At 36.3% G+C, this 72,089-nt stretch overlaps 3 protein-coding genes and 2 pseudogenes across 3 annotated transcripts; 4 read left to right on the top strand and 1 right to left on the bottom strand.

The window, feature by feature from the left end:
- Positions 1-22,243: 22,243 nt before the first annotated feature.
- Positions 22,244-30,046, bottom strand: LOC115232000 (probable methionine--tRNA ligase, cytoplasmic). The gene is given in 7 exon segments (XM_029801869.1): positions 22,244-22,731; positions 22,734-23,015; positions 23,018-23,324; positions 23,327-23,431; positions 25,624-25,770; positions 27,269-27,376; positions 29,900-30,046. Coding segments are annotated over 7 exon segments (1,584 nt in total).
- Positions 30,047-34,526: 4,480 nt separating this feature from the next.
- On the top strand, positions 34,527-37,424 carry LOC115231999 (annotated as a pseudogene).
- Positions 37,425-45,458: 8,034 nt separating this feature from the next.
- Positions 45,459-46,412, top strand: LOC115231998 (tigger transposable element-derived protein 4-like). The gene has a single exon (XM_029801868.1). It carries the CDS (start codon positions 45,459-45,461, stop codon positions 46,410-46,412), a length of 954 nt encoding a protein of 317 aa, XP_029657728.1.
- Positions 46,413-57,070: 10,658 nt separating this feature from the next.
- On the top strand, positions 57,071-57,601 carry LOC115231997. The gene has a single exon (XM_029801867.1). The coding sequence runs from the start codon at positions 57,071-57,073 to the stop codon at positions 57,599-57,601; it is 531 nt and encodes a 176-aa protein (XP_029657727.1).
- Positions 57,602-69,313: 11,712 nt separating this feature from the next.
- On the top strand, positions 69,314-70,181 carry LOC115231996 (annotated as a pseudogene).
- Positions 70,182-72,089: the final 1,908 nt, after the last annotated feature.

Raw genomic sequence — 72,089 nt, 5'->3', positions numbered from 1 at the left:
TGCATGTAACAATTGATACTAATAGAAGTGATACTGCTGTGACTGCTGCATGTATTACATTAACACCAATTAGAACAATGATAAATTGCTAGTGAGTAATCAACCACATTAATGTCAATACAGTAAAAGAATTCCTAAATGACTTAGATATAATTATCAGAACGCCCTCCATTATAAACAAAAGCTATGCAGGATTGACATTCGAGAGAGTTTTTTTACATAAATAAAAATCCGAGTATTTGAAAAATGCACTCCTCGACAAAAAATGATTCAAAATCAAGAAAATCATGTATTTGATTGTGTTAGAATTTTGAAATTTCTTCTTTAAAAGACAGAATCACCACTCTTTATCTCCTCTGTTTTTTTTTGGTAATTTTCTATTTCATGAATCACGAAAATAGGCACTAAATTAATTAATGAAAATTTATTTGAATATTAGAGGAAAAATTAAAAAAATGAACTATGCCGATTTTGTAAATATTATTATAATTTTTTTTAAATAAAATTTTGAATTTTCTAATCGGTTGTGTGGATGGACGGTCACGTTGTGATGAGAAAATACGCAAAATTGAAGGACTACGGACTCCCTCTCTCTGAGATGGAGTCCGTAGCCTTCCTTCAGGAGGTTGGAATCATTCCAACCGAAAAGAAATGCGCCAAAAGACATCTGATGACCGTAAAGCGAGATGGTACAACTTGGGTGTGCGATAAAAGCGAGTGTCGAATTTCAAGTTCTGTCCGAAACGGTGTAATAAGAGAGTACTTTATTTTTAGGTACGTGGCTCGAAGGCACGACAGTGTCCTTAGAATCTTGTATTCGTTTTATTTATATGTGGAGCTTCGACAGACACACCATTTTATGGTGTCGGCGTCAACTGGAATTGAGTGGCCAAACGATATGTAATTGGTCTCACTCGCTGCGGGAGGTATGTGCTGCATATTTAGCAAATCGTCCGAACACACTGATTGTTATTACATTATTAGATTGCATAGGTGGAATTGAAAATGTCGTAAAAGTTGACGAAAGTATGTTTTCGAAAAGAAAAAATAATGCGGGACGGATTCTCCCTCAACAATGGGTGTTTGGGGGAATCTGTCGTGGAACAAAAGACTGTTTCCTGGAGATGGTACCAGATCGCTCCAAAAGAACGTTAACCGCAGCGATACAGCGAAATATCGCACCGGGTTCAGTGATACACTCTGACAAATGGAAGGGTAATTGTAATTACTTTATTCTTGTTAATAGGTTATTCAACCCCAGATCTAAATGCTCTTGCTTATATGCACCTTACAGTTAATCACAAGTTTATTATAATTCATTTATAAATTTGCAGACGGAATTTTGTAGACCCGGAGACCGGTGCACATACCCAGACTGTTGAGAGGTTCGTGTAGCAAAAATTGTATACAAAAATATAGAATGTGGGGGAACGCAAAATGGCGCAATAAGAGACAAAGAGGAACCGCACGCCATTATATGGGTGAATACTTTGCAGGTATTAAATATTCTGATTTAATTTGTAGAATTTTTATGGAGAAGGCAAGTGAGCCATTTGGACAACGCATTCGACGAATTGTTAGACGCAATCGTGCAACTATTTTCGTGATTCATGAAATAGAAAAGTACCTTTTTTCATTTTTTCTCCTAATTTAGTAGTATTTTTGGTGCATCATGACATACTTATTTATTTAAAAATATTTTAAAAGTTATTTTAATAATAGAAAATGAATTTTAAAATTTTTAATATATATTTAATAATTTATTTAAAATTAACTTAATATAATAATAAATAAAATTAAATTCGAATTTGAATTTACTTTTCAGCAAATATCGTATACTAATGTCGAAAAACACAGCAATAAAAAAAATTTTTGCTTCTCAAGTCAAAGTTTTAAACGGAGAAACAAATCGCTCAGTCGAGCTCACAGATTACTTCAGGTACTCTTATAACTCCCAAACATAAAAATAGCTAAATTAGTATTTAAATATTTCCATTTTTGTATTTTTTATTACTCCTTAGAGATTATATCGCCAAATATATCTCTGCATACAAAAACTACAACGAGGTAAGCCAAAACCATCACGACTAGGAAATCTCCGAAATCACAAAGTCCTTTGCCCAAAAATTTTCCAATGACGAAAAAAGGTGCGAACCTCAAATTCTAATCAAAGATATTTGGAGACCAACTTAATGTGGACTTTGAGATCCTTCCGAAAGGAGATCGAAAACTCACAGAACTTGACAGAAATCATAATGATGCACCAAAGCCAACTCAAAAAAACATCAAAAGAAGTTGTGGAACGCAGAAAAAAAGTAATGGAGTGAAAACTAACATAGATCATGAGTACACTAAAAAAGCGTCAGGCGGACGTCGACCATTTCCTCGGCCGAGTCCTGAAAGAACACAAGGAAGTGGTGGAAGCACAAGCAAAAAATAAATCAATGCAACAAAAAATAAGCAGGTTAGTCAACAAATTGCGACCTCTGCAGAGACAGTGTGGCTGCTGCGTCTTTGGCGCATCAAAAAAGAGAAAAGGAGCTCAAAAAAGTGAGACTATTTGGAGTGATGGGTAGTTAGGGGTAAAATCAAAAGAGTCTGAAATCAAATTGAATGTACACAAATTAAAATACAATTCCGATCTTATTGCTGTAAATCGTCTAATCGAGCTACATGGATCAGAATTAGGAAATTTGATAAATGTATACTTCCAGGAAATAATGTGATAGGAATACATCACGGAGGACAAACCAGTCGTCGATCAAGTCCGATATTTAGTGGAGTCCATTAAAAAAGCTCACGATTCCAGCACTAAAGAATGTGCACGTCTGATTGGACAACTAAAAGAGGTTTCCCAATATTTTCCTCACTTTCATAGGAAAATAACTTTTCTAAAAAAATGTTCAACGCCTTTCCGGTGTGTTCCAGCACTCGGAGATTAAATCTCCACCCACTCTACTCAATTGAGGACATGGACGAGACAAGTGTCAACCGAGTTCTCAGTATCTGGAAGGAGACCATGGACAAAGCCCAACAACGACTCCGACACCTCCAAAAATGTAAGAATCTAACAGGAAACGACAAGGAAGCAATTATCAACACAAAAGTATGACTTTATTTTACATTTTAGCATCAAATCGACATGTGTGGTGTCGTCATTGATAAATTGTGTTCTTCTAATGAGCCGGATATCCTCCCCGACTTGGATGTCATTTCCGAGCCCAATGTGGAGGTCCCCGAGTTCATCCCGGACTACAACAGTGTGGTGTCCTCTGACGATGACTTTGACGAGGCCTACCATGCAATCCAAGCCGAATATGATGTATATTTATATTAACATTCCTAAGTTGCCTATTGAAGAAGTGACTGCAGATAGTTACCGTGTACTTCAGTCGTATAAGGTTGTCGTTTTGTGACATTTCCAGGCTGAGGACGAGAGCAAGATTTCGTTGGAGGAGGGAGACGTAGTTAAGTTGTGTGAGCCATTTGACGACACCAAGTGGTGCTTGGTCGTGAAGGATGGGCACAAGGGATACTTCCCTGGACCATACTTGCAACTTATCGAGGATTAATTAACTTATTAAGAATTATCTTAATGTTCTATTTTGGGATATTTTATGGTTGGAATTAGTTGGGTTTTCATAGTGCATTTGTCAATAGTAGATCTATTGACTAATTAGACAAATATCCTTTTGAACTAATTTTTGTTACAAGTATCAATGCTGAAGAATTTACAGCGTTGAAAAGTAAATACAATCGGTTTTCGACTTGAATCCGACCTCGGGCTGAAGCACTTTAAATGATTTCTGTCTAAAAATAAATGAATCATTTTGAATGAAAACCTCGATTGGAACTAAATTTATTTATTTTTTACAGTTTCCATATCCGAATGAAGACTTTTCCGTCGAAGGAACTAACTGGGATTGCAGTTATAGACCTACTGAGGCATCATTGAATGATGTGTTGTCTCGCCTGCCTTCTCGAGTGGTGGACGAGTCTGGGAAATGTCTGGCAATCTCCATGATGATGTGCATCACATTCAATGCGAAACTCACAACAAATCAACCACCTGATTGCAAGCAGGCATTTGTCTTTTGTGTCGATTTCTTTTCGATTGGGAACACTAAGTACTGAGGGATGCTACCTAATTTAGACATTGGCAAAACAATACTTAAGAATTCCTCTGTAGGCAGCATAAAAAATATTTTATGTTATCAGTGATAACAAATAATCAGGGGGATACAAGCGCTGCCAGCTGGACATATCAAGGGTCGATGCAGGCGAAGTTTCCGAAAGGGAGATCCTGGCAGCGATCTCCCGAAGTAAGAACACCGCGGCGGGGCTAGATCGGATCCCTATGTCCATCTTCAAAAAGGCCCCGCCGTTGTTGATCACGGCCTTACAGGTTTTGTTTAGCGGGAGCTTGCGACTTGGGATGATTCCTTCCAGGTGAAAGTGGCTGAGGTAATCCTCATTGGAAAACCTGGGAAGCCTCATGATGTCCCCGGGGGATATAGGCCCATTTCCTTGCTTCCCGCTATATCTAAAATCCTAGAAAGGATCATGCACCAAAGGCTCCTGGAGGAGCTGATGGTGGCTGACGCCCTCCCGGAGTTCCAATGGGGCTTCAGGGAGGGTCGTTCATGTGGAGACTGCTTGTGGAAGGTGTCTTCCGAAATGAAGAACGCCCTCCAGAAAAGTGAGTGTGGTATGTTAGTTAGTCTTGACATAGAAAAGGCCTTCGACTCGGTGTGGCACGACGGCCTGCGGAGTTCCCTCGCCACGTGTGGGGTTTCTCCGTGTCTAAGGCGCTGGCTGTCGGGGTTCCTCGAATCTCGCGGTCAGGTCGTGCGACACCAGGGGGTTCTTTCTAAAGTCGCAACAGTCCTTCGCGGGGTCCCTCAGGGTTCTGTGCTGAGTCCCACACTGTTTAATATCTTTATGGCCTCTGCGCCTATGCCAGTCAATGCTCGTACTGGAATGGTGATCTATGCAGACGACATTATCCTCTGGGATCAGTCGATGAAACCAGAGTGTGCGTGTCGTAGGCTACAGGTTGCTGTGGATGAACTTGTAAACTGGTGTGGGAGTAGGGGTCTAAAGATGTGTGCGGACAAGTGCAGTGTCCTTAAAGTCTGTAAAAGGACGAGGGGTTACACTAATTTTATCCCTAGGTTATCGCTGGACGGGTCAGCGATCGCTGTAGTTGATCGGACGACTTACTTGGGCGTGGTCTTCAAGCAGTCAGGTAAGTTCGATGATCACATTGCACGTACTAAAATGCGTGCAATGCAGCGATTAAGCGCGTTGCGTGCTTTCCACTTGAGGAGAGGTGCCTGGTTCTGTGTGTTCAACGCCATGGTGTTACCCGTGTTAACCTATGGCGTGCACGCTTGGCACTTCTGCGAGGACAGGGAGAAGTACGTTGACGCGCTTAAGAAAGTAAGAAGACGAGCCATCCGGCTAGCCTATGGCTTAGGATGGCGTGATGAGCTCTCCAACGCCCAGGAATAGGGGCGAAATACTAATCGAGCCATCTAGTAGCTGGTTCTCTCCGAAATTTCTCTCAGGATAGCTGGTGTTCGTAAAAAGTTTCATATGTTAAAGCGAATGATTAGAGATCTGTGCTCAGATTGGGTGCATACTATTCTCAAACTTTAAACACGTGAGATATGTGGCTCACTTGATTGGAGGCACATATAGAATTAGAGTACCAAGTGGGCCAATTATGGTAATCATGACTGGCGCTGTGGGATGAACCAAACGTCTAGTTAAGGTGCCGATCGACCCCAAACGGGCCTTACACTGCAAACTTTCCCATTAAGGAAGCACGGTATTACTGAATTAGTAGGAAGACGACTGAGGAAGTGGTCTTACATTGTCGCTGCGGAACAGCTCCCACCTAATAACTTATCACAAAGAATATTAATTAAAATTTAACGAAGTTGAAAAGCACAAAGAAATTTTGCATGATGTTATAAACAATAAAAATACGACGATCAAAAAAGTAATGAAAAAATTAATGAATTAGAAATTATTATTATTTAAGCCAAACAAAATCACCGTCTTAACCATTAACTAACACGTTCAGGTGATTCCGACACTTCTCAACAGTCGAGCCATCTTTTCACGATGTTCCGACCGTGACCCCACACACTTTCTGTATGTACGGTGAATGGTTTGTGGTCCATTTCCACGATCCCCCCCATTTGCCTCTACAAGAGACTCCAGTGTTCTATGGACAATTTCCCTATCGGTATGGTCCTTCAGTAGGTTGATAGATCTTTCTTGGATTTTTTCGATTTTTAGCAGGTTCGTTGCCGCCAGGTTACAGCCCCAAGCAGCACATGCATAGCCTATTGTTGGCTCGATATACTGCTTGTAAAGGGTCTCTACCCCTGGCGGATAAGTTCTCCCACAGTTCCAAAGGAAGGCTTTTACAAAATTGATCTTCTTTATACAGGTTGATACGATCGATTCTACGTGAGGTGAAAAACAGAGGAAAGTATCAAGCGTTACTCCCAATATCTTCTGTGTTTTCTTTTGTGGTATTGGAATTCCGTTCAACGTGACATCAATAGTTTTCGTCCCCATCTTCCTATTTTTCGTGAATAGAGTGACTGCTGACTTTTCGGAACATGCATGTACAGTCCGACCTCTAATTGGGGCGCACCTCCAGGGGTGGGGCACCTCTTTTTTGGGGAAAACTCTGTTTTGGGGCATTATAAATTTTTTTAACCAAATTATAAAAAATCAATTAATTTTAACATCTCTATTTGGGGCATTGATTTTTTATTAAATAAAATTAATTATACCAATTTAAAAAATAAATATTTTAAGACACATTTCATTTCAAATTTCTTGTGTAATGCCTTTGAATTATGAAACTAAGTTGAAGATTGCTGATCATCTTTTAAAGAAAGAACATTCTGAGAGGAGATTATCCATAATGTACAATACTAGCAAGGGAACTATTTTTCGTATAAAAAAGAATATTCTTCCATTTATCAAAAAAGGATTTCTTTCCTCATCATTAAGTGAAAATAAAAACGGATTTGATGAAAAAGTCCTTGATATTTTTCAGCGTCTAAGGGATCAGAATGTTCCAGTTTCTGGAACTCTTTTAAAAAAAATTTCCCTAACTGTTTCTTCGAGAATGGGCTTAAACAAGTTTAAAGCTTCAAATGGATGGTTAGAAAAATTCAAGCAGAGGCATGAGTTAAAATTCCGAACATTGTCAGGCGAATCCGCATCTGCTGATCATGCGATAATTTTGAATTTTTTATCAGAATTAAATATCAAAGTTGAACAATATGGAAAGGAGAACATTTTTAATTGTGACGAAACTTCTCTTTTTATCAAACTTACTCCACGTAAATCATTCGTAAAAACTGGTGATTCGGCACGGGGCTTCAAAAGGAGTAAAGATAAAGTTACTCTTCATCTATGCTGTAGTTACACTGGAGAAAAATTTGAACCATTAATAATCGGAAAATATAGAAATCCTAGATGTTTCAAAAAATTTTCTCCCGAAATTCTATACTCTACGAAATTCTATACTCTAATTTTATACTCTTCGTCCAAAAATGCGTGGATGACAAGAGACATTTTTATATCCTGGCTCAAAAAATTAATGAAAAAATGATTATTCAAAAAAGAAAAATCTTAATGTTATTAGATAACGCTGCTTGCCACAAAATATCGACATTTAGCAACGTTGATTTTTTATTTTTACCAAAAAATACGACACCAATACTTCAACCATTGGATGCTGGAATCATTAAAAATTTCAAGGATAATTACAGTGCTGGTAGAAAAAAACCGGTTTTGCAGTTACTAACTTTTTTTGGCGGATAGCTATTAATTTTCTAAATGAAATAAAGAGTTTGAAGTTGATTATATGTACAATCTTTTTTACTTTTAAAAAATTTCAATAATCGGCGGAAATTTTAAAAATTTAAATTTTTGCTTGTGAATAAAAAACCGGTTTTAACAAAAAGAGTTAACAAAATCAACAGTTAATATGTTGTGTGGTATCCTCGATTAATAAATAGCTCGTATGACCTGTTAGGCATACTATCAATTAACTTCTGAATACTTTCAGACGGCAATTCGTTCCAAATTTTTGTTAATTTGACTTCCAGATCCAGTTTATTTTTTGTAGGATCTAAAGAATACTTCTGCTTCATCATTCCCCAAACATGTTCCATTGGGTTCATGTCTGGAGATTGCGGAGCCCAATCAAAAATTGGAACTTTATTTTCTTCAAAAAACTTGGTTGTCAATGCAGATTGATGACAGGGAGCCAAATCTTGTTGGAAAATGAACTGATTTAGTCCCATTTTTCGCGCCGAAACGAACAAATTATTCGTTATTACATTTATATATTTAGCGGAATTGAGCGTTCCATTAACAAAAACTAAATTGCCCACTCCTTGATAGGAGATACAGCCCCAAACCATAACACTGCCTCCACCAAATTTTACTGTCGGCGTAATATGGCTCAATTCATAACGTGAACTTTTTTTTCGATAACTGTATTGCCTTTTTTAGTATGAAAAATCTCAAAAGATGCTTCATCAGAGAAAATAATAGTTTTCCATGCGTCATTGTTCATCCGAATAAAAATTTTTGACAATTCATATCTTTTTATTATGTTGTTCTTCGAAATCAACGGTTTACATTGACATACTCTTCCGAAGAGAAAATTGGAATTTAAATAAGTTCCAATTTTCTTTCTACAGACACTCTTACCGGTTAAATAATTTATTTCATTCCTCAACGTGTTAGAAGATTTTTTTGGATCGCACTCAACAAGATGCAATAAAATTTCAACGTCTGTTTTTTGAAGCTTTTTAGGACGTCCAGAACCAGGAATCCTATCAATAGTTCCATATTTTTTGAATTTTCGAAGAAAATCTCTGATTGTCGATTTTGGAGTATTTAGATGATCTGCGATATCTTTTATCGTCCAATTTGACTCATAAAGAGCAAAAATCTTCCCTTTAATTATTTTATTTAACATTTGCTTATAAAACTAAAAATTCAACTACTAAAATATCACTCAATAATGAAAACCGGTTTTTTATTCACACTCTAAAATTTAAATCTTCAGAATTTTAAACGATTAATGGAATTTTTTATAAATAAAAAAAATTATAAATCTAATCAACTACAAAGAGTTCAATTCAGTTAAAAAAAATAAATGCTATCGGCCAAAAAAAGTTAGTAACTGCAAAACCGGTTTTTTTCTACCAGCACTGTATTTGAATTGTCTAATTGATTTTTTATGTTTTCAAGACAAATTTTAAGTTTGATGGAAAACTTAGAGACAAACATCTTTGATTTGATTCCAGATTCTCTTCATGATTTTTATGAATTCAGAAAGAAAGTGTCGTTAGGAATTAAAAATAAATATAAATATGGAGAAAAATTAACTGATTATTTTAAAAAATAATGTTCTTTTTCTTTATTTATTGAGCTTTTTGAAAAACCTCTTTTTTGGGGAAACCTCTGATTTGAGACACTTAGTGTCCCATTTAGAGGTCGGACTGTAGTCTGTTTTCATATAGCCATCCATATAAGTCGTCCAGTATTCTTTGTAGTCTTTCCTTCGCGTATTCGACATTTACATCCCTAGTTTAATATTGGCCGGATTTTTGATAGTTTCCATAAGTTCGGTATAGAGTTCGTGATTAATGACGTGTTATAGATCGTGGTTAAAGCATTTATTGAAACAGGGCCCAAGTGTTTTAGTAGAATAAGTGGAATTCCATCCGGTCCACATGAGTTTGTTTTCTTCTGATTCGAGATTGTTTCAGACACCTCTTCAGGAAGAAAATAAGTCGTCGGGGGCCTTTTGGATGGCTTTGATTTTAATCTTGGCTGTGAGTCCATTTTTTTATAAGGAATAGTCTTCCGTAGTCTTCCGTAGGAGGTCATAAGTGAGATTCCAATTATTTCGGAGTTGGAGTCCTTCCTTAGGCTTGCATACGGTAAGGGATTCTCAAAATATTTTATTCCTCTTTTTATAAGGGTCAGTAGACCCCCGCCATGGTCAGACTTGCGGTCACATCGTAGTGCATCATATCCAGTAAAAAGAGGAGTAGGGATCCGTTCCAAAAGTTTCGTCTCTTGGAGAAGACAGACATCTATTCGGTTCTCCTCCAAAAAACTGTCAAGTTCCGCCGTCTTTCCTCGAATCCCGTCAATATTTAGGCATTGTATTGTTAGCTTTAAGCCGGGATTCTGTTCCACGTCACCTGAGGTCAACAGCAACAATCGATAGTAAGTGCCAACGTTGAGAAGATGCCATCCAGGGGGAAGTCTTCTGGTTGGCGGGGAGCAAATGGTTCTCTTTAGATATCGTTTAGGACTGTATCCGGCGCCACCAGAAAAGGTGAACCACATGACGCGCGCTAAATAATTGTATTCACCGTACATACAGAAAGTGTGTGGGGTCACGGTCTGAACATCGTGAAAAGATGGCTCGACTGTTGAGAAGTGTCGGAATCACCTGAACGTGTTAGTTAATGGTTAAGACGGTGATTTTGTTTGGCTTAAATAATAATAATTAGAAGATTTAGATAAAAAAATAAGACAACGAAAATCGTTAAGTCCCAGCGGCAAGGACGCAGTGTGCGTTGCCCCGAACAATGGCCAGGCCGATGCGCTGGCGGAACCAGAGGCCCTCTCTCGTGTCCTTGAGCCTCCTCCCGATGGACTGCCCGACCTCTTTGAGGAACGAGTCAGTCTCCTTCCCCGCAGCTCCAGCGGTTTAGATTTAGTTTTAGATATTCCTCAAAGTTCGTTAAAAACTTTTAGTGTCTCAGAAAAGTTTAAATTGTGGTTTACTTTGCAAACAAAGAACCTTTTCACATCTTCCAAAGTGTTTATGTGGCGATAATACAATAAGTTGTGCTTTTTGCTCTATAGTTTGATAGATTTCTATTCTGTTTTTTCACTTGATTTTGATTAATTAATAAATCATTATTTTGTAAAACATTTTTTTGAAATAATCAGTCAATTTCAAATTTTTCTTATTTCTTAAATCTTTTCCAAGTTGAAATCTAAGCTTATCTTGAATTTTTTTATTATGAAATGTTTAAATTAGGTCCAAAAAAATAGAGAAGTTAACTAAATTAGATGAGTCGCCGAGCGGATGGACAGGCAATTTCCACGTAATATCGCGAACGATATCCGCTGAAAAAGCCAGCTCGTTCTTGAATTTTTTTGCACCTTCTCTTTCAGAAGAAATTTGTAGACACTTTGCAATTTTAATTTTTGTTTCAATAGAAATCTTGGAATGCATTACAAAAAGATAAGTATCAAGTGTTCAAAAATAATATGTCTTAAAACAGGGGTGTCAAACTCATTTCGCTTTGAGGGCCGCATTTTGTAACAATTTCGCTTCGAGGGCCGCATTTATAATAATTTCTCATTAAGGGAATATTAGTTCTGATATTTATTATGATAAATAACCAAAATAAGAGAAACTAAATTATTCAATCATCGCCCCTTAATTTTGGTGAGAGCTGCTTCCATAGGATTGACATCTTTTTTTAGATACAATTTTTGATATGTCAGGCTGAGCTATTCGTGTAGTACCGACTTTTATTAAAGAGAATAAATGTTCATCAGTTAGTCCTGTTCTTTAAGCAGTTTTTGTGCTTTTCATAAATGAAAAAAGCTGTTCACACATATATGTCGAACCAAACATAGCAATGATTCTTGTTGCAAACTTTTTAAAGTTTTTAAACTTTCCAGGAAGATATAAAAAGAAAGCAGGTATTCCAACCTCCAAATATTTAGCTTAAAGTATAGAATCTGATTGGATTTCGAATAGTTACATTTGTAAACTTTTATCTGCATTGGAAACATTAAAAGAGAATGGTGATGCGAATAATAAAAATTGTTGTTCAAAAGACCAAAAATCATTAAATCTTTCTTGAAATTCCTTTAACAACGATTCTAGTTGTTTTTCATACTGAGAAAAATTCATTACATTATGTGCATCAACAGTACTCCTGATCCAAGATTGGCTTTTCATTTCGTCTGTGTTTTGCCCTTTCATCTCCATAAAATAAAATTTTTTTTTTTTAACTTAAGTAAAGTAAAAATGGAACTGTAAAACATTTTCAGGACTTCATTATCGAATTGAGGAGGTGGTTTGCTCCTCCCCACAACCCAACAATAAAGTTCTATTTCATGAATTGATTGCTCCGGCAGCCAGTATCGCGTGCGTGTTGCCACGAAGAACTGCAATTCCGATACGTTGGCGAAGCCAATACCCCTCGCGACTGTCCCTCCTTCGTTTAGCCAGCATCGCCCCAATTTCCTTGAGAAATTCCGCGGTTTTGGATCCCACTACACCAGACGTCTCTATCGAGATTGGGACAAAACGGAAAAGTTTTCCGATCTCCAAATACTTAGATATCTTCGCCTTTTCTGCTGCTTTCTGTATCTCCATAAATAAAATTATTTCCGATCTCAACAAATAAAATCTTTTAACAAATTTGTGAAGTAATAACCAGAGGACTGGAGTATAAAAAGGAATGTCGCTGAACTGATTATTAATATCTGTCAACAGTTTACTAAACTGCCGGTGGTTGAGGGGATGACCTCTGATATAGTTTACTGTTTTCGTGACCAAACTAATGGTATTTTCCATTATTAATATCTTTGAGCACAAATATTGCTGATGAATAATATAATGAAAATGAGCAAATGATGACCCGGGATTTACCTTTTCTATTTCAGCTCGCAATTTAGCGGCAACGGCAGCATGTCGTCAAACCATATTCGAAGCACCATCAGTGCATAAACATACAATCTTCTTCAAATCAAACCCATATTTAAAGAGAATTTGTAGTAGTTTTATAATTTCTATAAAAATATCTTTACTTGTAAGTATCGTGCATTGGTACCAGTTCGAGAAATTCTTTATAAATATTAAAATCTGAATCACAGGCTCTAAAAAAGATTGCTAATCGTGCAATTCCAACGACGTCGACTGTTTCATCGATTGCAATTGAAAAATATTCGAATTTTAACAAATCAGACTTTAATTAGTGTTTCAAATTCAATGCCATTTCATTAATGTGTTCGGCAACAGTATTTCTTGTTAATGAAATATCTTTGAACAAGTGGGCGTCGTCTGGACAAATAATATTCGCTGTTTTTACAAGGCATTGCTTAATGAAATCACCATCACAATATGATTTTCCATTTAGTGCAAGCATTCTGCTGATTTCATAGCTTGCAGTGACTAATGCAGTACTTCTATTATGATTTTTGTGAAATGATTTTTTAACGCAGATAAAATTTTTCGCAATTCATTTAGCTTTGAAACACGTATTGGACCTTCTTGGTTAATAAGCAACTTAATACCTTCGAAATAATTTTATGATAAATGATTAGATTGATAATGCCCCTTTAGGTTGTATTCTTTCGGTATAGCGATAAACTTGTTACATATCAAACAATATATTTTTCCATCAACCATTGTGCAAAAATAGAGAAGTTCCCATTTATCTTTTAACATTCTCCGTTCATCTTTCAAGCACCGTTTCTTTTTTATTCCAGAAGAAGCACGTGACATTAACAAACACGATTTAAAAATACAATTAAAAAATTTAATTAAATGTAAAAAAATAAAAAATAATTTTTTGCATTTTATATCCATTAAATCAGACCGCACGCACTTATGTTTGGCAAAGTACACTGAGGGCCGCATGTTTGACACCCCTGTCTTAAAAAAACCCCTAACTCTAATCCCAACGTATACCTGGCGTCTAGCCCAAAACTTAGTTTCCACCCTAAACTGACTTTTATCTCCAAACCTAATCTAAACCCTAATCCTAATCTAAACCCTAATCCTAATCTAAACCCTAATCCTAATCTAAACCCTAATCCTTAATACTTAAAAAGTTTTAATACTTAAAAAGTTAATGAAAATTTTAATTTTGAATAAATTTTTATAGAGTTAAATAAGTTATTTCTTAATTGTTTTAAATCTTGAGATGTGTACATTTGGTACAATCTCACCATTTTCTCCTTCTAAAAAATACTGATCGTTTTTCACACTGATGATCTTGTGTTTGCTGGAATCAATTCCGTCATATAACGGATATCTTGGCCGATTGGTGTCATTATCTGTACGTAGAAGTACAAGATCGCCTTCTGATGGCCTATCCTCATCGTTTTTCCATTTTCTTTTTTATTCATTTTTATACCGCAAGAGACAATGTTTTTGAAAGCTTCCTTTCTCTTTTTCTCAAGTTCGTCATCACTGTCATTTTCTAAATCCTCTTTTTCTGTATCATCACTGTTATGCCCCATAAGCTCTTTTCGATGTGTTTCACTAACTAAATTGCAATTCTTGATTCCCATAAACAGAAAGTAAGGTATCTGCCTTGTCATCGAGTGAATAGTGTAATTATAATCCTCGACAATATCTTTGATAATATTGACATAACGTCCAAAACAATTTTTTGATTCACTGGTGGAGGAAATCCAACCTTTTACACTCTTATTAAATCTAAAATTAATTAATGCAGAAAACACCTTTCTATTTGTCCCTGTACCCAAGGAGCCCGTGGTCTTCCAAATACGTGCGAAATATTATACTTCTCGCATAGTTCTTCCATCTTGGAATTCTTAAATTCATTTCCGTTATCAGTATGCAGGATGATGGTCCAACAAAATAAATAATCCGCTGTAAGCTAGAAGCAACCTCATTGGCAGATTTCGTTTTTATAACCTCAACCATGGCATATTTTAAAAAAGAATCTATCACATGTAATACCTATCGACTTATTAATATTATAAATACCCATGAATATGAGTCGTTCAACGATGAATAACGTCGTAAATCGACTAAGTCTGCAATATATCGGTCACGTGGTCTGCTCGCAATGATGGGTTTGATCTCTGGTTTGGTGCTCACTAATCGTTTTGACTAATTTTAAATAAAGAAACATACTTGACAAAGGGTACATCTACCGATAGTCTCTGTAATCTCTATCCTTCTCAAATTATAATACTTGCATCTTAGCTTGCTATACAGTCTGTCCCTCCCAAAGTGATTTTTATTGTGCTCGGCCTAATGAAATTTTTCAATAAACCTCAATGCATTTCATTTTTAGCTCATGGTCCTCCACACAAAAGAAACGCTTGAGAACATCATCAACGAGAATGTAAGTAATTTCATCCTTAAAGACAATTGATCTGGCTATTCTCTTAAGCCGCATTCGCTGGAACTTGCTCTTGTTATCGAAGACACTCAAATCCTCTTCATTGGACTTGAATTCTTTGATAATTTCCAATTCTTCCCTAGAAAGTGTCACCTGACGCATTAAATCACGCAGCTTTAAATTTAATTATTTTATCAGTATGTAAATAACAAAAAGATACAATAAAAACTAATCATGTCGAAATTAAATAAAAAAATGTCGGAATCTATCAGTATGTAATAATATTAAAATAAATTAGTAAAGTGCCCAGTGGGGTTTTGATAATTTCCAAATTTGGAAATTATTGATGAAAAATTTACTAAAAAATAAAATCGCCCCAAAAAGCGACGGTGCCCGAAGGCGGGCTTTTTGTTGGGACGGGGTTCGACTGTACTATGGATATGGAAATAAAATTGATTACTATTTTCAATAAATAATGATTTTATGACTTTTTTCATTAATGATGTTAATTTTTTGACAATACGATTTTATAATTTAAGATGTCACGTTATTTTATTCTTTTGTATTGTTTTTTCACATTAACACAATTAGGTAACAAAATAGCCTTATATTTACCAACTTGTAATTCTACTGATTGAATAAAAAAGAATTGGGTTACCATCGATAAGGAAGTGTCTGAGCCACAACGAACCCTTAGTATGACTCACAGAGTTAGAGCGTTAAAATGGCCTTAATATAAAACTTTCCATTTTTCGAATTACATAAGTGAGTTGTTATCGAATTAGTTGAGTAAGAATCACCTTTGTCTGTCATAACCGGACAGCAGTATGAGTGACTGAAATGCAATACGCCTCGTCGTTTCTTAGCAATATTATATCACTACAATGGGCCAGCAATTAGTTCCCCTCGAATTGATTTGAAAATATTAACAAAAATAAAAATCAATGTAAAATCTACAATAAGGTGACACTGGCAACATTGGACGTGCTTGAAGAGGAAAGAAATCCTCCGTCCAAAGGGTCATTGCAGTGCTCGATGAGTGCCTTTTCAAGGATGACCGAATCCTCCTTATAGCGCTGAGTCTCCTCAAAGGCGAATTCATATCTCCAACCAATCTTGGTCCCGCACCCGCGACAGAAGGCGTCCTGGACCAAGTGAGGGCCGGTCAGCATGACTTGGTGTTTAGTCTATATGACATTGAGGACATGGCTGTACATCACCAAATCGCAGGTTGACCACTTTTTTGAACAAGTAGGCCTGCCCGGAGCCTCCCGTGAACCTGCGGGACTGAATGTCCTCGCGATTCGCGAAGGGGACGTGGCATTTCTTGCACTGGTAGAAACTAGTGCCGTTTGGGTGAATGAAATATTTTATTCCCATATTAATAATGACGCACGAATAACTACAAAATCTGTTCGACAAAATCACAATAATCAGTAGGAATAAACTATTTATGATATAAGTAAAACATATTTATTACATTTATTTGTATTCTGGCTCCACGGTAAGACCAACCGTTGTAGGAGAAACAGATCTTTTCAGCTATGACAAAAAAAACGCAAAAAATAAAGGACACGTTCGGCTTCTCAGTTTTGTATGCCAACTTTGAGTTGTGTGTGCTTTCACTGAGACCTTCTGATTCAATATTTACGTCATTGAGGTTAAAGCGGCGTTTGATGTTTTCACAGCGTATTTCAGCTCCAACGTGGAAAACAAGCATAGACAAGAATACTAATAACTCTGACTGGCATTCACGATGTGTGACAAGTCAAAAGTTTTCCCACTCGGCCTTTGAGGGTAGACGGCGGTGATAGACTAAACCAGATGTAACAACTGTCAAGGGAAGGTTCCTGAATGAATGTGACTTGCGCTGATGCTTTTTGATGTCTTTCAAGAGTTCCCTGATTAAAGTCAATTATTTAATAAATACGACAATGATTTCTTTGAAGCTTTAATTGGTGAATTTAAAGCGTACAAAGATTGTTTTTAGAGATTTAAGTCAAAACATAATTTGAAATACACAACTTTATGTGGTGAAAGATACCCACAAACACTTAAATGTTACCGTCTTTGAAATTTTTACTGAAAAAATTGTAAAATTTGAAAAAAACGTATTTAGCTACTCCGAAGCTGTTTTAGATACGAATACCACACCTAAATTAGGCCCAATAAATAAACTAATCATCCCTGACAGACTCCAGAGAGGACTGAATGGCCCAAATATTAAGTCCCCGCATGTACCCCAAAGACCGGAAATACCCCTTCTTTACAAGAGCCTCAGGAGTTTGGAACATGAGTCCGATCTCCTGATATATTTTGTCGTACATCCCCCTCACTATCGAGAATCCCAATTCAGTCTTATTCTACCAATCAGACTATCCATCCACCTCCAATATAAAAAGAGCAGAAAGACTGGACGTGACTCCAGTCAATTTCGTCACTCTGAAACGAGTCCCTGTCCACTCCCCCGTCGGGGAATATCCCATTCACTGCCCCCCACTCACACCCCCCGAATTGTCGGACATTCATTTCATAAACTTTGTCCATTGCTTTGTGGATTTGAACATGTTAAGAAAATTAATTAAAAAAAAATTTCTGATTTGTTTGAATATAAATAATTTTATGTATTCAGTCATTTGTATATAAAAAGAAATACTTAATCTATATTGTAAGTTCATGTTTCAACTATAAAATATTATTCTTACCAGACCAAATGACTCGGCTAAGGAAGAAACGGGAAGTTCTGGATAACTAAATCACAACTTACTTGACTGATTTCGAATACAAACATCCGTAAAATCTCCGCAACCCAGAAAAGAGCTTTCACACTTACCGAAAGATGGTATACAGGTGAAGCTATCAAACCACCAATCTCTTTCGAAACTCTCATTGAGAAGAATACAAAAAGGCATCAATGTTATAAAGAAACGATCCGCCCTCAACGATCTTGTGTGGGCTCAAGAGAGCAGCACAGAGCGAAGCTGAGAGCAATGATCAAATTCGTCGGGATCACCTAGTTAGTTTTTTTCTTTGGTTAACGGTGGTCTTTGGAATAAATTTTGATTTGGATTTTTGATTTGATTAGTCAACCTTCCAAAGCAATTCTTTTTCTCACTTTTGGCCAGAATACTCAGACATGCCGATCGCCAGTTTTTTCTGATGATAGACAAATTTGGGATTTAGATTAATTAACTGTGTGGGCATCTTTTCTCTGCTGGCTGGACTGTTGTCATATTTGACTGGGCTTATTCCGGACTGTCCTCTCATGACGAAAATAATTTCAAAACCATATTCCACTATTTTGGGAACTTTCTTTCAATCTTCTTTAAAAATATAGTTGTAGATAATTTTGTCGAGTAGCTCTTATTTAGTTCCACGGTTTATAATTTTCAAATTTAAAGTCGATAATGATTCTAGTCATTTCGCTGATTGTCTTTTCACTGCCGGCCTTTTCCATCATAGAAAGATAAAAACAACATAATTAAAAACTAGAATCAGAATTTTACTCAATAGTATGAGCGACCAGAAAATTCTCTTATTTAATGAATCTACCATTTTTGAATTAAATTCTCACCCTTTTACTCCTCTTCCTAACGATGATGTCTCCCAATTTCTTTACGATCTATCAAGGTTCCCTCAAAACTCTTAATAAAACGATAGAGATTATGAGTCAGGTTTAATATCACGCCCATTACACTCCTTATGTGAATTCATATCCAGTTTATTACGTTTATACTCCAATAATCTTTCTAAATCACGCAGTGTCCCACTATTCGACCGTCGATCGAAGACACATGGAAAATTTACTTTTTATTCTTAAATTTCGTTCAAAAGAAATGACAAAAGACCCGCAAAATCAAATCAAGAAGATCATTTTTAGCCAACTTGTGAACTACGAGGATGAAAATTCTTGTTCTATTTGTCTTATAGATTATAAATCCACTTCAAATGTATGCCTATTTAAATGTGGACACGTGTTTCATTATTCTTGCATGAAAAAATGGTTGTCTGCATGTCCGACTGCTCAATCATCCTGTCCATATTGTAGGGCAACAATTTGACGTTGTTTGTTTTATTTATTCATCTTTTAGTCACTTTTTAATCAAATATGTTTTGGATTGAGTTATTGGTTCAATTAGGCCTTTTTTAAAAGTTAAAAGTAACTTTGAAATAGAAGAGGATTTTATTATTTAGTTACTAATTATAGGTCAGAAGGAGGATTGGAAAAAAGATAAGTTTTTAGTGTCAATTAGAAAATTGGTTTTGTTCTACTTTTGTCAATTTGGGGTTTATATAAAGTAGGTATAACAATAAAATAGAATTTGTGCTGTAGACTGTTATCGATGATCGATGAGGATGAGTAATAATTTAAAAATGATACATGCTGTGAATAAATTAATGTTTAAAAGATCTACTTTACATTACAGTAAAAGAAATTTTTTATTAGCTTAATGCTAGTTCATAAACAATTTTATTTTAAATTTTCAATCCGCTGGAGTAGGGTCCGAGTAGAAGGCCCCTGTATTCCTGACGTCTCAACAGCCAGGGGTACAAGCATCCAAAAGTCCATTCATGTTTGGAATCTGTATGTGGTGAGATGTCATGACGGCGTCACTTGTCATAAAATTCACTCAGACCCAATCGGACGCATCTCATGCATCACAAAATAAGGCTCTAAATAAAAAAATATAATTACTTTATTTAAAACCGTAGATTCACAAGTACCAAAATTTTCTTTAAATAATTATTTTTGTAACTGAGACATTTCTCTGTATTTTTTACAGATAATTTAATAGAATTGGCATATAAAAAATAAAATTGTAATTGACATTTCAAAATATCTTATTACATGATGCTTTTCAATTTTAATTTTTAGATTCGCTCATTTACAACTATCTGTCAAATAACTAAAAAATTCCTTATTAAACTGGGGTACCTGGGAAGCAGAAGGAGAAATGATCATCGGGAACGGACATGGCTTTTCCAACGCATATCAATATTCATCTTGCGTGGGAATTGCCATTCCATCTTATCCTCTGCTGCTAATTAAATACTGTGAAAATAATTGTTTCTGTAGTTTCAAGACTGTCGTATTATGTCACAGGCTCCAAGTGTATTTTGGAAATATTAAAATTATTACGCCAAAATTCTGATTCCAACAAGGAATTTGAGGCAGTTAGAATTCTGAAACATCAATTAAATAGGTTTTTGAATATATGACAAATTAGCTTACTGAATCAGACCTTCTGGTTCTTTTATCCTTATATCACATTCTAGAAACAACTTCCTCTTAATGAAGATACGGTTTATTGCCGACTTGCATCAGCCCCGTAAGTTAACTTTGATTATCTTAAGGAGATTGTAAATTAGAGGACATTGTAGCTCTCAGTAACAGTTATTATGGCTATGATATTTTAAAAGACCGAAATATTCGATAAACTTCAGAAAGTCCAGATTTGTTAAAAATTAATTTCGAATCGGAAAAGGAAACTAATTATTTTTCTGCAGTAAATAGTTCCACAGATTGTATTAAGTCAAATCGACTTTTATGGTCTATAAAAGAAGAAGCGACATTGTTGGATGCTGTCAAGATTTATGGAAAGGATTTTGATCACATTTCTACAATTTTACATGAGAATCAACGTTCAGCTTCGGCAATAAAGAGAAAATGGGAAAAGATGTCATGTGATAAAAAGTTGTTCGAAAAAGTTTCTAAATATTGGAGAATTCATTTTAAAAAATAATTCTTCATTTATTTTATTAATATTTTTTTTTCAACGGTTGTTCTAATTTACCGTGCTATCACATTGAGGAAACTGTGGCTGGATATGCTCGAACTTAAAGCAGTGGGTAGGTCAGTCTAGCTATAGTAGAAAGTGAGGACATTGCCTTGAAGAACAGGAAGAGGGTAGGCAAAATGAGAAGAGAGTTGACATTCATTTCATAAACTTTGTCCATTGCTTTGTGGATTTGAACGAATACCACACCTTCCAAATTATTTGTAAAAAATGCTCAAATTTGTTTTAGTTTTAATAAGTCTGAGAAACAAATTACCTTTAATTTATGCTGTAGTTATCTTGAAAGAAAATTACAATCATTAATATTCGACAAATTTCAAAATCCCCATCGTCTATAAAAATTCGAAAGTTCTAAATTTTGTTTTTACAAATTCTAATAAATATTGGTCTGCTGACGGTTATTTTGGAAGCATCAGACTTTTCTTTTAGATTCTATTTAAAAGGCTTTAACATTTATTACAGCTCCATTGATAATGAATATTGTGGAATAAGCCAACGCAATGTTACTCTTGTCGGTTATGGAGTATAAAGGAATGAATGCCTCATTAAGAACAAGTGACAGATTTTAACAAACAAAAATAAGAATTAAAAAGAAAACATCAACTACCATGAAGATCTTTAAGCCTACTGATCTCATCCGCCGTGATCAGCCTGAATAAGGGAACAGCCTCGCCAAGTTGATGTCCTTTTCTCAATAGAGGACGGAAATGAGTGGGGGCACACAAAGTGGAAATATCATCGGGGAGGTTGAGTTGACGAGCCAAACTGGCTGCTGACTGGGGAATGAAGGGAAAGATGAGATAAGCCAACAAACAGGCCAAATTGCACATGAGTGATGTACAGTTATATGCCTCACTCCTACTCAATTATTGGCAATCAGTCGACTTGGTTGAACTGGTCTTTACTTTAACCCACGGCTGTTGTGACTGGATAAAAGCATTGCCGAGACGGGAAATGGACAGGACATCGTAAATGGAAGCCACAAACCTGATAATAGAGACACACATACTTGCAATTGTTCATATTAGTGTGATAACTCTCCACCAAAGGACCAATCTGAGCTAAAAGTTCAGCCATCTCCTCTGCGATCACCACACTGCCCACAACCGAGTCAAAGAACTTGTTGCAAAACACAATAGCCCTACACATGTTCAAAACTAGGGACCGGTTGATAAAATTGCCAAGATTGTTGACCAAATGACTGTTAATACACGTCAACATATCATCCCAGTGGAATGTGGAGTCCTAATGTTACAAAAGTGGTAAAACATGTCCTTCGGGGCGATTGATGAGGAGGTAGAATCTCCAATAATCGGAAGGAATCCCCGAATTTTTCATATCCAAGCCAAAAACTCCGATTCCCCGTGACTTGGAAAACTTGGTGGTCTCGTAGTTTAAATATTCAGTGGCACTAATGCGAGACACGAGTGTGTAGTCCTCTCCTGTGCCCAGAAGGGAGGAAGGGAAGACCACCGAGTGGAAAGGCACGTTATCTTTGGCCATGAAATTGGTCAGTTGGACATGTGCTGGATTCTTCCACCACAATTGCCAATCAGGACAGTAATTGGCTGTGATCGAAATGTAGCCGATTGGGGCGTCAAACCAAACGTAAAAAACTTTGTCTGTGAAGCCTTCTAAGGGGATGGGAGTCCCCCATGTGAGGTCTCGGCTTATACAACGACTTTTGAGTCCTTCCTTTATCCAGGCGGCCGAGATGGCGACTGCGTTGGCACTCCACAGCCTTTGGAGGTGGCCATCCACTCTTCTAGTTGTGGTTGTAACTAAAAATTAGAAAAATGACAAACTGAGGACAAATCTAGAAATAAGTGATTAGAACTGCGGATTATTGGACTGGCACTACAATTCTTGCATTTGGGGGATATCAGTTCAGTGGCCTTGATTAGTCGGCCACAGAAATCACATTGGTCCCCTCGAGCGTCATTATATTGACAGTTCGGACACTGTCCCTCGACATATCGATCAGCAAGGAACATGTTGCATGTTGTGCAGTACAGTTGATCGACCCACTGGGAGGAATATAGCCATTCTGATTGAGTTGTGAGAATATTTGTTGAGTAATTCTAAAATGGATAAAAGCACTGTACTCTGTTTGCAAGGGAGTGGTTGTCCTTCCGAAAATGTCAAAACTAATGTCAATCCAGTCGTACACTTCTGAGTGGAGTTTGTGGTATTTTTCACATATTTGGGAGGGGGAGAGTCCTTCCTGACGAGCCTTGGTCTCGGTGGCTGTTCCGTACTCGTCTGTGCCACAAATAAAGAGAGTGGGGTAGTCACTCATGCGGCAATATCTGGGATGTGGATTTTGGTCTACCTTGCGTATATGTCAGCACTGAGGACACACCCCACGATGTTGCCGAGGTGGGGAATGTTGTTGACGTAGGGAAGGGCACTGCATATTAATTTGTTGGGTGTGTCTGGCTGGGGAAGGCTGCAGTGCTTATACACGTCTATACATTGGCTTTTCTCTAATAGTTCTCTTTTTGTAAAATATTTGCTCCAACATCGCCCACACGTGCAGTAATTATAACAATTTTTTATTATATATTAAAACATCTACTTTCTACAATTGGCGGCCATGTACATGCATGGAATCTTATTAGGCCATTATTAAACATTTAGTCGTACGTAATCTCGTCCCTCTGCCGATCCTTTGCTTAGCTGAATCAGTTTGGTCGAACAATTTGGGCGACAGGAGTGGTTGGGATACCAAGCCAGTCCTCCACAAAACGAGGTATCAATCACTTGTTAGTCACTCCACCGAAACATGTATATTCCAGGATTCTACAGTTGACGAATCATTCGCCTTGTAGGCCTTCTCTTTTAGTGGGCCACCTCATTCCGAATGATCTGCCGATATAGTCCACAATCACTGTCCTCTTCTACATGTAATGTCCTGCAAACAACCCCAGTCTCTCAATTTTCGACCCTTGCAACAACACGTGTCCCCTCTAAAACAGGAGTTGTCGTTATTGGACCAAGGTTTTTATACGGAATTGCTAAAGAAATTGACACAGAAATCAATTTTGCGATAGCAACAGAGATCATTATCAATTGAATCCGAAACTTGTTAACTTGCTCAAATTGAAAGGTACTTTGGAAAACCGGGTTGATTAACAAATCACCTGGTTTTGATTACATTCCTCAGATATTGTTAAAGAAGGCGTCTGATGCAAGCACTGACTATGATGTTTAAAGGAAGCTGAACATCGACATGTACGATCGTTCGAATGATACCGAAACTTGTTAAATCGAAACTGCTACAATGAACTATCGGCCGATTAGTCTGATTTGTGCTTTCTCCAAAACTATGGAAAAGATTGTCTTTAACAAACTTTCTTGTTATGTAGAATCACAAAATCTGCTTTCGTCCGTACAATGGAGATTCCGTGAAGGAGTAGAAAAGAGTTTTGTAACTCGAAGTTTCATTTTTATTACGTGATTGGGGGATAAAGACGATTCATGAAAGACCAAGACACCCTCAATCACGAGAGCAGGTAGAACGATATAATCAAACGCTAAATCGTTGGTTAGCAAAAACCATATTTCAGTCCGAATACAATAATTGGATTGATATTTTGAAAAATGCTGTCTATAAATACAACACGACTATTTGCTACCAGAAGGTCATCTTTTATAAATAGCTCAAACTCTATTCAGTTTTTAGTTCCAAAATCATCTATAGATCTTTTATAAAAAACTCAAACTCTATCCAGTTTTTATTTTAAAATCATTATAGATCTCAAGTTTAAAATGTTAAATAAATTTTTAAATTAATTATTTCAAAATTAAAATCAAAGTCTTATTGTTTTTCATCACATTTTTCATCTTCATCGAGATTCTCTGCATCCATGGCATCCGGAATTGCAGTATTAGACCCTTAATTCATCTGTATTTCATAAAAAGAGACTTCCTTGAGAATAAAAAATAAAATAGATACCAGTTGATGAATGTACAGTAAGATTATAAAAATAGACAGCTTCACTTATGTGATTTGTCCTATTTTTATCCCCTTCATCATTTTCGATAAGGAGCTTGTTAAGGTTTGATTAAACCTTTCCAAAATTCCTTGGCTTCTGGGTTTATATGATCTGCTGTGGAGTTGTTTAATCTTGAATCTTTTGCATGAATATGTGAACTTTTAAATTCAGTCCCATTGTCAGACTGCAAAATATGACAATTACCAAATTGTAAAAAAATTTGAAGAAAATTATTGGACACTTCATGTCCACTTTTATTAACAAGATTTCGTGTAAACACAAATTTCAAAAAAACGTCGATGACAACCAATATCCAGAAAAATGAATCATTTAAGTGTTTAAAGTTTAAACCTACAATAAACAAATGAATTATATTTTTAAGTCAATTAAATCCACCTGAAATCTTTCATTAGGAATACATGCAGTTATATGATTTTCCTCATCATATACCTTCAGAGGAGTTGAAAACAAACAAATTTGACATTCCGAAACGACTTTTCTAACAACATTTCTTTTAATTGTAAAGAAATTGTCATGGCAGTGCTATTCTAAATCATTCTGCCCGCAGTGAGTGATATTGTGAATATTCTTGCAATGGAAAGCCATTTCCTCTTCATTATCCAAAGTAATTACAAGCTTCGGACTTTTATCTTTGCTTGAAAGATACAACTTTCCAGAAATCATACAAAAATTTCCAGCTTTTTTGCTGAGTCGATGTCTTTGTTGTTTTGATTTAACAGCAATAGGTACAACATTCAAAATGTATTCATCATCAATAATCTTAACAAACAAACGAGATATTAAACAGCATGCTTAATTTATTGTTTTTTAATGATAATAGTTAACCATTAAAAAATTTTTATTAATTAAGTAAATAAATATTTCAATCATCTAAATATTTGTAATTAAAATATTAAAAATTTAATGCTATGGAATCGCGTCAGGCATGGCAACGCATGGGGCATGTGATATAATATTTGCTTTTGTGTATAAATATAACAATTAATATATATATTATTTAATGATTTTCAACAAAAGAAGTTATAGTTTGACAGATCATCGTAATATTGAGGAAAGAGGCGTTCTTCATAACTCGACTGCGGAAAGTTGTTTTGATTTTCCGATTGTGAAGCCTCATATTCTCAAAAATAAGATTGTATGAGGTCGTCATAATTTAAAGGGGGCTCATATGCATTCTAGCAGCAGTAAGTAGGTGTATATTCCTCATAAGATTTCCAAAGGACATCTTTTGTCCAAATTTGTTCATAAAAAGCGCAAGTATTTTTCTGCCCTTTTTCTCTTTTTAAGATCCTCGGTTTGTCTTTTAACTCCCATACATTCTTGCAAGTTCAGTTGGATTTGTAATGATAAACGAATTCGACATCCCAATCCACGAAAGATAAGGGCACTTCTTGTTTAAATTTTCAATGAGAAATTGATACAAACAAGTCTTCATTTCAAAGTAGTATTTATCATCCGCGGAACGCAAAACATGTATTTATATTGTTAGTGGAAACGTAAATTACAACAATTTTTGCAAATTTACGTCTTTTATTAAACGACGTCCTTTCCGGTTTGTTTAGAGTGTTAAATCGTAATTATTAAATATTAATGAATTTAAACCTGATTCTTATCTACCTAAACTTAATCAACTCTTTTTGGACACCTTAACTCAATGTTTTGAGATTCAAACTTGTTTGCCACTTCGATTTGGGTAAATGTGAAGATAGGGTGCCTGCATTTGTGTAGCCAATCATGTAAATATTCAGCAATTTTAAGGCCGCTCTACTGGTCTGCACATTCTTATTCCTTTTCACGAGTTTTTTGACATTTTTGATACATTTTTATGCTCAATGATGGCCCATCTGATTAAATAGCGTAAATCAAGGACACCGATCGTAAACAAATTTTGGCAAATAAATTTGATTTGCTGGGTTTTGAGTGTTCGGCAGTTCACGAATAGAGCAGTACTCCCTGTCTCGCTGAGTATCCTCCTCAGTCTGGCAACATCGGAAGGCCAGAAGAGCGATTTAGTCTGAAATGACTGCCTCGTCGATTATATAATCCTTCTGTTATGAACAATATTTTGGTCGCTTTTGAATTGTTTCGTTCAAATCTGACCTGAAAGCCTATGCTTGTTCCATGTTGGTTGAATGTCTCAAAAGCCACTCGCTTGCTTAGAGAAACACAGGCAATTCTCCGGGGTTGTGTGCACGCAATTTTGTTGTATCCACTCTCCATCAAATACTGCGGGACCTGCGTGGTGAGTTTTGGTTACCTTTGGAGGCTTCTGTTCGATGTGAGCGAAATCTGCAGCATTTTTCCAGAAATTTCCAGAATTCGGTGTACTCTTTTGAGTCTCTGAGATATTAGAGTGGTGGATTGTCTGGAGAAGACTCGACAATTGTAAAAAATATGGAATTGAGTATAATTTTGTATTGACACCAGTCGAACGCCCAGTCTTGAATTTCAGCATCGTCCATTGGTCTAAATTTATCACAAGAAGGCACCAACAAGTTGGGTATAAATAATTTATTTAATATATGTTATGGAAATATTAATTTATTAACAAACTTTATGTAAAATATATTATTAAATTAATTTAAAAAAAACCTAAATTTGAAAAATAATAAAAATATCGAATGAGTGTTCTTACGAATGCAAGTACTGATTTGTATTACCAAATTGCCCAAAACAATGACATTCCCAGTTTTGGGTGGAGAATTCCTCGGAGTCAGACCTTTAATTCCCCCTTCAAACCATCACAACCCCCCACCTGGGCACAAGTAATCAAGTTTTTTTGGATTGGAATAAGGCAAGTGTTATAAATATACTCCAGGACATTATTCCAGACTATTTCCGAAACCTTTCACGGAAGGAGGCCAATAATGAACATTTTCAAGCCCGTCCCTCTGAAACCAATTTACGGTAAGACAGCACTCTCAGCGCAGGCTGCCCTCTGGGGGGACTCGGGAGTGGCTCGATAGGGCGGGGATATCGAGGACAGTTCACTCTCTTCTCCTTAGTCCCCGGAATGTACGAACGGAATACAGTCAAGGCAGATCAGGCAGAGTCTAGAGTCTTATGGACAGCGAATTTCTGCCCATAGTGCTTCGATATCCTGGGAAGTAGGATTAGATGGTAGTTTCCATGTAATTCATCAGCTCATTCCAAGACCTTTGACTCTTGATTACATCCGATTGATACATTGTATCTCTCAAAATCTTGGCACAATTGTTTTTATTTATGTGTATTGGAGATTCCCCTGACATTAAAGTGACGATAGATAATCGCAAGAGTGAATTTAAGCGTTTTCCAGACATTGTGCACTAGACATCAGCCGACTCGCAAATATATCTATTTCGTTCCTCTCTGGGTAGTGTCGACAACTAAGGAATGGGGGTGATGGTTCTTCATTTGCCGAGTTGTGACAGACTGGGAAGACGGGTGATTCTCAGTCGTGTCAGCTATGCCCAAGAAACCATTCTTGCAATGCCACCAACCACAATACTCGAATATGTGGAGGATATGCTTTATCCAACAATATCTTCTTGCTGCTCCTCCTGCCCTACAATGATGACATTCACTAACCCTCTATTCGTGTGCAAACTACATAGCCACCCACGGCCTGAATGTCCTCCTTGTGATCACATTTTGCTTTTCAAGTCGAATAATTATTGCAGAAATAGTCATGTCCCTTCTCCGTTAGACATATTTCATATTTCAGTTCATCAGTCGGCATCTCTCGACAAGTGGGACAGGTGTAGCCCAGACTAATCATCACTTCTGCCTCCACTTGATTCTCTATATTATCGCTCTAGTCATCACTCGCCCATCACCCGACCAAGCACAGTCCCAACACTTCAAAAACAATTCCCCTTCTTTTGCAGGCACATTGCAGCAAGTATATGGGTTTTGACTGTAATAAATACTATATCTCCTATGATTGATTCATATTTTGACACATGCATTCCCATCTTCCTGTTTATTCTCATAATACGGAGAATTTATTTTAGTTGAATTCGAATTTATCTTTAGTTGAACTAAAAACATTTATTGTTAGTTTCGGGAGTGTATTGAAGTTCAGAATTCTGTTCCGTTGTCTGATAGAAGAAACTTGCTGGAACCAAAATCCATAAGAATATCATTTAGATTAGTCGCCACCTTTACTACACTTTTATTTTTAAGATTCCTTGTAAACGCATATTTCGAATATACGTCTATTACAGACATTAACTAAGAAAAATCGTTGTTTTCATTTTTAAATTTACAAATAAGCTAATTTTATATCGTTTAAGATCAATTAAATCTACTTGAAACCTTTTATTATATTAGGCGAATCAGCAACAATATGAGTTGAATCATCATTAGGGCAATTTTTTTCAGGCACTTAAAATTTATTTTTAGGACCTTAAAAATAGGCATTTTAGGACTTTATTTTTAATTTTTAGGACTTTATTCTACATTTTTAGGCACATTTTAATAAGGTATTAAATCAAAAAGTCGTAAAAAATTATTTGTTATAGTAAGGTATTAAATAATTTTTGACATTTTCCGCATTGAAACCTCTATCTTTAGTAATTAATTTTTTAAGCATAGAAAATGCTCTTTCAACGGTTGATGATGTACACTGACATTTTCTTATTAGTCCATATTCTTCAGGGGAGATATTACTTTTCTCCATTTCTATAATTGATTCTATGTCATTTTTGTGTAATCTTTTTTGTATGTATTCATTTATTTCTGCATTATCAGACGGAAATTTTAACAAACAAAGATCTGAATGTGCATCATTTATTGTATAACTTGTGGATTCCATTTTTTTCAATATTTGATTAAGTATCTGATAATTTTCATTTATTTCCATTAGACTTTTTCTTAAGGTTGGCGATTCAATTGCTTGTTTTACTTTTTTAACTAATATTCCGTCGTCTTTGAAATTCTCCACAATTTCAGCAATTGATACAAAATTATTTGCATAATAGTATGCTGCTTGCAGCCAACTACCCCATCTAGTTATGATGACGTCGGGCGGATAACCAATTGTAGAAAACATTTTTTTCTAGTTTTGTTTTTCACTATTGATGTCTTTATAGTCGCAATAAGATTATCAACGTCCGAATAATACGCCTTTACTCTGAGACAGCAATTATGTAACAAATGTGCAACACATGTTACATGGAACATCCTAGGATAAAGCATTTTCAATGTTTTTCCGGCTAAAAATAATTCAACAAACTACCCAAAATCATATACGGGGCTGCATCAGAAAGAAAAAGAAGAAAATTATTGCGTATAATCTCGAATTTTTTAATCTCTTCATCGATAATCTGAAGAATTGTGTTAGCAGTTACAGATTCATATAAAGGTTCACACGAAATTAAATAGGTCTTCTCTGGATAAGCGATATTCCCAATGAGAACAACTACAAACTTCTGTCCATTTACGTCACCCTCGTCAACAACCATAAAAATCTTTTGAGATCTAAAAATTAATCATTTGTTAACCTTAGATCACTTTTATACTTGGATAATTTTTGTTCACTGATTGCAGGAATACAATTGCGACAGGCTGACTGGGAAGGAAGCGAAATATTCAATTTTTCAAACAATCCCTTTAAGCTTGGATTATTGAGCTTATGAAGAGGAATGTTTGCTTCAGAAAAGGCTTTGGCAACTTCCATCGGCATACTCTGAAAGTCTTCCGTTTCGGTTTGACCGTTGAATAGGGAATCTAAGGATTGTTGGAATCCTTCATTGTTATCTAAAAAAAATAATTTTAAATTACTCAAAAGCTTTAGATGTTTTGTAGATTGTCTATGCTGATCAATATAATATTTTTTTGATGCATTGACGTAGATCATACATATTTTACAATATAGACTGCCTTTAATCACTGTGAATTCTTTTACGTAAGTTTCATAGGCTTTTAGAGCTTTAGACTTTATTGTAGAACGTACACGTGGCATTTGAACACAAAAAGTAATTTATAGCGTGCCTAATTTGTTATTTTTAAAATATTTTTTTGTAACATTTAAAAATAATTTATTTTAAAAATTTTTAAGACCTTAAAAAAATTTTTAGGACCTTAAAAAATTTTTTAGGACCTTAACAATTTTTTAAGCATTTAAGGCATTTATAACTCGTTGTAGATAAATCTATTTTAATTAAATTATAGCTTAAATTAATTATTTAAATAAATAGACCTTTTGGTGCAAAAAGGCATTTTAGGCAAAAAATTGCCCTAATCATCATATTGTTTTACTGAAATTGAAAATTTGCAGATATTGCATTTTTAACAACTTAGCAAATGATCTGTCGCCTCAATATGAAAATCTTTGCCTACATAAGGCTTCCAAAGCATTATGTATACAATGATTGGCTTCATAAATCTCACGTGCAATTATTTTCATCTCTTCTAAGGTGTTTACATTTTCTAGGACGTTTACATTTCTAAGATATTGTAGTTGAATTCAAATTTAGTTGAATTCGAATTGTTTCCCTTTTTAATTAGGAATTTTCTGTTTTCTTTTTGAGTCGATACTTTTTATGTTTTTTGAAAATCAACTTCCTCATTATTGAGTACAGGTCTCAGGAAATTATATGGATGACAGGTGTCGACTTGCTTGGCTTGCTCGCGCGCTCGGCTCGCGACATAATAAGCTTCCATTGAGTTACAGTACACAGAACGACCTCAAAAACGAAATTTCTACACTCCAGAAGGGACAGAGTGGAGTGGAGGGAGAAGAAAACAATTGTGGTGTCTTAATGAAGTCATCACACATCAGAAAGCCCGATTTATTCTCAGCAGTATTACACATCAAGCATACAGTGCAGTCTAGACAACTCCATTCGACGACATTCCCTCTGTCCACGCAGTAAAAGTGGAATGTCTGCCCCCACTGATAACACACCACCATCGACCCCTCAACCCCCTTCCAATCGAACCACACATTCTCCTTATTACGTAATCAGTATATGATATATTCGTATCTCTTGTTTATTACAATTACTTTGGTCTGGTTTGGTTGAGACTGCAGTTCTGGTTTTTTATTCAGTGGAGTGGAAGACCTGTCTGGGAGATCTGTAATGTTTGTCTGAACTGGAAAGTAGCAAATCTGGACAATATTCTAGAACAGTACAAAACGGAAAATAACACAATTCCTCCTTTAATGCCCCCTCGGTAGAATTTTAGTGAAAGTAACGACTATACAACTATACCCACCAGACTGGTCAGGAACTCGCATTCTGAGAATATAAGACAAGATTAACTCACAGACTCCACATGCACGTTATCTCGCTCACATTTAAGTGGAAAATATACCCCATGTTCGTCTCCACTGTTGTGAAACATGGATAGTGGAAAAAGCGATGACAACCAACCTGACTACACAGAACAGATTCCCGATGCCCAGAGTGTCCTCAACACCACTCACTGACCAGTCAGTTCTATAAAAAAACAATCAACAATACTTGTGACATATAACTCCTGTGGCCCACAAAAGGCAGTTAGAATGACATGCAAAGACTTCCCTATTTACTCGTGACCACAGCCCACCCCTTCAATGTCTCTGCAAGTTCTTTCACTGTACGATGGCGCCCTTCCCGGTAGCTAATTGCATTCATAAATAGAGATTTAAAAGTTACGACTGGCGTGGTTGAGTGATAATTATTGTCGAATTGTGCGTGTTGTGTCGTCGGGGCTGGTCGTGATTATTTCCCGATACAGAATCCCTTCTTAGTTGACAAATTAAAAAATGCAGTTTAACGACATGTTGAAAATTACTCATAATACCACAAAATAATAAATATATTCACCGATTACCTTCAAATTAAAAATTTGTTTCTAAGCTACAATGAAAAACGACTTGGAAAAGCTTGGCATTTTTAAGGAAAGTGGTTACACTACAATAGGGGACCCTTACGTCCCCAAAAAATGTATTTGAGAGTCAATAGCCGTAGTGGAGTTCAACAACTCTGCCTACAAAGGGAGACAATTCACTGTACCGTTCGCAAAGAGTCGGTGTGGACAACTCGACGGATATTTCTCCAATAAATTTGACCGCGTGTTTGAGGGCGAGTCTTACTCAGACGGAATCAAAAGACGGAGGATACTCCGAAATGAGGGACTCAAACTACAAGTCGGCAAACCCTTTCTGGACTCTGGGACAGGAAAAAAGCTGTAGAAACGACTGATTCTAATAGAAAGAGCAAGCACGGGGAGCTATTTGGGCTCATTTGGAGGAAGAGTGCAATACTTCAGTCCTCAGTACAATGAAAGAAAAAGCACAAAACCAAAGAAAAGAATTTTTTGACTAATAATATAAAGAAGGGGACCGGCTATGGGTCATGGTCACCGTCATGTCTTAGATATGCCAATGTGTGTTTCAATCCCTACCCAAAGTCTTCCCCCGAACCCTATGAGAACTACAAACAACAGAAATTGGTCATTCCCCGTTCTTGATAAATAGAAAGATTCTCAGGAGCATAAAAAACTAGTCAAAGGGAATGTCTTCAAAGTTGAGGCTCGTTCACACCCCTACTTCGACCCCAACCCCTTCGCCTCCACCATACAGGGTCCCCTCTATAGGAAGAAAAGTCCCCCAAAATTGACCAGGTCTTCAAATACTCTTCACCAGCCAAAAAAGTAATATGTGCGTTTAAAGGAAGGACGGGGAATGAAGGCAGGCACGTTCTCTGTCTTTCCTCCTCACATGCCTGATCCTGTCAAGACCGGAAACAAGCCCGTACGGAATAGTAATGTATTCTTCCCTAACGCGGGGTCAAAATCTGTCAGAATGCCGTCTGTTTTAAATCAGAACATAAACAAGTCAGCGTGGTGTTAACTGGATAGGTCAATCATCCCCACCAACTACTCTAAACCTACCAATGTGTTTGTTATGTGATCTCACTCTCTGAACTAACACTCCTATTAACATATCTGGTTAGTTTTCAATTTGTCTTGTCGTTCTAACCGGCGATTCCCTGGATTCTGTATCGAGACATTAACTGAGAAAAGAAGCTGATTGAAAATGAATAAATTCAATTTACTGACTTATTTGATGTAGGTCATTTCAACCTCTTTTATTAACCCAAAATCCTATTTTGTCGACAAGTCACGACTTACACGTGAATATAGTCTTGTGCTTTGTTGCTTATGAAATCGTTTTCTAAATGCCAATCAATAATCAATTGCAAGCTACTTTTTTATCAAAATAAACGATGGTTTGAGAATTTAACGTTTATGACAGTTCCTTTGTTAAAGGATAATTATTCCCTATTAAATGAATATAATTGTGTCTTTAAAACAGAGTATTCGCAGTTGTCATTCAAATTAAAAATAACGTTAATGTTAAACTCGATTTATTAACCAAAGAAAAAAATCCCCATATTAAAATATGTTAGTTTAGCCTTTATTAAATTTGGCGTTTTATCCATTGGATCAATGGATTCGGTCTGTCCTTAAAAAGTGTTTTTCTATATCTTTTGTGTTTTCCGTTTTTGAATAAAAATATTGCTGGGGATATGGTTCCCTAAATGCATGATAGTCAAAACAAGTCAACTTTAAATTGTTTGAAATACGTGGTGTTCTGGGAAACATCGACTGTTCCGATTTTGGGTTTAACATCTTCGGCCACAGTTTCCAATGTGTCTTTAATGTAAGTGCAATTTTGTCCCGAATTCCTGTCCCAGAAATAGATAACCCAAATCATTTCGCCTTTTTGAACATAGTTCATAAAATCATCAAAAGACAATTCCAATACTTTTTCCAACTTTTAAAATAAAATAAGACTGACTTACTATAGCTTTTTGAATTAATAAATTATTCATTTCTTCAAAAAGGGCATCTGAATTTTTGTGACCTAATAAATACGTAAAGTCAAGCAGTGTAATTTTATTTTAACATTTATATACCAGTCTCCGGGAGATAGAATTCAATATTATTTGAGTGTTTTTCATCTAGATCACTGTGTAAATCAGCACAGGTAGAAAACACGAACAAATATAACGCGAATAACATAACTGATGAATAATTTACATAAATTTATATCTTTCAATATTATAGGCCAGCCAGACTAAAATTATTATTTTGTCTGAATTAATATATTATATAAATCATATTTGATTTATAAAAAATCTAGGAGCATGTAAAGTCCCAGAAGAGAGGCTTGCTTTCATCAAAATGTACATGCTCATTCCAACCAGGCGTTTTCGGTCGCACCTGTTGACCCTAATGGGTTGCAGTATCGACGAGAAATCAACAAAGCAGAGAGCCTATTGGACAACTTGATTTAGGGACAAAGAATTTTGCCGGCACTTATACACGACCGTTGGAACCGTGCATAAAAAATACCTCCCACAACGGCAACGATAAATGCAAAAAATCTTAATTCCCAGCCTTAATCAAACACCAAGCCGAACTGACTCCTTGGGTTGTGGAAGAAAACCATGACTCTAGCATATCATGACGTTGCTTGCTGCTAGAAATAGAACTAAATGAAAAAAGCTGTTCAGGAATCTGACTTATTGTGCTGAAGTTTTCTGACTTTGGACCAAGAGCACCCGACGTCTCCACCGCTATCGGAATCACGAAAAACTAATCCGAAAAGGCGGAATATTTTGTCAGCTTTAAATAATCAGCCTTCTTAGCAGCAGATTTAGCCTTCAAAGCACACAAAGTTAAGTGTGAAGCAGAAAATATCCCATACGAGACGTTTTCCGCCCTCAAAAGAGAAAAGGGTCATCCCGTCAGGACGTTTCCCGTCATCACGGTCAAGATCCGATGGTTCGGGGACCAAAGGCAATCCCGCCGAGTCGAGGGCCCTCCGTATGATGTCATCCAAGTACCTCGGAAAAAGTCCGGCACTCCTGCACGATAAAAGATGCAGACCGAAATGGTCAACAATTTTTTCAGATAATAGAGACCTATTTAAAAAAAATTTGATTTTTTAGATAATAGAGAAGTCAGTATCCAGCACAAGTAGAATGACCACGTTTTTTATCCATCTAGTTACCAAAATAAACATCAATTTTTGTGGAAAATAGTAAATGTTTCCTAATCAAAAATCACTCTATTTGGTCTTATTTTAACACACAGGTGATATCCCTTTATTAATTAAATAAAACAGTGAGTAGTTGAGATTACCCATTCTACAGAGAGTCTTTTTTATAGCAGCTATTTTTTTAAATCAAGTTCTAAATCTATACTAAAGTTGGATTAATCCGATTTTTACAATGAGTGATGTTTGGAGAAAAATGTTCTAAGTTCCGGAATTTAATGAATCAAAACGTCTCAAAATATATTCAATCACATTAAGAAGTGTGTATTCACTACTCTTTTAATAGACTATGTTAGAAAATCAAAACTAATTTGTGTATAAATATTATTCAAATTCCTTCCATGGGGGTCTCAATGTATCTCGAAGAGCAAAATAGGCAAAATAGACAAAATTTAAGCCTATGAACTATTCTTTGATGCATAAATGAAACAAAAAATCAAATGATAGTGCATTCAACGTTATTAACTAACGTTAAAAATATGTAAATAAAAGATTCGATTTTTATCATATATATTTTAACATAAAGTTTATTATCAAAAAACAAAATGATTAATTTAATAAATATATTCAAATAATTGAACAGATACCTTCAGCACGTGTTCAGTGTTCTTGTGATGCCTGTTGGTATTAAATTAAATTATCCACATAATAATTACAAATCTAACCAGCTTATTCCAGAAAACTACAAAAAAGATTACAACACCAAAAATTTTGAAGGAGGCGAAGACGAAGCCCAAACGTCACCCATTAATCCGGGAGCGTAAGAAGAATTTCGGAATAGGTACATTTCACTTCCAATTGCCAGGTCAGGATATCCAGCCCAAACGAGACCTCTCCCATTTCGTCCGATGGCCCAAATACATTACTCACCAGAGACGCCTATCAATTCTCAAAAAACGTTTAAAAATCCCCCCTGCCATCCACCAGTTCTCCGACACTCTAAACTCCGAACAAAGTACTCTTTTCTGATCAGTCCAGCCCGAGATTTGGTGGGTCTTCTAAAGAAGTACAGACCACCCTCCAGCAAGACACCCGCAGAGTCAAAAATCCGTCAGGGAGTTCGGTGTGTGACTGCCCTGGTGGAGAAGAAACGTGCCAAGTTGGTTGTGATAGCCCACGACGTTGACCCAGTGGAGGTTGTGTGTGTTGATGAGAGTAGTTGGTCATCCATTTGCCTGAGTTGTGCAGGAGGATGGGTGTGCCTTACTGTATTGTCAAGGGAAAGTCTGTCCTGGGGGCTTTGGTCTTTAGAAAGACTTGTTCTGTGGTGGCAGTGGATTCGATATTGCCTGAGACTGCCCAGACGGTGGCCAAGCTGTGTGAGGTTTACATGGACAAGTACAACCGACGGGGAGAGGAGGTTCATTGGGAGTGATATGTTGCAGATTAAGAGTAAATGGGGAGGTGGTTTGTTGAGTGAGAAGGTCGAGAGGAAGGTCTACAAACAGAAGATGAGGGCACAGGCTTAGTCACCTAGTTCTATTAGTTTTTGTTCTTTATTGCTTTCTTTGATAAGGCTGTGGTTATGCAGTTTATTGAGGCAACTCAGGTCATCCATTGTCTCATAGGAATATGTAGCTCAAACAGTCATGGTACGTTTTAAGCCACGTCAGAGTCAAACAGTCATTCATAGAGGAATAAACGTGATTAAAATTATAGTTACAAATATTTGTTGTGACTATACGTACGCTTGTATATGGAACAAACTATTAACTGCCTTGTTCTTTTTTTAACTTTTGTCTATCTAGATGACCCTGCATGCCATTCCCGCAAGTTGTTTGGCGGGAAAGGCGTACTTTTCGTAGTCTATCTTCATTCCATGTCTGTTTTCAATAAGCATACTCTTTATCATCCTCTTTAACATAACCTAGTTATTTCTTCAATGGATAACTTATCTGTGATTTTTAAAGAACTTTGAGACAACTTTATCACATGTCAGGACTACGAGAATATTCTGTACTTTTGTTTTATTAAAAACAGAACGTTCGTTTGCAGGCAGGTCGTATTTGTAAAATTTCTCAAGCGGTTTTGTGAGATAATGCCTACTTCGATTAGTTATTTCTTTTTTGTTTTTTATAAGTTTGTGTTTTCCTTGTTTAGATGTAGTTGTTACTGATTGTTGGAAAAGTACATTTTCGAAATTGTGATTTACACTATTCTTATCAAGAAACCTAAGGATTGAGGCTATAATAACATATTTTGGGGGAAACCTCCAAAACTGAAAGTTAACCCTAGTTGCCTGCGTGGATCGCTTCATATTTTGAATCATAAGAGATATGTATTTCTGTAAACTGCGTTAAATGTCGACTCATTCACAAAACTATCCAGTTTATGATATTTGTAATAATTAGGGCAACCACAAATATGACCTTAAAATGATTCAAATGTGACCGTAAAAATATGACTTTGTTGACCTTATAATTAGAAAATATGACTTTATGGCCAGATAAATTCAGCAATCTTTTGGCCCTTTTTGGCTGGCGGAAACCAAAAATCGGGACTAAAATTTTAAAATAACCAGATTTTTAGTAAAAACCTTATTTTTAAATTTTTTGGACTTGTAGTAAATTAAAATAATCAAAAATTCAAAATTTCAAATAAAATTTTCCAAGAGGCTGGATTTTACCAACAACCACGTACTTCCCAGAAAAACATGGTTAATAAATCATTCACCTTACGTCAGTTCTAGTGGAACTTTTATATTATTAAGAATTAAAATAACACATTAAATAAGGTTTAATATTTTCATCCTTGAAGTTTCTGCCTTTTGTTAAAAGTTTATTTAGCATCGAGTAACTTCTTTTGACAGATAATGTGGTTCCCGGACATTTCCATAAATACACGAATAATTCAGGAGGGAAATATCCCAAATTAGCTTGTTGAAAGCTATTCCATGGTATTGAATTTGTTCTTTTTTTAAATATTGTGCAATCTCACATGGATCTTCCCCAAAGTCGATACAATTAATACGTTGAATAGCATTTTTAACAGTATAAAAAGTATTTTCACATTTCTTTATTCCTTTGCTTAGACAGTTGTAAAATGCTATGTTTGCTAGGTTCCGCTCCAGTGAATCAGAATTTATCGCCTTCTTTGCATTCAAAACAATTTTTCCATAATTCGATAACGATGAAACTATCTTTCGGATTTCGTTTTAATGTTTTGAATAATATGTTGCAGCATTAAGCCAGCTGCACCATCTTGTGACAACAACATCTGGAGGTAGACCAAATTCTGAAAAAAGCTTTTGACGACTTTTATTTTTAAGCGTCACAATCTTCATCGATGATATTAAGAAATCGATCTCTTGATAGTGAGAACGCACTTTTAGTGCACAATTATGAAGTAAATGGGCGAAACAACTAAGGTGAATCATATTCGGATAAAATATACGTATGCTAATTGTGACTGACATCATATACGGTTCAACATCAGTTAACAACAAAACAAAGTTTTTTCTCTCAACTTGGTAATTTCGTAACATCAATGTAACTTTTCGTCTTTTAGTAACATCAATTGTTTGACAAATTGAACTTGCATCACACGTCTCAACACAAATACTGTCAATTAAATAAATATTGGTTGGGTTGTCAATTTTCCCAGCAATAATGTAAACATATTTTTTTAAAGAATGTTGGGTTTTTTCTATGTTTGTTTTGGTCATCATTTCGACCAAACTAATTGCAAAAGACTCTTCGGAAACCACATCTTTAGAAATCAACTTCATTTGTACATTAAATTTTCCTGATTCTAATCTCTCTTTGTGTTTCAACGTTTGGCGATATTATTCAACGTTGAAACTTTTTCCATATTTAACATGAACACAAAATTTTAAACAATAAAGTCTCCCGTGATCATCCTCTTCGAATTTGTTGGGTAATTTGTTAATTATATTATATATTTTCTTTTTTATTTAATTTTTTAGGTTTATATATTTAAGCGTGCTTAATTATTAATTTATAAATTTAATTATATGACTAAATGAAAAAAATATAACTTTATGGAAAAAATATAACCTTATGAAAAAAATATGACATTAATGACCTATAAAACTACATCGAAAGTAAATAAAAATATAATAATAATTTAAAATGATGGAAATAATAAATTAACAATTTTTTTTTTTTTTTTTTTTTTTATATGACTTTAATGACTTTTGGTTGCCCTAGTAATAATCATATTTGGATATTGATTTGTTGGAATTCTACAATCATGTTTTATTTATTGATGATTTAAAGCTAAAGAAAAGGATAAATGAATGATTGTGAATGTACGAACACGTTTTCAGTTGATTAGAGGCGGTTATTCAATACTCTTTAATTTTTTTTCCCAACTATAAATTTATTATAATCTAATCACAGAAATAGAAGAAAAGCGTTATGTGCCAGCGGCAAGGACGCAGTGTGCGTTGCCGCGAACAATGGCCAGACCGATGCGCTGGCAAAACCAGAGGTCCTCTCTCGGGTCCTTAAGCCTCCTCCCGATGGACTGCCCGACCTCATTGAGGAACGAGTCGGTCTCCTTTCCCGCGGCTCCAGCGGTCTCCAGGGCGATTGGCGTAACGCGGTAGCGGTCCGCGAGGGAAGAATATTTTTGTAGTTTCATCTTTTTGTCGTGGTTTGCAGCCGAACAAGGATTCGCAGCGGAAAAATGGATCCTCAACTTTGAAAAGGTATCCACAACGGTGACATCCCATACGAGGGTAAATACTATACTCTTTAATTGCTTAACGAAGAGTAACGTAACATGCATGGAGTAGTTGAGTTCGTTGTCAGCAATATAGAATTACAAATCAAAGAGACTCAGTCACGGGAAACTCAAGTCGCGATTGTTGTCCTTTACTTACAATGGGCAAAATATAACACTTTTTCAAAACCAAACAGATTTCTGATTCTACTGCGACCTTGAACGAGTTGCAACGTCGTAGACAACCAACGAGTGACATTTCGTTTGGTGTTTCATTCCAGGGTAGATTCTCTAAAATTGACTGAGGTTGAGTGATCGGGATATATGTTACGGGAAAAGTCATTAATCCGGGCACAATCAATATTTTAATTTCTGAAATTTGTAATGCGTCATAACGAAGTGGCCATTGATATTGTCTCGGAGTTTTTTTAGTTAGTTTTGTTTTTATTTTCTCCATTTTCTGTAAAAAAATTTCAATATTCAGTGATATAAAAATTTGATTTTTTCGATTAATTTTCAAAATTTTTGGTAAAAAAGAGATTCTTGAATTTCAAATCCAGACATCTAAATCTAACTAATACACTTATAACAAGAGAATAAGATTAAATAACGAGTTTTCTAGATTAAATTAACATTAATTCCCGGGAATTAACATAATTCTCCGGATTAATGACTTTGCCCGTAACATATACATTGTTTGGAAGATTACTGAGAATTGGTGACGATACCAATGGGCTTTAACCCAGTCGATTGTCGGTAAGAATCGGGTCAGGGTTGATTTTTCCAATTTTTACAAATAAATATAAAAAGTTTTAATTACGACCAAATTTTGTTTTAATGACATCGTTATGTTTGAAAATCATTTATGATCAAATTTAAGTAAATCACTCAATATGTAAATAATTTTGATTCTCCTACTTAAGGGGTGTCAAACATTCGGCCCTTTGCATGTATAGGTGCGACCTGCGGGCCTTTAATATGTAAGATATTTTTAATTATTTTTTAAATAATTAGTTTATTGTAAATCTTTTTGACAATGTCACGTATTTTTTCTGGAACTAAAAACGGTTTTTGAAAGATGAAAAGAGTGTTTCAACAAAATGGGAACTTCTCTATTTTTGTATAAAAATTGATGTAAAAATACTTGGATATGTAACCAGTTAATCCCTATACCAAAGAATAAAACTTAAGTAAGCATTAAAATTCCAATCATACATTATACAATTATTTCGAAGGTACCAAATTGTTTATTAACCAAAAGGCCCAACGCATGTTTTAAAACTTAATGAATTACGAAATAATCTGATTTCGTCATAGGCTGATTTCACAAAAAATCACAATCGATGCATCAGTTACTGCAAAGTTATGAAATCAACAGAATGCTTGCAATGAATGGGAAATCATATTGTGATGGTGATTTCATCAAACAATGTCTTGTGAAAACAGCTTGATAATTCGCATTTGTTTAAAGAGATTTCTTTGACCAGAAATGCAGTTACCGAACATATCAATGAAATGTTTTCGCATTTGAAAGAGCGATTAAAATTTGAATTTTTGAATGAACCCACGTATCAAAAAATTGAATTGGAAAAAGACATCAATCACCCGTAAGTAAATCTAAGCACGAGTAAAATATGGTGATTAAATATTTAGATTTCTTTTTTTTGGTTTTTGACTAAAATAAATAATCTTTCCTTAATGAAAAATTATTATAAACTTGAAGCGAGATGAGTTTGACACCCCTGATCTAACCCAACCCTGGGCTACCCCTAATTAATCTTTAAATTTAATCAGTATCTAAAAACATCTTTCAACTTAGTTACGTGATTATTGACAACAGTGGACATTAGTTGTCTTGTAAAATAACTAGTTGAAATACACACAGCTCCTAACATAAAATTGTTAATTATTTGAATAACAACTACAAGAACAGCCCAAATTATTAGGAAACAAGGAAAAATCAGAGAGCTTTGAGTGCCTCCTTGTTAATGAGATGAACAACTTTGGACACATTCATCATAAGACGTTCAGTTGTGGATGACAATCTGTCCAACGTCTCCTCATACTTCTCCACTTTTCTAAAATTGACGACTCTCTTAATCCGGTCAATCCTCGCCCATGTTCTCCCATCGACCACAAACTTGGACAAATGCTTCTCAGTCTCGTCCTCCGACAACTGCAACAACTGGGCAGCCCGAGACATGGTAATACAGCCATACGACTTGGCTATCACCCACATGTTCTCTAATACTCAAACCAACACCAACATGCTCGATTATCCGAATCCTCAACTGCTCTAACTCCACGTCCCCACACCCAAACGTACCCGAAGACAGAGGATCCTCCCAGAACAGGTCTGAAAACCTGGCAAAAAACTGTTCTGAGCCGACAATCTCAGCCTCAATAAAAACTTGAAGAATATTCCTCACAAACTGACAATCCAAACAAACTTATGCTCAACAAGCAAGTCAAGTCTTCTGATTGAGCTGATTTGATGGAGAACCTCGACTTGTTGAGGACAATGTGGGGCCAATATTGCGTAATTCACTGCATTGGCCAGAGTCTGCTCTATTAAACCACAGCGGAGACCTTTCTCCATTCCAACTGAGGGATCGCTTCCAGAATAGCCAAATAATATTTGGCCACCTCAAGGTAGTTACAGACGTGCTTTTCAATCGAAATCATATATGTATAAAACAACGACCGCCAATCCTGGTCAGTCAAAAAACCAACAATAAACTGGTTCGAGATTGGAGGGGACTATTTTCCTCCCGATGATGGCCGCCCTGTCATATTTGGAAAGACTAAGACAGAGCTGCATCTGTTCGAGGATGAAGAGATTCATTTCATGCTTATCGAGAGAAGTGAAGGTCTCCACTTGGACAGGAATCATAAGGTCATAGGCTCCCTCTGCGTCCCCCTTCTGCTGCTTTATTTTACACAGCATCATTGTCAGTCTTGCTCTCTCCACTTCTGCAAAGATCTGCCAAAGTTGGGATTATTCAACCTTTCCTTCACTCACTTGCAGCAGAGTCTCGATTAGTCTGACTTTTGTTTCAGTATTGGGGGTTTTGTCCACATATTCAAAGACTTCTTTTATTAGGGCGTGTTGTGCTTGTTTGAATTGGGCTCTCTTTCGACACAAAACGGGGATTATGTCACACAGTCCGTTCCATTCCCCTCTTTTTTGGTGGATTGACGCTATTTCTACTAATATACGGGCTGTCGATTCTGAGTCGTTTGCCATTCTTGACTTCTTTTCAAGTTCCAGAAGGTTGGACACGGAAAGATAAGGGCACTTTTTGTTTAAATTTTCAATGAGAAATTGATACAAACAAGTCTTCATTTCAAAGTAGTATTTATCATCCGCGGAACGCAAAACATGTATTTATATTGTTAGTGGAAACGTAAATTACAACAATTTTTGCAAATTTACGTCTTTTTTATTAAAACGACGTCATTTCCGGTTTGTTTAGAGTGTTAAATCGTAATTATTAAATATTAATGAATTTACACCTGATTCTTATCTACCTAAACTTAATCAACTCTTTTTGGACACCTTAACTCAATGTTTTGAGATTCAAACTTGTTTGCCACTTCGATTTGGGTAAATGTGAAGATAGGGTGCCTGCATTTGTGTAGCCAATCATGTAAATATTCAGCAATCTGGAGGCCGCTCTACTGGTCTGCACATTCTTATTCCTTTTCACGAGTTTTTTGACATTTTTGATACATTTTTATGCTCAATGATGGCCCATCTGATTAAATAGCGTAAATCAAGGACACCGATCGTAAACAAATTTTGGCAAATAAATTTGATTTGCTGGGTTTTGAGTGTTCGGCAGTTCACGAATAGAGCAGTACTCCCTGTCTCGCTGAGTATCCTCCTCAGTCTGGCAACATCGGAAGGCCAGAAGAGCGATTTAGTCTGAAATGACTGCCTCGTCAATTATATAATCCTTCTGTTATGAACAATATTTTGGTCGCTTTTGACTTGTTTCGTTCAAATCTGACCTGAAAGCCTATGCTTGTTCCATGTTGGTTGAATGTCACAAAAGCCACTCGCTTGCTTAGAGAAACACAGGCAATTCTCCGGGGTTGTGTGCACGCAATTTTGTTGTATCCACTCTCCATCAAATACTGCGGGACCTGCGTGGATTTCCCACAACCCGTGTCCCCGGCCACCAGGATGACTTGATTTGAGTTTTGGTTACCTTTGGAGGCTTCTGTTCGATGTGAGCGAAATCTGCAGCATTTTTCCAGAAATTTCCAGAATTCGGTGTACTCTTTTGAGTCTCTGAGATATTAGAGTGGTGGATTGCCTGGAGAAGACTCAACAATTGTCAAAAAATATGGAATTGAGTATAATTTTGTATCGACACCAGTCGAATGCCCAGTCTTGAATTTCAGCATCGTCCATTGGTCTAAATTTATCACAAGAAGGCACCAACAAGTTGGGTATAAATAATTTATTTAATACAGTAGACTATCCATTTAACGAAAAAAAATTTAACGAAAATATTCATTTTACGAAAGTCAAATATTTTTTTACGTTTTTCCTTAGATAAATTCAAAAATAAAATTTTTTTTCTTTGTATTAGTGAATATTTAAATATATTTAACGAATATTTAAATAACGAAAATTAAAATTTTTGATAAAATTTTAAAATAATTTTTCCTCGCTATTTCTTTGTAGTAAACCATGTGTGCAAGGGTGAACAATATGAAGAAAAAAAGAAAAACTTATCAAATTCAACAAAAACTGGAAGTTATTGATTTCAAGAATAATAATCCTGCTGTTACTCAAGAAAATTTGGCTCAGCGGTTTAATATGCCTATTGGAGTGATCAATTCAACGTTGAAGAAAATGCAATTGTATGGATCAAGGCGTCACAAACAAAAAAAGAATATTACATTTAAAAGTTGTACTGATAAGATATATGAACCATTATATGCATGGATTCAGAACAAACGTTTCTGTAATCACACCATAACTAATGTAATGGTACGCGAAATGGCACTCAAAATTGCTCAACGATTTTATATTGAAAATTTCAAAGCATCTCACCCATGGATTTCACGCTTTAAGAAAGAGTATAAAATAAAAACACTCACGATTTCTGGAGAACAATTAGTGGATCCCGTTTTGCTTATAGATTCATATGAACGCTTTGCAGCCATGTTAAAAAAATATGGATCGAAAAATTTTTACAACTGCGATGAAACTGCCCTTTTTTTCAAATGTACTCCAAAAAAAACATTAGTTCTTGACTCCGAATCAAGGGCTTCAGGAAAATTTTCTAAAGAACGAATAACACTGTTATTATGCACAAATATGGAAGGAGATAAAGAGCATCCGTTGGTAATCGGAAAATTCAAAAATCCTCATGGTTTTAAAAATATTAATATGAATAATCTTGGGATTCAATATGCAAATAGCAATAAATCTTGGATGACCAGTTTAATTTTTAAAAACTGGGTTGAACGGTTAAATTCCAAAATGAGTGTGGAAAATAGAAAGATTTTGCTTCTTTTAGATAATGCGCCAGTTCACTATTTTGATGGCGAATTCAGTAATATCGAATTGTATTTTCTTCCTCCAAAGAAACATCTAAGATTCAACCAATTGATCAAGGGATTGTGCATTCATTTAAATCGTTGTATAAAAAAGGAATGACTAGAAATTTGAGTATGGGAACAAATATAGGAACATTGTCATATACAGATGAACTTACCAAATTCAAATTAGTGTATGCTCTACCTTTAATTATTGAGGCTTGGAACGAAGTCACAGTGGACACTATCAAAAATTGCTTTAACAAGGCATTAAATAATTGGGCGAAGATAGATGAAAAAATACTTGAAGAATCCACTGACGAAAAGGTATTAAATTTAAATCACCTTACAATTAGAGATAATAAAAGTGAAATTATGATTGAGTTTCCTGTCTGTGCACCTGTCGTCTGCGAAGAAAACGCGTATCTTGATACAATACAATGTGAGGAAGAAAATGAGCATGAAGAAATAGATAGCACAAATGACAATCCCATTGGTTATGCAGATGCACTTAAATATTTGGAAAATATTGAAAAATATTTTTTACAAGAATCTGGTGAACATATTCACCTAATTACAAATTTGAGAATTATATTGGCAAAAATTAAAAAGAAGGAACCTAAAATTACCGATTACATGACACATTTTTAATTAAACAATTTTTTTCGTTAAATTCATTTAACGAATGCTCAATTTTCATTTTCGTTAAATGAATAGTCTACTGTATATGTTATGGAAATATTAATTTATTAACAAACTTTATGTAAAATATATTATTAAATTAATTTAAAAAAAACCTAAATTTGAAAAATAATAAAAATATCGAATGAATGTTCTTACGAATGCAAGTACTGATTTGTATTACCAAATTGCCCAAAACAATGGCATTCCCAGTTTTGGGTGGAGAATTCCTCGGAGTCAGACCTTTAATTCCCCCTTCAAACCATCACAACCCCCCACCTGGGCACAAGTAATCAAGTTTTTTTGGATTGGAATGAGACAAGTGTTATAAATATAGTCCAGGACATTATTCCAGACTATTTCCGAAACCTTTCAGGGAAGGAGGCCAATAATGAACATTTTCAAGCCCGTCCCTCTGAAATCAATTTACGGTAAGACAGCACTCTCAGCGCAGGCTGCCCTCTGGGGGGACTCGGGAGTGGCTCGATAGGGCGGGGATATCGAGGACAGTTCACTCTCTTCTCCTTAGTCCCCGGAATGTACGAACGGAATACAGTCAAGGCAGATCAGGCAGAGTCTAGAGTCTTATGGACAGCGAATTTCTGCCCATAGTGCTTCGATATCCTGGGAAGTAGGATTAGATGGTAGTTTCCATGTAATTCATCAGCTCATTCCAAGACCTTTGACTCTTGATTACATGCGATTGATACATTGTATCTCTCAAAATCTTGGCACAATTGTTTTTATTTATGTGTATTGGAGATTCCCCTGACATTAAAAGTGACGATAGATAATCGCAAGAGTGAATTTAAGCGTTTTCCAGACATTGTGCACTAGACATCAGCCGACTCGCAAATATATCTATTTCGTTCCTCTCTGGGTAGTGTCGACAACTAAGGAATGGGGGTGATGGTTCTTCATTTGCCGAGTTGTGACAGACTGGGAAGACGGGTGATTCTCAGTCGTGTCAGCTATGCCCAAGAAACCATTCTTGCAATGCCACCAACCACAATACTCGAATATGTGGAGGATATGCTTTATCCAACAATATCTTCTTGCTGCTCCTCCTGCCCTACAATGATGACATTCACTAACCCTCTATTCGTGTGCAAACTACATAGCCACCCACGGCCTGAATGTCCTCCTTGTGATCACATTTTGCTTTTCAAGTCGAATAATTATTGCAGAAATAGTCATGTCCCTTCTCCGTTAGACATATTTCATATTTCAGTTCATCAGTCGGCATCTCTCGACAAGTGGGACAGGTGTAGCCCAGACTAATCATCACTTCTGCCTCCACTTGATTCCTTATATTATCGCTCTAGTCATCACTCGCCCATCACCCGACCAAGCACAGTCCCAACACTTCAAAAACAATTCCCCTTCTTTGGTAGGCACATTGCAGCAAGTATAGGGTTTTGACTGTAATAAATACTATATCTCCTATGATTGATTCATATTTTGACACATGCATTCCCATCTTCCTGTTTATTCTCATAATACGAAGAATTTATTTTAGTTGAATTCGAATTTATCTTTAGTTGAACTAAAAACATTTATTGTTAGTTTCGGGAGTGTATTGAAGTTCAGAATTCTGTTCCGTTGTCTGCTAGAAGAAACTTGCTGGGACCAAAATCCATAAGAATATCATTTAGATTAGTCGCCACCTTTACTACACTTTTATTTTTAAGACTCCTTGTAAACGCATATTTCGAATGTACGTCTATTACAGACATTAACTAAGAAAAATCGTTGTTTTCATTTTTAAATTTACAAAATAAGCTAATTTTATATCGTTTAAGATCAATTAAATCTACTTGAAACATTTTATTATATTAGGCGAATCAGCAACAATATGAGTTGAATCATCATATTGTTTTACTGAAATTGAAAATTTGCAGATATTGCATTTTTAACAACTTAGCAAATGATCTGTCGCCTCAATATAAAAATCTTTGCCTACATAAGGCTTCCAAAGCATTATGTCCACAATGATTGGCTTCATGAATCTCACGTGCAATTATTTTCATCTCTTCTAAGCTGTTTACATTTTCTAGGACGTTTACATTTCTAGGATATTGTTTCCCTTTTTTAATTAGGAAATTTTCTGTTTTCTTTTTGAGTCGATACTTTTTATGTTTTTGAAAATCGACTTCCTCATTATTGAGTACAGGTCTCAGGAAATTATATGGATGACAGGTGTCGACTTGCTTGGCTCGCTCGCGCGCTCGGCTCGCGACATAATAAGCTTCCATTGAGCCACAGTACACAGAACGACCTCAAGAACGACATTTCCACACTCCAGAAAGGACAGAGTGGAGTGGAAGGAGAAGAAAACAATTGTGGTGTCTTAATGAAGTCATTACACATCAGAAAGCCTGATTTATTCTCAGCAGTATTACACATCAAGCACACAGTGCAGTCTAGAAAACTCCATTCGACGACATTCCCACTGTCCACGCAGTACGAGTGGAATGTCTGCCCCCACTGATAACACACCACCATCGACCCCTCAACCCCCTTCCAATCGAACCACACATCCTCCTTCTTATTACGTTTTTTATTCATGGAGTGGGAGACTTGTTAGGGAGATCTGTAATGTTTGTCTGAACTGAAAAGTAGCACATCTGGACAATATTCTAGAACAGTACAAAACGGAAAATAACACAATTCCTCCTTTAATGCCCCCTCGGTAGAATTTTAGTGAAAGTAACGACTATACAACTATACCCACCAGACTGGTCAGGGACTTGCATTCTGGGAATATAAGACAAGATTAACTCACAGACTGCACATGTACGTTATCTCCCTCACATTTGAGTGGAGAATATACCCCATGTTCGTCCCCACTGTTATGAAGCATGGATAGTGGAAAAAGCGAGACAAAAAACCTGACTACAAAGAACAGATACCCCAATACCCAGAGTGTCCTCAACACCACTCACTGACCAGTCAGTTCTATAAAAAGACATACTCAACAATACTTGTGACATATAACTCCTGTGGCCCACAAAAGGCAGTTAGAATGACATGCAAAGGACTTCCCTATTTACTCGTGACCACAACCCACCCCTTCAATGTCTCTGTAAGTTCTTCCACTGTACGATGGCGCCCTTCCCGGTAGGTAATTGCATTCATAAATAGAGATTTAAAAGTAACGTCTGGTGTGGTTGAGTAATAATTATTCTCGAATTGTGCGTGTTGTGTCGTCGGGGCTGGTCGTGATTATTTCCCGAAACAGAATCCCTTCTTAGTTGACAAATTAAAAAATGCAGTATAACGACATGTTGAAAATTACTCATAATACCACAAAAATAATAAATATATTCACCGATTACCTTTAAATTAAAAATATGTTTCTAAGCTACAATGAAAAACGATTTGGAAAAGCTTGGCATTTTTAAAGAAAGTGGCTACACTACAATAGGGGACCCTTACGTCCCCAAAAAATGTATTTGAGAGTCAATAGCCGTAGTGGAGTTCAACAACTCTGCCTACAAAGGGAGACAATTCACTGTGCAGTTCGCAAAGAGTCGGTGTGGACAACTCGACGGATATTTCTCCAATAAATTTGACCGCGTGTTTGAGGGTGAGTCTTACTCAGACGGAATCAAAAGACGGAGGATACTCCGAAATGAGGGACTCAAACTACAAGTCGGCAAACCCTTTCTGGACTCTGGGACAGGAAAAAAGCTGTAGAAACGACTGATTCTAATAGAAAGAGCAAGCACGGGGAGCTATTTGGGCTCATTTGGAGGAAGAGTGCAATACTTCAGTCCTCAGTACAATGAAAGAAAAAGCACAAAAACCAAAGAAAAGAATTTTTTGACTAATAATATAAAGAAGGGACCGGCTATGGGTCATGGTCACCGTCATGTCTTAGATATGCCAATGTGTGTTTCAATCCCTACCCAAAGTCTTCCCCCGAACCCTACGAGAACTACAAACAACAGAAATTGGTCATTCCCCGTTCTTGATAAATAGAAAGATTCTCAGGAGCATAAAAAACTAGTCAAAGGGAATGTCTTCAAAGTTGAGGCTCGTTCACACCCCTACTTCGACCCCAACCCCTTCGCCTCCACCATACAGGGTCCCCTCTATAAGGAAGAAAAGTCCCCCAAAATTGACCAAGTCTTCAAATACTCTTCACCAGCCAAAAAAGTAATATGTGCGTTTAAAGGAAGGACGGAGGAATGAAGGCAGGCACGTTCTCTGTCTTTCCTCCTCACATGCCTGATCCTGTCAAGACCGGAAACAAGCCCGTACGGAATAGTAATGTATTCTTCCCTAACGCGGGGTCAAAATCTGTCAGAATGCCGTCTGTTTTAAATCAGAACATAAACAAGTCAGCGTGGTGTTAACTGGATAGGTCAATCATCCCCACCAACTACTCTAAACCTACCAATGTGTTTGTTATGTGATCTCACTCTCTGAACTAACACTCCTATTAACATATCTGGTTAGTTTTCAATTTGTCTTGTCGTTCTAACCGGCGATTCCCTGGATTCTGTATCGAGACATTAACTGAGAAAAGAAGCTGATTGAAAATGAATAAATTCAATTTACTGACTTATTTGATGTAGGTCATTTCAACCTCTTTTATTAACCCAAAATCCTATTTTGTCGACAAGTCACGACTTACACGTGAATATAGTCTTGTGCTTTGTTGCTTATGAAATCGTTTTCTAAATGCCAATCAATAATCAATTGCAAGCTACTTTTTTTATCAAAATAAACGATGGTTTGAGAATTTAAGTTTATGACAGTTCCTTTGTTAAAGGATAATTATTCCCTATTAAATGAATATAATTGTGTCTTTAAAACAGAGTATTCGCAGTTGTCATTCAAATTAAAAATAACGTTAATGTTAAACTCGATTTATTAACCAAAGAAAAAAATCCCCATATTAAAATATGTTAGTTTAGCTTTAATTAAATTTGGCGTTTTATCCATTGGATCAATGGATTCGGTCTGTCCTTAAAAAGTGTTTTTCTATATCTTTTGTGTTTTCCGTTTTTGAATAAAAATATTGCTGGGGATATGGTTCTCTAAATGCATGATAGTCAAAACAAGTCAACTTTAAATTGTTTGAAATACGTGGTGTTCTGGGAAACATCGACTGTTCCGATTTTGGGTTCAACATCTTCGGCCACAGTTTCCAATGTGTCTTTAATGTAAGTGCAATTTTGTCCCGAATTCCTGTCCCAGAAATAGATAACCCAAATCATTTCGCCTTTTTGAACATAGTTCATAAAATCATCAAAAGACAATTCCACTACTTTTTCCAACTTTTAAAATAAAATAAGACTGACTTACTATAGCTTTTTGAATTAATAAAATTTGCATTTCTTGAAAGAGAGCATCTGATTTTTTGTGACCTAATAAATACGTAAAGTCAAGCAGTGTAATTTTATTTTAACATTTATATACCAGTCTCCGGGAGATAGAATTCAATATTATTTGAGTGTTTTTCATCTAGATCACTGTGTAAATCAGCACAGTTAGAAAACACGAACAAATATAACGCGAATAACATAACTGACGAATAATTTACATAAATTTATATCTTTCAATATTATAGGCCAGCCAGACTAAAATTATTATTTTGTCTGAATTAGTATAATATATAAATCAAATTTGATTTATAAAAAATCTGGGGGCATGTAAAGTCCCAGAAGAGAGGCTTGCTTTCATCAAAAATGTACATGCTCATTCCAACCAGGCGTTTTCGGCCGCAGTATCGACGAGAAATCAACAAAGCAGAGAGCCTATTGGACAACGTGGTTTAGGGACAAAGAATTTTGTTGGCACTTATACACGACCGTGGATACCGTGCATAAAAAATACCTACCATAACGGCAACGATAAATGCAAAAAATCTTAATTCCCATCCTTAATCAAACACCAAGCCGAACTGACTCCTTGAGTTGTAGGGGAAACCATAACTCTTACATATCATGACGTTGCTCGCTGCTAGAAATTGAACTAAATGAAAAAAGTTAGTCAGGTTCATTTATTTAAATATCAATTTAAGAATATTAAACTAAACAATGTCATTCAAACGGATTCTGTCACGAGGAAACTTCTAACGCGGAAGATATTCGATTCGAACTTACATCCGAACATCAAAGGGTCCGTATATACTACTTCAAATCAAGACTACTACCCAATGGTGTCCCACAAGGCTCCCCTTTATCTCCTCTCCTTTTTAACCTATTTCTACATGACCTACCCATTACTAATGACCCAGACATTATGTTTTTATCCCATGCGGACGACCTGATTATCGCTGCAAGAGATAAATCTCCTGTGGCTGTTGCAATGGTCTAGTCACACCTCAACCGTGTATGTGATTGGCTATCTGCAAATATGATGTGTGTGTCTGCATCTAAATCCCAGTTCACACTTTTCAATACTGATAGAAGATTTAAGATGGACTGGAACTATTCATTGGAAACAATCCTATTCCCCCTTCGCGTACCCAGAAGATCCTTGGCGTAGTTTTCGACTCCTTAATGACGTTCTCAAGTCACGTAGAGGAGGTTCTAGCTAAAGGTCTTCGAGAGTGGAACGTCTTGAAAGCGCTGTTAAAGAAGAGTCCCTTCCCCCTGGAAGATTGTGTCAGCAAGGTCTACCAACAAGTGATAGCCCCGACGCTTGAGTATGCCTGCTCAGCCTAAAGGTTTGCAATTGCTTGTTCAAAGCAGAACGTTTGAACTCACTCAGAAGGACGATTATGCTCCACACTGACACCTCAGTTGGCAGGCTTGTTTCCGAGGAGGCGACGCGGAAGAATGGTCAGGGTTTCCTACGTTTCTGCAAGGAACTGGGAAACCCATTCAAGGAAAAGGTGGCCCATGCAGAGGAATTTCGGTCGGTTATAAAGAAATGCACGCCGATTGAGTTCCTTTGCAGAAGGAAGAGAAGGCGTTTCCGGGAAACGGTTGGGTCATCAGAAGACCATGTAAGGAGAGTCCGGCTGTTGTTGGAGGCAGGGATCGCCTAATTAGTTAGTTTTGACCTATCTTTCTCGGTGATCTTGGAGTTAATAAATAAATATCATTCAAAGCATTGGAGCTGAACATGATCTGTTATTGGTCTATAAAGAAATAACACTAAGAGATGCAACATTGATCTTGCTTGAAATAAAATTGGCGAAAGCACGATGCTGAATTGTTTCAGACATGCCAAATTGATCTGCAGTCAGGATGCCCAGCCAATTAGAATATTAATATTATGTCGCGAGCGCAGCGCGCGACCGAGCGCTAGACGCGACTTTGACAGCTAACAAGCCTGTCATCAACAAATATATTTATTAAATTATTTAAAATTTTAACATGATTTAAAATTAAAATTGAAATAACTTAAGTTTTCCATTGAATCCCATAAAATAATTTATAAGTAGACCTTAATAGAAAAAGTAAAATCAATGAATACTGAACGCTAATTTGGTTTAGGTTGTGAGGGGGGTAATAATTTAACAGATCTCATTGCTATTTTTTCGTTTTAATCTCTAAAATTAGGTCTTCTAATCAAAAATGAACTGTGCAGACAGGCTTGCTCCTTCAGAAGATTCTTGTTTTGACATTTTAATAAATTATGAAGCATTTAGATTTTTTCTCATTATTCTAAAATATCCATTATAAATTTTAAAATATTATTTTTATTTATGAAATCGGTTTTAAAGCTCATTCTGCTTTGGCATCGATTTTAAATTTTGTTATCGAATATATTTAAACCCAAATACCAGCCTGGGTATTTGTCAATTTATAGATTTGTTGATTGATCGGATCTAGAAATTGAGTGGTCGCTCGCTGCGCTCGGTCGCTCGCTGCGCTCGCGACATATTATAAAAAATGAAGATTACTGATCCTCTGATAATAAAGGAATACAGTCAAACCTCCAAAATTTACTACCTCTATGATTTCCACTCTCCTTTTTTCGCCGAAAAAATTGAAATTCCTTATGTTTTTCCATTTTTATCATTTTTCTATTTTACTACTTTTTTCATGCTTATTAAATTTATTATTAATGTTTATTAATTAATTTAGTTAATTAATTGATTAAAAAATTAATCACGTGTTTTTATCTCGTCTTTTGGTGAATCATTTATATTAGAAAAACTATGTCGCCGATAATTAATAATTGCTCTAAATCTCTGAATTTAAAAGAAAAATCTAAAACATACTAAAGTTTCCGAAATAATTTTTTTGCTATTCAAGAAGGAATTGGTTTGGAGAGACCTGCATTGGGTCGCATGGGAGAAATCGCAGAAACTCTTGCGGAGAGTCCTTAATTCAATTCTGTTCGGCATTTGACCTTTTCATATCGAACACCGCCTTCGACCACCGAGCCTGGACAGGAGCAAGAAAAGACAAAAACGGAAACATTTACCCGATTTATAACCAGATTGACTACATCCTATGCAGAAGAATTATGAAAAACATATTGTCAGACGCGAGATCCTATGATGGCCTTGAAACCAGCAGTGATTATAAACTGGTTGTGACTAGGATTGTTTTAAAGAGATTACATGGGACAGTTGGTGTACAAAGAACAGGACAAATGGAAACCATCGACACAGAGAAACTTGTTTACGACAAATCAAAGAGAACTAAGTACAGTGAAAATCTCAGAAGAGAAATTAATAAAATTGACATAAGCCAGCCGGCAAACATGATATGGACGGAGACTGTTCTTGCAATGAAGAAGACCTCATTATCTATTTTGGGACCTGTTCATAAAAGAAAATACCTGCACAATAATCTGGAAATCGAATCTCTTTCAATTGAACAGAAAAGACTCAGGCTCGAGCTAAACAAAACATTGACGGTAAATAGGAAAAGGGAACTGAAGACACAACGTGGAAGAATATTAACAAAAATCAAAACAATACAAAAACGTCAATTACGAAAAGAAGTCGAGGAGCAAGTGGCTGAAATTGAAAAATACAAGGATGGAACGAGGATGTTTAAAGCTGTTCGTTTAATAAACAAAGGAAAAAGAATAAACCATATTACTGTGCATGATAAACTTGGAAGAACAGTCATTAGTGAATCTGAAAAAACTGCAATCATTTTGGAATATTTTCACGAAATCTTCAACCAAAATAGTGAAGTCAATGAAATTCTGAACATTCAAGACACTCGAATAATCAGTCCTATTAATATTACAGAAACTATGGATGCCATTAAGAAATTAAACTGCAAAATGTCCCCCGGACCAAACGACATTCCTGCAGAGCTCCTCAAGTTTGGACCAATCGAGCTGGCCAAAGTGATCACACACATACTGAACAAAGCAATTAAAGAAAACGGAAACCTAGATATTGGAAAAGGATTGCTAATTCCACTACTAAAATCCGGGAAACCGAGAGGACCTCCTGGCAACCTGAGGCCGATTATTCTGCTATCAACATTGAGAAAGATATTATCGCTAATCATACTGACCAGAATCAAAGACCGAGTAAACAGTTTTCTATCCCATGGACAGAGTGGATTCAGGGAGGGAAGATCAACAGCTGATGTAATTTGGACATACAGATGGACTGGTGCCCTGTGCCAAAAATATAAAAAGTGTATTGAAATTCTTGGGGTAGACATGACTCGGGCCTTCGACTCCATTCACATAGGGCTCCTTATGGAAGTATTAAAGAGCTTCCTCCATTCAGACGAAACAAAAATGATAAACCTTCTCCTAGTGAATACCCAACTTGCCGTTAAAGTCGGAAAGACGACATCATGATACTTCGAAACAACACGGGGTGTTCCGTGCTTTTTATTGTGTATCTTGAGGCCGCTCTGAGGGACTTTAAATCAGTCATAAAAAATGATTATCACGAGATATCCTACGCAGATGACTTGGACTTTGTGTCGGACGACGGAGAAATTCTCAAATATATATAATATGCTCCCGAACAAATTCGAAAAATGGTTTCCCACTGTGAACACTGAAAAAACCGAATATATATCCTTAAGACGATCGGAAAGACGCATTGATGAATAATGGAGAAGGCACAAAAAGTTGGGAACGCTCCTGGGAGACACAGAGGATGTTACCCGAAGGAAAATCCTTTCAAATGGAGCCTTTAGAAAGCTTATGTCTTTATGGGGAACTAAAAAGAAGCTAACTGGAAAAACGAAAATAAGGATATACAACTCGTTCGTATTGCCAATCCTTAGCTACAACTGTGGAACCTGGGGACTCACAAAATTGGAAAATCAGAAACTAGACAGTTTTCATAGATCTCAATTACGAGCAGCACTCAACATCCGCTACCCGCAGAAGATCACAAACGACAACCTATACAAATTATGCAACTCAGAAATTCTTTCGATCGAAATCCTGAAATCACGATGGAGGCTATTTGGCCATATTCTGCGGATGGATGTCGCCACTCCTGCTAACATTGCTATGGAAACATATTTCATGCAATGCGGAGACGCATTCCGAGGAAGACCAAGGACGACACTTCCATCGGTGCTAAATCAGGATCTCAAAACTATCGGGAGGAAACTCGAAACTGCTGATGATCTCGACAACCTGAGAGAATTGGCAAAGAGGAGAGGCACCTGGAGAAGGTTGTGGGACAGTATTGTTGTTCACGCGGCACAAGGGAAGCTTAATTAGTTTTATGACTTCTCGGGAGTGCTTTTAATAATAATAATAATCAAACGTCGATCTATTAAAAATTATCTTGATAATGAAGTAGAGCTAAAGAATCTTTTGCTAATGAAAATTTGAATTCTATACCACGAAATCTGAAATTCAAAACTATTGAGTTAAAGGAGTGGGTCAATATGGTTGAAGCTGGTGGTGGCTTTTATAATGATGCAATCCTCACGGAAAAAGCAAAGTCCTTATATGGAAATGTGTGTTCCAATTCAAATGAAACTGATGTATTTAATGGCTGGGTGTGAAATTTAAAAAACGTCACAAAATTCATATGAGAGCATGTAATGACGAAGGATTTGAAAAAAAAGATTGTAACTATGATGACTTTATTTTATATTCTCAAGAAAAATTTATTCCATGCAAACCTTCAGACATATTTAACTGTGGTGAGACCGCACTCTTATGAGCTTGCTTTTTCAAAGAGTATTCGAAAATCAGATCTGGATATAAAAAATACAAGGAAAGAATAACAGTTCTATTTTGCTTTAATAGCGATGGGAGTGAAAAACCAATTTCCTTTATAATTGGAAAATTCAAAAAACTTAGAAAATTCAAAAACTTCAATTATTCAGCATTTTATGGATATTTATAAAACCAAACTTCGTGGATGACTTCAAAAGAATTCAATTTATGGTTGATGGATATAGATATGAAGTTAAAAAGAAAAATATTATTTATGTTGGACAATTTTTCAAGTCATAAAATTAGTTAACACAGTAAATTTATTGAGGTATTATTCCTTCCAAAAAACTCAACAAGATTACGACCATTTGACCCAGGAATAATTGAGTGCTTCAAGTCTCGATGTTATCAGTTTAAACTCTTTAATGTTGTGAACGAAATTGATTCCCAAATACCTGCTGAATTGCTAATTAAACAGATTAATATAAAAGATGAGTAATTTTTAAATCATATGTTTGGAGTGACATTTCTTTGAAGATCATCAACAATTGCTGGAATAGAACAGACCTCACGAGTGGAATTATTGATTTTTGTGTGAAATTGAGGGATATGGAGAATTACTAGATCAAGTAAACATTATTGATGTAGCTGATCAGGGGGAACTAGAACGACAGCATTCTTAACAATGACGAAAACTTGAGAAATGAAAATAGAAGATACTGAAAATTCGAAAATTGAATTGGAAGATGTGAATAAGTTTAACAATTTCAAAACATTTTTTGTTGGGCTGAATATTTTTCAAATGATTGCTTAGTTGCATTGCAAACTATCGAAAACATACTAAACAAGGAACGGAGAAAAAGAAAAAAACATTATTAGATTATTTAACTGTTGTTCCTAAAAATGTTCTCAAATAAAAACTTATTTTCTTTATTCTGACCCGTTCCAAACAAAAAATACCAAACTAATTAAAAAAACATGATAAGATGACATTCAACCTTTAAACCTCCTTCTTACCACCTCCTTTTTTGTCACTATTTTTGTCGGTCCCGTTGTGGCAATAAAAAGAGAGTTGACTGTATACCCATTTTAATTTAGCTGATTCAATCGTTCACTGGTAAACCCAAACAACCCTTCAATGCTTGGAGTCAAATTATAGTCATTTAACTGGGTTTGTGGTACGTTGTTTTCATAAATCCATCTCCTAATATTACCAGTACTCCCACTCTCGTATCTCTTCACATTCTCTGGGTCCGTTTGATCAAACACAGTGAAATGTTGTCTTTGATTCATTTCGGTTATTCGAAAATGCAATAGACCCCTACTAGTTCGATCTAGTGGATACGAACAGTGCCGAATTCCCTCATATCCAGCCTGTTCTAACAACATGTCAATTTGCACCGTAAAGTTTAAATTCCCGCTATCAATATTTGGCGAGGACAATTCTCCAAAACTAATGACAACCAACGACTCATTCCTCATTCTCACATCTTTCGAAAGACTCGTCTGATCAGCATTCCCGAAATATGGACACTTTTGAGGACGGAAATGTCAACCAACTGTCCTTCAATTGTATCATTTAAATGCTGTAGGCAGTATAATGACTAGAATAAGAGGAATGGACGACCTTAGAAGGGAAAAGCAACATTCATCCTTCCTTGAGCACTCAACATTGTACTAGTTGTAACAACCAGGACAGAAACACACCACGAAGAGCACACACAGCAAAAATCCGTTTCAAGACTTTTTGAGGGACTCTTGGACTGGATGAGTGCTCCGGATGTCGTTTCATAGACATTATTAGCCTACAGTTAATATGCACCACTGCTCAACTTGGAGGTATAGTATCTCCCAGCCCCACTGGAGGACTGATCCCTCTCTCCACAAAACTCACACTCCTCCAGTCGGGCAGATCGTTGGTGGCAATGTCGAGTATATCCCGACTGGGCACAGCACTCGACTAAATAAATCAGACTGCAGACCTGAGAGCATATGGGTGTGGAATATTTATAATAAACATTGAGTCTATTCATCACTATTTGTGGACCGTGGCTGAGAGTATCCTGATTGGATTATAATAACTCGACATAACCACTTTTTTAAAATTTTTAAATAAAAAATAAAAAAATATTGATAAATAATACATTTTTGAAAAGCATGGCCCAATGTGGGTTTAGTACTAATTACACGAGACTTACAATACAACAAAAAATTGAAATTTTGCGATATAAGGATGAAAATAAACAATTATCCTGCAGAGAATAGATTTTCTCATTTGTTTAAAGTAAAGATTTTGAGGAGGACAATTAACGATATTTCGAAGATGCGTGAAATGATTTTTGGCTATTTTCGAATTATTAAACAGTTCTACTCACATTCAAAAATTATTGATTATATTCTGAAATTCGCAATTTTTCAAATTCGCCGCAAAAAATGACGAAACCAAAATGGCGAATTTGGGAGTATTCACTGTACATCACAGTAGTCTTCAACCAATCCCTACATAAACCAAAATAGACTCACAAATTCGTCACAGTCTCGTCCACAGTGACGGAGCACAGTGCATTGAGGACAGGACTGCAATAAACACAACGAATTATATCATTCCTGACAAAACTATGCAACTGCACTACATCATCTGCTATGATTGATTACCCACAACCAGATTTACATTTTTGACTGAAGACAGTCCACGTTTAGTAATTTACTGACCTGCCTCACAAGTTCTGTGACTTTCATTGTAGAATTCTCCAAGACCAGAGTAACCCTCGTGTCGTCTCTGACTGCCTCCGTCAGTTTTGATGGACTATTCATGTCCTCAGTCCCCTCAGATGATGCCTCCACACAAAATTCATTGGTCTCACTGTGTAATGTGACGAGAGGGGGGAGGGGACTATCAGTGGGCAACATTGGTATCGAGGGTGACTGTCTTTATGACGGTGATGGACATAATAGTGGGGCATCCCGTCTCCCCTACTTTCCCTACGACTTGTGGTATATCTAGAACGTGAATGGAGGGACATTCACAATGTTCTGAAAGAAGTGAATAGTGGCTGGTAAAGGTGAGGGTCAGTCAGTTTAATCTGGCCATGAATTATTTATTCATTGTTCCCAGGATCACTTAGTTATAAAGAAAAAAAAAGTCCTAGCTAACTAAGTGATCCCAGACCATGAATTATCTATGGGACTTATTGGTTGTACACTTCTGGAGTCGAGGATTGTAATGAATTGTATCAAGTAATAGTGGAGGTATTACCCTCTGATAATGGTTTCTCAATAGACCGCCTGAATGTTGTTTTAACCACTTTGCTCATCAATGCACATAGAACTGTACAAATCCTCCCCATGCCACCTAACTCCGTACATCTAAACATTTACAAGTCAATTCCACCAGCTGTCGTTTGCGGTATGCATCCACTATTCCACTGTATTGTTTGTGTAGTGCTTCCAGCATGGATTGTATATTTTGACGTATATCGTGGACTGTTCTAATATTTGCACATCCCTCACGGAAATTGGACGCCTACTTTTACAATTGTAATATTCTTCCTCTTTCTCCGATATGCTAATCTCCTCCTCACAGTCCCGCAGACTACTCACGATTTTATTCAGCTCCGCCAGCAGAGACTTTTCCTTTGCCACATAAAGTGCACGATTTCTCTCATATGATCCCCCATCACTCTGTCCATCCAGGTGGGGGGAGTAGAACGCCTATTTTTATCATTCTCGGCCATGAAGTACTCCACCATCACAGGGATGGAATAGAACAGTGGTTCTCAATTTTTATTTTTGTATCTCCACTGGAATTTTTTCATCACTCCAATTTTCGTATTGCTTCCTTACGGATGACATTTTCTGCAATCGAATGTGTATTAACAATAATTTAAAATAATAATGCACCAGTTTTTGCGATTATCTCTGCAATTTTATATGAATAAAATAATCCAGAGACATTTTGAGATATATTTTTATTAAAGATTGACTGTAAGGTGTTTTTATTTTCAAAATTCTTTTTAATTATAAAAAAGTCTGTCTTTTTTCCAATTGAATTATGATTTTTTGGTTTTAAATGTAAAATCAAACGAGACGGTTTCATTTCCTCATTCGAAAAGATTATTATTAACGCACTTATTGTAGGGCCATAATAATTATAGTCCCACTTGTCCAACAGCCAAAACAATGTTAGTAACGAGTCTCTTCCATTTTCCTCGATAAGCGCTGTGAGCCGCAGTCCATGTCGTCTTGTGACGTGAAGGGTGCTGAAAACAGTATTACATATAAATAAGTCATATTACGGACAGAAATTCGCGAGGAAGCACCCAGATAAGTTTCTTATACCGCGTCTTTCCATGAATTGTTCTAATCCTTTTTGAGTGCCAACTTTGGCATTGAATATTATGAAAGAGGATTCAAGTTCGGTGTAGACTTTGGTTAGCTCAGAGTAGAATATGGTTAAAATTTCTGGGTCTTTCACAACAATCCCAGAATGTGGGGCATAGACATTAATAATGGAGATAATTCCTTTCGTCTTTATTTAAAAAACACAGATTCTATCATTTACACACCATACACGATGAATTCCGGGGCTAGAGTCTTATGGACAGCGAATCCCTGCCAATAGTGCTTCGATATCCTGGGAAGTAGGATTAGATGGTAGTTTCCATGTGATTAATCAGCTCATTCCAAGACCTTTGACTCTTGATTACATCCGATTGATACATTGTATCTCTCAAAATCTTGGCACAATTGTTTTTATTTATGTGTATTGGAGATTCCCCTGACATTAAAAGTGACGATAGATAATCGCAAGAGTGAATTTAAGCGTTTTCCAGACATTGTGCACTAGACATCAGCCGACTCGCAATATATCTATTTCGTTCCTCTCTGGGTAGTGTCGACAACTAAGGAATGGGGGTGATGGTTCTTCATTTGCCGAGTTGTGACAGACTGGGAAGACGGGTGATTCTCAGTCGTGTCAGCTATGCCCAAGAAACCATTCTTGCAATGCCACCAACCACAATACTCGAATATGTGGAGGATATGCTTTATCCAACAATATCTTCTTGCTGCTCCTCCTGCCCTACAATGATGACATTCACTAACCTCTATTCGTGTGCAAACTACATAGCCACCCACGGCCTGAATGTCCTCCTTGTGATCACATTTTGCTTTTCAAGTCGAATAATTATTGCAGAAATAGTCATGTCCCTTCTCCGTTAGACATATTTCATATTTCAGTTCATCAGTCGGCATCTCTCGACAAGTGGGACAGGTGTAGCCCAGACTAATCATCACTTCTGCCTCCACTTGATTCCTTATATTATCGCTCTAGTCATCACTCGCCCATCACCCGACCAAGCACAGTCCCAACACTTCAAAAACAATTCCCCTTCTTTGGTAGGCACATTGCAGCAAGTATAGGGGTTTTGACTGTAATAAATACTATATCTCCTATGATTGATTCATATTTTGACACATGCATTCCCATCTTCCTGTTTATTCTCATAATACGAAGAATTTATTTTAGTTGAATTCGAATTTATCTTTAGTTGAACTAAAAACATTTATTGTTAGTTTCGGGAGTGTATTGAAGTTCAGAATTCTGTTCCGTTGTCTGCTAGAAGAAACTTGCTGGGACCAAAATCCATAAGAATATCATTTAGATTAGTCGCCACCTTTACTACACTTTTATTTTTAAGACTCCTTGTAAACGCATTTCGAATGTACGTCTATTACAGACATTAACTAAGAAAAATCGTTGTTTTCATTTTTAAATTTACAAAATAAGCTAATTTTATATCGTTTAAGATCAATTAAATCTACTTGAAACATTTTATTATATTAGGCGAATGAGCAACAATATGAGTTGAATCATCATATTGTTTTACTGAAATTGAAAATTTGCAGATATTGCATTTTTAACAACTTAGCAAATGATCTGTCGCCTCAATATAAAAATCTTTGCCTACATAAGGCTTCCAAAACATTATGTCCACAATGATTGGCTTCATGAATCTCACGTGCAATTATTTTCATCTCTTCTAAGCTGTTTACATTTTCTAGGACGTTTACATTTCTAGGATATTGTTTCCCTTTTTTAATTAGGAAATTTTCTGTTTTCTTTTTGAGTCGATACTTTTTATGTTTTTTGAAAATCGACTTCCTCATTATTGAGTACAGGTCTCAGGAAATTATATGGATGACAGGTGTCGACTTGCTTGGCTCGCTCGCGCGCTCGGCTCGCGACATAATAAGCTTCCATTGAGCCACAGTACACAGAACGACCTCAAGAACGACATTTCCACACTCCAGAAAGGACAGAGTGGAGTGGAAGGAGAAGAAAACAATTGTGGTGTCTTAATGAAGTCATTACACATCAGAAAGCCTGATTTATTCTCAGCAGTATTACACATCAAGCACACAGTGCAGTCTAGAAAACTCCATTCGACGACATTCCCACTGTCCACGCAGTACGAGTGGAATGTCTGCCCCACTGATAACACACCACCATCGACCCCTCAACCCCCTTCCAATCGAACCACACATCCTCCTTCTTATTACGTTTTTTATTCATGGAGTGGGAGACTTGTTAGGGAGATCTGTAATGTTTGTCTGAACTGGAAAGTAGCACATCTGGACAATATTCTAGAAAAGTACAAAACGGAAAATAACACAATTCCTCCTTTAATGCCCCCTCGGTAGAATTTTAGTGAAAGTAACGACTATACAACTATACCCACCAGACTGGTCAGGGACTTGCATTCTGGGAATATAAGACAAGATTAACTCACAGACTGCACATGTACGTTATCTCCCTCACATTTGAGTGGAGAATATACCCCATGTTCGTCCCCACTGTTATGAAGCATGGATAGTGGAAAAAGCGAGACAAAAACCTGACTACAAAGAACAGATACCCCAATACCCAGAGTGTCCTCAACACCACTCACTGACCAGTCAGTTCTATAAAAAGACATACTCAACAATACTTGTGACATATAACTCCTGTGGCCCACAAAAGGCAGTTAGAATGACATGCAAAGGACTTCCCTATTTACTCGTGACCACAACCCACCCCTTCAATGTCTCTGTAAGTTCTTCCACTGTACGATGGCGCCCTTCCCGGTAGCTAATTGCATTCATAAATAGAGATTTAAAAGTTACGTCTGGCGTGGTTGAGTGATAATTATTGTCGAATTGTGCGTGTTGTGTCGTCGGGGCTGGTCGTGATTATTTCCCGATACAGAATCCCTTCTTAGTTGACAAATTAAAAAATGCAGTTTAACGACATGTTGAAAATTACTCATAATACCACAAAAATAATAAATATATTCACCGATTACCTTCAAATTAAAAATTTGTTTCTAAGCTACAATGAAAAACGATTTGGAAAAGCTTGGCATTTTTAAGGAAAGTGGTTACACTACAATAGGGGACCCTTACGTCCCCAAAAAATGTATTTGAGAGTCAATAGCCGTAGTGGAGTTCAACAACTCTGCCTACAAAGGGAGACAATTCACTGTGCCAGTTCGCAAAGAGTCGGTGTGGACAACTCGACGGATATTTCTCCAATAAATTTGACCGCGTGTTTGAGGGCGAGTCTTACTCAGACGGAATCAAAAGACGGAGGATACTCCGAAATGAGGGACTCAAACTACAAGTCGGCAAACCCTTTCTGGACTCTGGGACAGGAAAAAAGCTGTAGAAACGACTGATTCTAATAGAAAGAGCAAGCACAGGGAGCTATTTGGGCTCATTTGGAGGAAGAGTGCAATACTTCAGTCCTCAGTCCAATGAAAGAAAAAGCACAAAAACCAAAGAAAAGAATTTTTTGACTAATAATATAAAGAAGGGGACCGGCTATGGGTCATGGTCACTGTCATGTCTTAGATATGCCAATGTGTGTTTCAATCCCTACCCAAAGTCTTCCCCCGAACCCTATGAGAACTACAAACAACAGAAATTGGTCATTCCCCGTTCTTGATAAATAGAAAGATTCTCAGGAGCATAAAAAACTAGTCAAAGGGAATGTCTTCAAAGTTGAGGCTCGTTCACACCCCTACTTCGACCCCAACCCCTTCGCCTCCACCATACAGGGTCCCCTCTATAAGGAAGAAAAGTCCCCCAAAATTGACCAAGTCTTCAAATACTCTTCACCAGCCAAAAAAGTAATATGTGCGTTTAAAGGAAGGACGGAGAATGAAGGCAGGCACGTTCTCTGTCTTTCCTCCTCACATGCCTGATCCTGTCAAGACCGGAAACAAGCCCGTACGGAATAGTAATGTATTCTTCCCTAACGCGGGGTCAAAATCTGTCAGAATGCCGTCTGTTTTAAATCAGAACATAAACAAGTCAGCGTGGTGTTAACTGGATAGGTCAATCATCCCCACCAACTACTCTAAACCTACCAATGTGTTTGTTATGTGATCTCACTCTCTGAACTAACACTCCTATTAACATATCTGGTTAGTTTTCAATTTGTCTTGTCGTTCTAACCGGCGATTCCCTGGATTCTGTATCGAGACATTAACTGAGAAAAGAAGCTGATTGAAAATGAATAAATTCAATTTACTGACTTATTTGATGTAGGTCATTTCAACCTCGTTTATTAACCCAAAATCCTATTTTGTCGACAAGTCACGACTTACACGTGAATATAGTCTTGTGCTTTGTTGCTTATGAAATCGTTTTCTAAATGCCAATCAATAATCAATTGCAAGCTACTTTTTTATCAAAATAAACGATGGTTTGAGAATTTAACGTTTATGACAGTTCCTTTGTTAAAGGATAATTATTCCCTATTAAATGAATATAATTGTGTCTTTAAAACAGAGTATTCGCAGTTGTCATTCAAATTAAAAATAACGTTAATGTTAAACTCGATTTATTAACCAAAGAAAAAAATCCCCATATTAAAATATGTTAGTTTAGCCTTATTAAATTTGGCGTTTTATCCATTGGATCAATGGATTCGGTCTGTCCTTAAAAAGTGTTTTCTATATCTTTTGTGTTTTCCGTTTTCGAATAAAAATATTCTGGGGATATGGTTCTCTAAATGCATGATAGTCAAAACAAGTCAACTTTAAATTGTTTGAAATACGTGGTGTTCTGGGAAACATCGACTGTTCCGATTTTGGGTTTAACATCTTCGGCCACAGTTTCCAATGTGTCTTTAATGTAAGTGCAATTTTGTCCCGAATTCCTGTCCCAGAAATAGATAACCCAAATCATTTCGCCTTTTTGAACATAGTTCATAAAATCATCAAAAGACAATTCCATACTTTTTCCAACTTTTAAAATAAAATAAGACTGACTTACTATAGCTTTTTGAATTAATAAATTTGCATTTCTTCAAAAGGGCATCTGATTTTTGTGACCTAATAAATACGTAAAGTCAAGCAGTGTAATTTTATTTTAACATTTATATACCAGTCTCCGGGAGATAGAATTCAATATTATTTGAGTGTTTTTCATCTAGATCACTGTGTAAATCAGCACAGTTAGAAAACACGAACAAATATAACGCGAATAACATAACTGATGAATAATTTACATAAATTTATATCTTTCAATATTATAGGCCAGCCAGACTAAAATTATTATTTTGTCTGAATTAATATATTATATAAATCATATTTGATTTATAAAAAATCTAGGAGCATGTAAAGTCCCAGAAGAGAGGCTTGCTTTCATCAAAAATGTACATGCTCATTCCAACCAGGCGTTTTCGGTCGCACCTGTTGACCCTAATGGGTTGCAGTATCGACGAGAAATCAACAAAGCAGAGAGCCTATTGGACAACGTGATTTAGGGACAAAGAATTTTGCCGGCACTTATACACGACCGTTGGAACCGTGCATAAAAAATACCTCCCACAACGGCAACGATAAATGCAAAAAATCTTAATTCCCAGCCTTAATCAAACACCAAGCCGAACTGACTCCTTGGTTGTGGAAGAAAACCATGACTCTAGCATATCATGACGTTGCTTGCTGCTAGAAATAGAACTAAATGAAAAAAGCTGTTCAGGAATCTGACTTATTGTGCTGAAGTTTTCTGACTTTGGACCAAGAGCACCCGACGTCTCCACCGCTATCGGAATCACGAAAAACTAATCCGAAAAGGCGGAATATTTTGTCAGCTTTAAATAATCAGCCTTCTTAGCAGCAGATTTAGCCTTCAAAGCACACAAGTTAAGTGTGAAGCAGAAAATATCCCATACGAGACGTTTTCCGCCCTCAAAAGAGAAAAGGGTCATCCCGTCAGGACGTTTCCCGTCATCACGGTCAAGATCCGATGGTTCGGGGACCAAAGGCAATCCCGCCGAGTCGAGGGCCCTCCGTATGATGTCATCCAAGTACCTCGGAAAAAGTCCGGCACTCCTGCACGATAAAAGATGCAGACCGAAATGGTCAACAATTTTTTCAGATAATAGAGACCTATTTAAAAAAAATTTGATTTTTCAGATAATAGAGAACCAGCACAAGTAGAATGACCACGTTTCTTATCCATCTAGTTACCAAAATAAACATCAATTTTTGTGGAAAATAGTAAATGTTTCCTAATCAAAAATCACTCTATTTGGTCTTATTTTAACACACAGGTGATATCCCTTTATTAATTTAATAAAACAGAGAGTAGTTGAGATTAACCATTCTACAGAGTCTTTTTTTATAGCAGCTATTTGTTTAAATCAAGTTCTAAATCTATACTAAAGTTGGATTAATCCGATTTTTACAATGAGTGATGTTTAGAGAAAAATGTTTCTAAGTTCCGGAATTTAATAATAAAATTATTGCCGCAATCAAAGCAGGCTGAAATCTATTCGAAAGGATTGCTGTTTGTGATAAAAATCAAATGTATTTTTCTGCAAAAAGATTAAAAATGGCCTTTAACAATCTGCAATCAAAACGTCTCAAAATATATTCAATCACATTAAGAAGTGTGTATTCACTACTCTTTTAATAGACTATGTTAGAAAATCAAAACTAATTTGTGTATAAATATTATTCAAATTCCTTCCATGGGGGTCTCAATGTATCTCGATGAGCAAAATAGGCAAAATAGACAAAATTTAAGCCTATGAACTATTCTTTGATGCATAAATGAAACAAAAAATCAAATGATAGTGCATTCAACGTTAATAACTAACGTTAAAATATATAAATAGAAGAGAACTACTTTTCGATTTTTATCATATATTTTAACATAAAGTTTATTATAAAAAATGATAAATTTAATAAATATATTCAAATAATTGAACAGATACCTTCATCACGTGTTCAGTGTTTTTGTGATGCCTGTTGGTATTAAATTAAATTATCCACATAATAATTACAAATCTAACCAGCTTATTTCAGAAAACTACAAAAAAGATTACAACACCAAAAATTTTGAAGGAGGCGAAGACGAAGCCCAAACGTCACCCATTAATCCGGGAGCGTAAGAAGAATTTCGGAATAGGTAAATTTTACTTCCAATTGCCAGGTCAGGATATCCAGCCTAAACGAGACCTCTCCCATTTCGTCCGATGGCCCAAATACATTACTCACCAGAGACGCCTATCAATTCTCAAAAAACGTTTAAAAATCCCCCCTGCCATCCACCAGTTCTCCGACACTCTAAACTCCGAACAAAGTACTCTTTTCTGATCAGCCCAGCCCGAGATTTGGTGGGTCTTCTAAAGAAGTACAGACCACCCTCCAGCAAGACATCCGCAGAGTCGCAAATCCGTCAGGGAGTTCGGTGTGTGACTGGTTTGGTGGAGAAGAAACGTGCCAAGTTGGTTGTGATAGCCCACGACGTTGACCCAGTGGAGGTTGTGTGTGTTGATGAGAGTAGTTGGTCATCCATTTGCCTGAGTTGTGTAGGAGGATGGGTGTGCCTTACTGTATTGTCAAGGGAAAGTCTGTCCTGGGGGCTTTGGTCTTTAGAAAGACTTGTTCTGTGGTGGCAGTGGATTCGATATTGCCTGAGACTGCCCAGACGGTGGCCAAGCTGTGTGAGGTTTACATGGACAAGTACAACCGACGGGGAGAGGAGGTTCATTGGGAGTGATATGTGCAGATTAAGAGTAAATGGGGAGGTGGTTTGTTGAGTGAGAAGGTCGAGAGGAAGGTCTACAAACAGAAGATGAGGGCACAGGCTTAGTCACCTAGTTCTATTAGTTTTTGTTCTTTATTGTTTTCTTGATAAGGCTGTGTTTATGCAGTTTATTGAGGCAATTCAGGTCATCCATTGTCTCATAGGAATATGTAGTTCAAACAGTCATGTTTACGTTTTAAGCCACGTCAGAGTCAAACAGTCATTCATAGAGGAATGAACGTGATTAAAATTATAGTTACAAATATTTGTTGTGACTATACGTACGCTTGTATATGGAACAAACTATTAACTGCCTTGTTCTTTTTTTAACTTTTGTCTATCTGAGTGACCCTGCATGCCATTCTCGCAAGTTGCTTGGCGGGAAAGGCGTACTTTTCGTAGTCTATCTTCATTCCATGTCTGTTTTCAATAAGCATACTCTTTATCATCCTCTTTAACATAACCTAGTTATTTCTTCAATGGATAACTTATCTGTGATTTTTAAAGAACTTTGAGACAACCTTATCACATGTCAGGACTACGAGAATATTCTGTACTTTTGTTTTATAGAAAACCGAATGTTCGTTTGCAAGCAGGTCGTATTTGTAAAATTTCTCCAGCGGTTTTGTGAGATAATGCCTACTTCGATTAAAGTTATTTATTTTTTCTGTTTTTTATAAGTTTGTGTTTTCCTGATTTAGATGTAGTTGTTACTGATTGTTGGAAATACATTTTCGAAATTGTGGTTTACACTATTCTTATCAAGAAACATGAGGATTGAGGCTTTAATAACATATTTTGGGGGAAACCTCCAAAATTGAAAGTTAACCCTAGTCGCCTGTGTAAGTCGCGTGTATTTCTGTACACTGCGTTAAATATCGACTCATTCACAAGACTATCCAGTTTATATGATATTTGTAATAATCATATTTGGATATTGATTTGTTGGAATTCTACAATCATGTTTTATTTATTGATCATTTAAAGCTAAAGAGAAGGAGACATGAATAATTGTGAATGAACGAATACGTTTTCAGTTGATTAGAGGCGGTTATTCAATACTCTTTAATTGCTTAACAAAGAGTAACGTAACATGCATGGAGTAGTTGAGTTCGTTGTCAGCAATATAGAATTACAAATAAAAGAGACTCAGTCACGGGAAACTCAAGTCGCGATTGCTGTCCTTAACTTAAAATGGGCAAAATATAACACTTTTTTAAAACCAAACAGATTTCTGATTCTACTGCGACTTTGAACGAGTTGCAACGTCGTAGACAATTAACGAGTAACATTTCGTTTGGTGTTTCATTCAAGGGTAGATTCTCTAAAATTGACTGAGGTTGAGTGATCGGGATATATGTTACGGGAAATGTCATTAATCCGGGCACAATCAATCTTTTAATTTCTGAAATTTGTAATACGTCATAACGAAGTGGCCATTTATATTCTCTTGGAGTTTTTTAGTTAGTTTTGTTTTTATTTCCTCCATTTTCTGTAAAAAAATTTCAATATTCAGTGATATTAAAAATTTGATTTTTTCGATTAATTTTCAAAATTTTTAATAAAAAAAAGATTCTTGAATTTCAAATCCAGACATCTAAATCTAACTAATACACTTATAACAAGAGAATAAGATTAAATAACGAGTTTTTTTGATTAAATTAACATTAATGCCAGGGAATTAACATAATTCTCCGAAATAATGACTTTGCCCGTAACACATACATTGTTTGGAAGATTACTGAGAATTGGTGACGATGCCAATGGGCTTTAACCCGGCGATTGTCGGTAAGAATCGGGTCAGGGTTGATTTTTTTAATTTTTACAAATAAATATAAAAAGTTTTAATTACGACCAAATTTTGTTTTAATGACATCGTTATGTTTGAAAATCAATAATGATCAAATTAAAGTAAATCACTCAATATGTAAATAATTTTGATTCTCCTATTTAAAAG

The sequence above is a fragment of the Octopus sinensis genome, unplaced genomic scaffold (genome assembly GCF_006345805.1).
Source record: "Octopus sinensis unplaced genomic scaffold, ASM634580v1 Contig19108, whole genome shotgun sequence".
Lineage (NCBI taxonomy): Eukaryota > Metazoa > Mollusca > Cephalopoda > Octopoda > Octopodidae > Octopus > Octopus sinensis.
Note: the sequence above shows the minus strand (reverse complement) of the source record. Positions and strands in the feature narration are given on the sequence as shown.

What these genes read in the sequence shown, in the direction of transcription:
- LOC115231998 (XM_029801868.1), top strand. Translation starts at nt 45,459, where the DNA reads ATGAAGAAAAAAAGAAAAACTTATCAAATTCAACAAAAACTGGAAGTT.
- LOC115231997 (XM_029801867.1), top strand. Translation starts at nt 57,071, where the DNA reads ATGTCTTTATGGGGAACTAAAAAGAAGCTAACTGGAAAAACGAAAATA.